General features: G+C 39.0%; 1 protein-coding gene across 1 annotated transcript; it reads left to right on the top strand.

Moving 5' to 3' along the window:
* Nucleotides 1-17,690: 17,690 nt before the first annotated feature.
* Nucleotides 17,691-27,086, top strand: klf4 (Kruppel-like factor 4 (gut); the record flags this gene model as incomplete). Its single annotated transcript, NM_001017280.2, is given in 4 exon segments — nucleotides 17,691-18,148; nucleotides 21,435-22,341; nucleotides 22,432-22,596; nucleotides 26,238-27,086. Coding segments are annotated over 3 exon segments (1,224 nt in total). The 5' UTR covers nucleotides 17,691-18,148; nucleotides 21,435-21,458.
* Between the last annotated feature and the right edge of the window lie 45,003 nt (nucleotides 27,087-72,089).

Here is a 72,089-nt window from a genome sequence, read left to right as displayed (position 1 = left end):
GTAATATTTTTGCTACATACATAATTAAAAACATGAGAATCTGGGTTTAATTTGAAAACTTCTGAGCTTGTGATAACCACAGGTTTAGTAAGGGGGTTTTGAATGGGGACTCTGCTGCTAATCTAAAATCTTTTGACCTTAAAAAGTAGAATCGGAAATCCATGGAAACAGATTTTTAGACAAAAGGTTATGAAATTAAATCTCTGACTTTATTGCCAGGTGTCAAAAATATTAGCTAATGTGACTGGAATGCTTGTATCAACCCAAACCTCGCAAGAGGGTATTCAGTGGTGTGAATGCTATTATTTCCATATGACACAGTTAATCAACAAAAAAGTCTTCTAAATGAGAAACGGTATTAGGAAGACATTTGGTGTATTCTTTATAACCATTAAGGGACAAACAACTTCACGCTGCACATCATTCAACAAAGCACTGATTCCACTTTAACCATCTGATCCGTGCTTTCAGCTGATGTATTGATTGTAACTTTTTTCCAAGCACTATCATTATAAAGTACCTCCAATAAAGTATATTGAATTATTTCCTGGGCCAAATCAAAATGATCCAATTGTCTGGATCCTGGGGCAATTATTAGATGCTAACATGGGTGTAGACATATCTTTTTAAGGAACACATCAACATGCTGATGCTGTGCTTGTCCAATGAGATTTTTTAAACCTGAGTATATATTTAATTTTTGGCATCCCAAACGTAATTACTGATATAGAGGATTTGAAACCAGTTAGCCCACTGTTATCAAACATGTTGAAGTTACCATGCAATAACTGCTTGGCAATGTTACAAATATGAATGTGAATGCCTACAGAGCATATAAAATTCTTATTGGAAGACCGTATTGCAGCAGTTGGGCCACAGGCCCCATAACATGTGGGAAAAGTTTTATTGTGTAGTGTTGGTTTAATAATCCAACTCAATGATTGCTTAAATACATTTTCCATAATGCTTTAACCCTTTAAGTGCCAAGGGACGTAGATTCTACGTCCCAGGTACCAAGGGACCAAAGTGCCATGGGACGTAGAATCTACGTCCAATGGCACTGTCGGGTTTACAAGCGCTGCGCTCGCTTTTAAAGCAGCGCAGCGCTTGTAAACCCCTCAGATCCCCCTAGGCAACGAGCAAACATAGACATACTCACCGATCCGGGTCCCCGAGCCGCACCGATCGCGTCGCCAGCCAATGACAGCAGTGGACACGCGTTGATGACGTGTCCACTGCTGTCCCTTTAAATAGCGCCGCCTACTGTCGGCTCCCTCACTCCTGCTGCGCACTTCGGACGAGATGGAGCTCCCCTGCTGCCTTCCTGCTGGATTGATCGCCCCTGATCGTCTGCCTGCCTTGGGTAAGCTGAACTACAACTCTCTACCACTGTTTATTTTGCTTATTTCTATCTCAACTGTCTAAAAAATTTTTTTTTTTTTTTTTTTGCATTTTTTCTTCTATCTTTGTCATTATTACACTTTTGTACACATACACACTGATTTACAACTTTCCCAAGCACACACAGACACTTACACACACACTTACACTTACACTTTTTTTTTTTTTTTTTTTTTTTTTTCTTTCTTTCTTTTCTTTTCTTTCTGTCTTTGCTTTCTTTGGCAGTCTTTTTTTTTTACTAAAACTTTATTTCTGATCTTGCTCTATAATTATCTGATTTATTTGGTTGCATTTTAGTGTTTTTTTGGCATTTTCATAATTGATTTCTGTTTTTGAATTATTCTATTGCACTGTAACTTTTTGTATTGCTATTGGGTGCTGAATTTGCAGTGACGTTGGTGGATCCAGGGCTCTGACCACCGATTTCATTGCAATTATTGTTCTTCTGTTGGTTTAGGTGGTTTTATTGGATTTTACGGTGTTTTATCTTTGCATTGTTCTTTATTGTGTGTTTAGTGCCCCCAAAAAGGTTGCTTTTGCAGTGACATTGGTGGATCCAGGGCTCTTACCGATTTCATTGCAACTATTGTTCTTTGATTGCTTTTAGTGGTTTTATTCCATTTGATTTCAGTTGTTCTAGAAAGGTCCAGAGGTGCTAAGATTGTTCTGGTAGTTTCTATTGCCAAGGGTTAGGCTGATGCCACACGAGGCGTAGGGCTGATTTTTTCAGCAAGTGGAAAAACGCTTGCCGAAAATTCAGCCCTACGCCTGCTACTTGTTCCTGCACCCGAATGAATGGGATACGCTCGGGTGCAGGCACGTGTAGCCGATATACGCATGAAAACGCGAGACTTTGCATTCTCACGCGTTTTCATGCGTATATCGGCTACATGTGCCTGCACCCGAGCGTATCCCATTCATTCGGGTGCAGGCAAAAAAAAAGGGGTGCATAGAGTGCAGCCCCAATATTATGCATTTTCAGGTTTGGCGGCCATGTACTTATGTGCAACCAGACATAGGTATCGTTTTATTCAGGGGAACTTGCAGATTGATGGTTAGTAAGTTTTTGGTAGTTGCCATGGAGATTTTGGGGAGAAATCTAGGTTTTTTATCTGGTTTTTCCTTGATTTCTGACCAAAATCTAGGTTTGTATCTGGTTTTTCCTTGATTTCTGACCAAAGCGCTGACTTCTGCAAGGGACTGCGGCCACAATTTTCCATGTAGAAAGAGAAGAGTGGCGTCTCTGAATAGCTGAAGGTGTGCACTTTTCGTAAATATATAGATTGTGGGGGTATCTCACAGGTAGGGGGGGTTAACACTGAAAAACTGCAGGTAGTGCACATAGAGCGCAGCCCCCAAAATTTCAACTGAAATTGCCCTTATGCATTGCCCCTGTTTGGGGGCATTTGGTGGCCACGTCTTTATGTGCACCCATACATATGGGGTATCGTTTTATTCAGGGGAACTTGCAAATTGAGGTTTAGTAAGTTTTTGGTAGTTGCCATGGAGATTTTGGGGAGAAATCTAGGTTTGTATCTGGTTTTTCCTTGATTTCTGACCAAAGCGCTAACTTCTGCAAGGGACTGCGGCCACAATTTTCCATGTAGAAAGAGGAGAGTGGCGTCTCTGAATAGCTGAAGGTGTGCACTTTTCAGAAATATATAGTTTGCGGGGGTTATTTCACAGGTATGGGGGTGTTTAGACTAAATAACTGCAGATAGAGCACAGCCCCCCCTTATGCATTGCCCCTGTTTGGGGGCATTTGGTGGCCACGTCTTTATGTGCACCCATACATATGGGGTATCGTTTTATTCAGGGGAACTTGCAAATTGAGGTTTAGTAAGTTTTTGGTAGTTGCCATGGAGATTTTGGGGAGAAATCTAGGTTTTTATCTGGTTTTTCCTTGATTTCTGACCAAAATCTAGGGTTGTATCTGGTTTTTCCTTGATTTCTGACCAAAGCGCTGACTTCTGCAAGGGACTGCGGCCACAATTTTCCATGTAGAAAGAGAAGAGTGGTGTCTCTGAATAGCTGAAGGTGTGCACTTTTCGTAAATATATAGATTGTGGGGGTATCTCACAGGTAGGGGGGTTATCACTGAAAAACTGCAGGTAGTGCACATAGAGCGCAGCCCCCAAAATTTCAACTGAAATTCCCCTTATGCATTGCCCCTGTTTTGGGGCATTTGGTGGCCACGTCTTTATGTGCACCCATACATATGGGGTATCGTTTTATTCAGGGGAACTTGCAGATTGATGGTTAGTAAGTTTTTGGTAGTTGCCATGGAGATTTTGGGGAGAAATCTAGGTTTGTATCTGGTTTTTCCTTGATTTCTGACCAAAGCGCTAACTTCTGCAAGGGACTGCGGCCACAATTTTCCATGTAGAAAGAGGAGAGTGGCGTCTCTGAATAGCTGAAGGTGTGCACTTTTCAGAAATATATAGTTTGCGGGGGTTATTTCACAGGTATGGGGGTGTTTAGACTAAATAACTGCAGATAGAGCACAGCCCCCCCTTATGCATTGCCCCTGTTTGGGGGCATTTGGTGGCCACGTCTTTATGTGCACCCATACATATGGGGTATCGTTTTATTCAGGGGAACTTGCAAATTGAGGTTTAGTAAGTTTTTGGTAGTTGCCATGGAGATTTTGGGGAGAAATCTAGGTTTTTATCTGGTTTTTCCTTGATTTCTGACCAAAATCTAGTGTTGTATCTGGTTTTTCCTTGATTTCTGACCAAAGCGCTGACTTCTGCAAGGGACTGCGGCCACAATTTTCCATGTAGAAAGAGAAGAGTGGTGTCTCTGAATAGCTGAAGGTGTGCACTTTTCGTAAATATATAGATTGTGGGGGTATCTCACAGGTAGGGGGGGTTATCACTGAAAAACTGCAGGTAGTGCACATAGAGCGCAGCCCCCAAAATTTCAACTGAAATTCCCCTTATGCATTGCCCCTGTTTTGGGGCATTTGGTGGCCACGTCTTTATGTGCACCCATACATATGGGGTATCGTTTTATTCAGGGGAACTTGCAGATTGATGGTTAGTAAGTTTTTGGTAGTTGCCATGGAGATTTTGGGGAGAAATCTAGGTTTGTATCTGGTTTTTCCTTGATTTCTGACCAAAGCGCTAACTTCTGCAAGGGACTGCGGCCACAATTTTCCATGTAGAAAGAGGAGAGTGGCGTCTCTGAATAGCTGAAGGTGTGCACTTTTCAGAAATATATAGTTTGCGGGGGTTATTTCACAGGTATGGGGGTGTTTAGACTAAATAACTGCAGATAGAGCACAGCCCCCCCTTATGCATTGCCCCTGTTTGGGGGCATTTGGTGGCCACGTCTTTATGTGCACCCATACATATGGGGTATCGTTTTATTCAGGGGAACTTGCAAATTGAGGTTTAGTAAGTTTTTGGTAGTTGCCATGGAGATTTTGGGGAGAAATCTAGGTTTTTATCTGGTTTTTCCTTGATTTCTGACCAAAATCTAGTGTTGTATCTGGTTTTTCCTTGATTTCTGACCAAAGCGCTGACTTCTGCAAGGGACTGCGGCCACAATTTTCCATGTAGAAAGAGAAGAGTGGTGTCTCTGAATAGCTGAAGGTGTGCACTTTTCGTAAATATATAGATTGTGGGGGTATCTCACAGGTAGGGGGGGGTTATCACTGAAAAACTGCAGGTAGTGCACATAGAGCGCAGCCCCCAAAATTTCAACTGAAATTCCCCTTATGCATTGCCCCTGTTTTGGGGCATTTGGTGGCCACGTCTTTATGTGCACCCATACATATGGGGTATCGTTTTATTCAGGGGAACTTGCAGATTGATGGTTAGTAAGTTTTTGGTAGTTGCCATGGAGATTTTGGGGAGAAATCTAGGTTTGTATCTGGTTTTTCCTTGATTTCTGACCAAAGCGCTAACTTCTGCAAGGGACTGCGGCCACAATTTTCCATGTAGAAAGAGGAGAGTGGCGTCTCTGAATAGCTGAAGGTGTGCACTTTTCAGAAATATATAGTTTGCGGGGGTTATTTCACAGGTATGGGGGTGTTTAGACTAAATAACTGCAGATAGAGCACAGCCCCCCCTTATGCATTGCCCCTGTTTGGGGGCATTTGGTGGCCACGTCTTTATGTGCACCCATACATATGGGGTATCGTTTTATTCAGGGGAACTTGCAAATTGAGGTTTAGTAAGTTTTTGGTAGTTGCCATGGAGATTTTGGGGAGAAATCTAGGTTTTTATCTGGTTTTTCCTTGATTTCTGACCAAAATCTAGTGTTGTATCTGGTTTTTCCTTGATTTCTGACCAAAGCGCTGACTTCTGCAAGGGACTGCGGCCACAATTTTCCATGTAGAAAGAGAAGAGTGGTGTCTCTGAATAGCTGAAGGTGTGCACTTTTCGTAAATATATAGATTGTGGGGGTATCTCACAGGTAGGGGGGGTTATCACTGAAAAACTGCAGGTAGTGCACATAGAGCACAGCCCCCAAAATTTCAACTGAAATTGCCCTTATGCATTGCCCCTGTTTTGGGGCATTTGGTGGCCACGTCTTTATGTGCACCCATACATATGGGGTATCGTTTTATTCAGGGGAACTTGCAGATTGATGGTTAGTAAGTTTTTGGTAGTTGCCATGGAGATTTTGGGGAGAAATCTAGGTTTGTATCTAGTTTTTCCTTGATTTCTGACCAAAGCGCTGACTTCTGCAAGGGACTGCGGCCACAATTTTCCATGTAGAAAGAGAAGAGTGGTGTCTCTGAATAGCTGAAGGTTTGCACTTTTCGTAAATATATAGATTGTGGGGGTTATCTCACAGGTAGGGGGGGTTAACACTGAAAAACTGCAGGTAGTGCACATAGAGCGCAGCCCCCAAAATTTCAACTGAAATTGCCCTTATGCATTGCCCCTGTTTTGGGGCATTTGGTGGCCACGTCTTTATGTGCACCCATACATATGGGGTATCGTTTTATTCAGGGGAACTTGCAGATTGATGGTTAGTAAGTTTTTGGTAGTTGCCATGGAGATTTTGGGGAGAAATCTAGGTTTTTTATCTGGTTTTTCCTTGATTTCTGACCAAAATCTAGTGTTGTATCTGGTTTTTCCTTGATTTCTGACCAAAGCGCTGACTTCTGCAAGGGACTGCGGCCACAATTTTCCATGTAGAAAGAGAAGAGTGGTGTCTCTGAATAGCTGAAGGTGTGCACTTTTCGTAAATATATAGATTGTGGGGGTATCTCACAGGTAGGGGGGGTTATCACTGAAAAACTGCAGGTAGTGCACATAGAGCGCAGCCCCCAAAATTTCAACTGAAATTCCCCTTATGCATTGCCCCTGTTTTGGGGCATTTGGTGGCCACGTCTTTATGTGCACCCATACATATGGGGTATCGTTTTATTCAGGGGAACTTGCAGATTGATGGTTAGTAAGTTTTTGGTAGTTGCCATGGAGATTTTGGGGAGAAATCTAGGTTTGTATCTAGTTTTTCCTTGATTTCTGACCAAAGCGCTGACTTCTGCAAGGGACTGCGGCCACAATTTTCCATGTAGAAAGAGAAGAGTGGTGTCTCTGAATAGCTGAAGGTTTGCACTTTTCGTAAATATATAGATTGTGGGGGTTATCTCACAGGTAGGGGGGTTAACACTGAAAAACTGCAGGTAGTGCACATAGAGCGCAGCCCCCAAAATTTCAACTGAAATTGCCCTTATGCATTGCCCCTGTTTTGGGGCATTTGGTGGCCACGTCTTTATGTGCACCCATACATATGGGGTATCGTTTTATTCAGGGGAACTTGCAGATTGATGGTTAGTAAGTTTTTGGTAGTTGCCATGGAGATTTTGGGGAGAAATCTAGGTTTGTATCTGGTTTTTCCTTGATTTCTGACCAAAGCGCTAACTTCTGCAAGGGACTGCGGCCACAATTTTCCATGTAGAAAGAGGAGAGTGGCGTCTCTGAATAGCTGAAGGTGTGCACTTTTCAGAAATATATAGTTTGCGGGGGTTATTTCACAGGTAGGGGGGGTTAACACTGAAAAACTGCAGGTAGTGCACATAGAGCGCAGCCCCCAAAATTTCAACTGAAATTGCCCTTATGCATTGCCCCTGTTTTGGGGCATTTGGTGGCCACGTCTTTATGTGCACCCATACATATGGGGTATCGTTTTATTCAGGGGAACTTGCAGATTGATGGTTAGTAAGTTTTTGGTAGTTGCCATGGAGATTTTGGGGAGAAATCTAGGTTTGTATCTAGTTTTTCCTTGATTTCTGACCAAAGCGCTGACTTCTGCAAGGGACTGCGGCCACAATTTTCCATGTAGAAAGAGAAGAGTGGTGTCTCTGAATAGCTGAAGGTTTGCACTTTTCGTAAATATATAGATTGTGGGGGTTATCTCACAGGTAGGGGGGGTTAACACTGAAAAACTGCAGGTAGTGCACATAGAGCGCAGCCCCCAAAATTTCAACTGAAATTGCCCTTATGCATTGCCCCTGTTTTGGGGCATTTGGTGGCCACGTCTTTATGTGCACCCATACATATGGGGTATCGTTTTATTCAGGGGAACTTGCAGATTGATGGTTAGTAAGTTTTTGGTAGTTGCCATGGAGATTTTGGGGAGAAATCTAGGTTTTTTATCTGGTTTTTCCTTGATTTCTGACCAAAGCGCTGACTTCTGCAAGGGACTGCGGCCACAATTTTCCATGTAGAAAGAGGAGAGTGGTGTCTCTGAATAGCTGAAGGTGTGCACTTTTCAGAAATATATAGTTTGTGGGGGTTATTTCACAGGTAGGGGGGGTTAACACTGAAAAACTGCAGGAAGTGCACATAGAGCGCAGCCCCCACATTTTTAGCTGTAATTGCCCTTGTGCATTGCCCCTGCTTTGGAGTGTTTGGTGCCCATGTCTTTATGTGCACCCATACATATGGGGCATCATTTTATTCAGGAGAAGTTTGTCTTTCAAATATGCCTTTGTTAGAAAATTTTTATGAGATTTTTTTTTGTCAAATCCACATTTGATCATGCGTCCAAGTTTACGTTTTAGAAAAAAAAAAAAAATGTCATAAAAAGTTCCAAATTTCACAATGCACTGACAAAAGGTGTTTGGCTTTTGAGTGAAAACTACATTGCACCTAGAAACCTGAAGGTCTGTAGTTTCTAAAGATACCAAACATGAGGGGATATTTTAGATTTACATATAAGTTATGCTGCATTAACTGTTACAAGCGCTTTTCTGCTTTGTTCTGGTGTGATATTGTACTAAGTATTGCCTTAGTTTGGGGGTTACTTCTGGACAGGAACTGTGGGGTACCACCACATATTTGGTATCGTTGGAATTGGGAGTATCAGGGCTTTTACAAACAATAAAAAAAAGTGAGTAAAATTAACTTTTCTATGGAAAAAAACCTCAAAATATACAGAAATTTTTCATAATTTTATTTTTTTTTTACATATTTCACCCAAAATACACATCATATCTCCAGAAAAGTTATAAAATTTGGTATGTATGTCGAAGCCCAATTAGTGACGAAAAAAACGATATATAATTTCCCTAGTTTCGTGGAGGTTTTCCTACCAAAAAACATTGTTAAAGTGAATGAGTACAAAATGCTTAAAAAACGTCTGGCACTGGGGGGAACCGAAATGACGAATTCGGCTGGCACTTAAAGGGTTAACCATTGATAATTTGCTAGATAATGCTTGGAGTTAAAGTTCAGCAACTTTCATTTAAAACAACACTGCTATAAAAGTTAAAAAATATTAACAGCAATTGAACATAATAACAAACAGGCATACAGACAAAAAGCATGTCATTACATGGAGTCACTAGGAATGCTTTAATGAAAACATCAATATTGATTGATGGCCTTCAATGAAGGCTGCTGCCTATCCTGTTTAGGGTCTTAAGTAATCAAATGTGATTTATGGTTTCCCAGACTGGTATTGTTGAAATAATTTTACCTGTATTTAGCTAAACAATGCATGTTTTGAGTGAACTAAAATCCATATAAAAATAAAAACAGGAAGAATGAAATATAATCACTGATAATAGCTTTTGTAGAATGTGTCCTACAATGAAAGGATTATAGGTGTTACTCCATGTTATTTCAAGAATTTACATTTGCTATACAAAGATCAATATATGAATCCATATATAAATGCAGTACATAACAGGACTATTACTATTACTATATCCATAAAATGATTTAATAAAGATAATTACTTCTGCAGTACAGTAAATTAATATTTTGTGCAAAATAGTAAATGAACCTGGGATGCTATTTGTAAACAAATTGTCTATTGCAACTCAGCATGAGAGCTAAATGCTAAAATCTTTTGTCCCACTCATCCCCTCAAAAATAAAAAAAGACCTTTTCCCAGTATACACAAATATGGTACATTCCTCTTTCTCCCTCATGGCCACAGAAATAACATTTCCAAATAGTGACTTTTTGCTAACCCACAGATTGTCAGATGCTATCCAAATATCTCAAATTTACTTCAGTACCTAAGGCTGCCCTTCAGGGTCCTCTAGAGAATGTTACACCCCAACATACCAGATGTGAAATGATGCATATACTGCCACATGGTTCCTAATTGCATTAAATTGAAAGTAGCCAAAATATGATTTCTGTTGTGTAATAAAATGAATTATCTAAATCAAAGTCCCCACCCAAGCTTATTGTAACATACATATATAAAAGATTAGCAATCCTGACCACACAGTCAAGTGTAGGACACTTTTATGCAATGATTTGTAAAGGCCTGTTAATCTGACTTTTTGGAAACTATTTTAATTAATGGGAAACCCCAGAACCCCTACAGCGCACAATGACATCCTTGACAAGTCTTCCTATATTTAACATCACTTTGAGGAATGCCTTTTCCCATTTCAGCATGGTAATGACCCTGTGCACAAAATTACGTCTGCACTGATTTGGTTTGCTGAGAAGGGATTGAAAGATACGTATGGGTGTGGTTTCACTATGGTATAAGACATTTTGGTAAGAAATTTGGCAGCATGGCACTACTTTTTACCCCAGGCGAGTGCATGTTTTTTTTCTAAAAGAAGCACTGGCCCAACGAGAACACCAAGGAGGGGTAACTGACAAACTGCATTCCCCCAATGAATTTGAATGACTTTCCTTGTCCTTTAAAGGACATGTAAATCCCACAAACAAAAATGTAATCAATGAAAAGCCTCTTTGAAATCTTTCAATACCTGGCACTCTGGTTGCTCAAAGGTTTATAATAAGGCTGCAGCATCTCGTTAATCACTTAGATTACCTTCTCCTCTTGTAACCCACTTGGCCCCCTCCCTTAGGAATTTACTTTGGCTGTTGGCTACTGAGCATGCTCAGTTCTTCTCAGCTCATATTACTAAACACGCCCTCCAGTCTATCAGCCAATTAAGAGATAGCATTGCTAGTTCCCATAGAAACTCAGCTCTAGCTATCTGCTCCTTTTTTTTCTCCTAACCTCCTCTCCTCAGTTTAACCATTACAGGGCACAATTGAAGCACAACTTTTTATCAAAGGATGTTTTGCCTGTGGGAGCCTCTATTCTTGCTGAAATTTATGCCGAATAAGGGTCTTTGTGCACGTATGCTGTTTGTAGATTTAAGTGGAACTGATGATGTGTCAGAGGGAAAATGGCCGCCGGGTGAAAGCTGCTATCTGTTTTAGGAAAATGTGATGGTGCTGGCAAACGGAGGGGATATACGCAATACAAATGATGCCATTTGGGTGGGGGAGATGTGCCCAACTTATATACATTGTAAGAAAATGTAGGGTTTACATGTCCTTTAAGGAAAAAATTGATGAACTGCCAGCAGAATTTAAGAAATGGTCATATTAGAATCTCTTAGCTGTGGCAACAAGTTGCTTCTGAGTATGATTCATGTGTCTAGAATCTATAATGGATCCATAAAAACATGATACTAACTGCCCTTGCCACTATAAAACTGATTCATTTACTGAATATGCTGAACTCACAGAACCTGTTTCATCTGAAATACAACCCACACCGCAGCTTTACTTCTGTCTTTCTCTTTTTTTTTCAAATGGCATGAACAAAGTGAATCTATCTTTACAATCTATTAAGAATAAAAACATAAATTTGCACATTTATTTTAACCCTGAGAAACTCAGTTTAGCTGACGAAACATGTTGGTTTATATGATCTTTTTAACAGTCTGGCCAGCTTACTAACATAAGGACAATACACGGACCCACAGCTGTGGGGATTTCTTGCAAACAATCTGAAACCAGAGATGGTACAATTGTGAGAGGCTTTAATTGTCTGATATATTGTGAATGCAATTTTACCTTGATTTTAGTAAAATAATTTTAGAGAATCACACAATGGGTTTGTCCCTGTCTATACTTTTAAATATTTTAGATTTTAAGGATGTATCCCTTACACTAGGAAAACTGGGCCTAGGGTGAAATGTGGACTATGTTGCAAACTTCAGGGGCATTATTAATTATGTTGGCACTGTTTAGACTACATAATGTATTAACTTAAGTATTTACCAATGTAGAGGCTTGGGCAGTCTATATTGTAAACTATTATATTCACTGCATATAAATTAAACAGTTAGCACTTGTTACATTTCTAGTTACTTCATATCCAGTTTTTGTTTTAATATAAAGTAATGATCAGTATTGGCTTTTTTCCTTATCGTATCCCTTAAAACCAGTATCAAGTATTATTTTTAATGACTGGTTACCTGAAGGTTACCTGAAGGAGGTACGTCGCTAAGTGTAGTATATGGGGGCATTCTGGACCAGCACAACTCTTGCATGGTTCTATGTGAAGGACTGCCCCCAGAAAGCATTGGCATCCAATGGAAATGTATCACGGAGCGACTTGCTGGAATAAAAAGTTACTACTTTATTATTAAAAGTATGATATTTGAAAATGATTCTCATCTCACAGAACCATAATGCTCGATGCGTTTCATAGCCATCCTCCACTTTCTCAAAGGTAGTTCAGTCTTTAAAGAAGTACCAAAATGGGTTCCTAAACTTACTAAATAGGGTGAAATGAAACAACACATGTTCACTAGGCATTCAGACACTGCAAGATGCACCTGAATGTGAGGCCTGCTGCGAATAAAAAGCAAGACAGATGCTGGCTGCACTGCAGAGAAATGATCAACACTTTCAAATAGCAGGGAAGCATTGAGCAGTGTTATAGTATGTTTTGTTTGTCTAACCTGGCTAACTTCAGTGAGAAATGACCTGCACCCTCCTTCTCAGCTGTGCAAAACACAGTGCAACACTGTCTATTTCAATGGACAAGATCTGTGTCCGCAGCAGTCAGAACAAGTAAAGCGAAGAGGAGACTGAACTGCATACAATCAGTTTTTTTTAATAAAAACATTACAGTTAATGAGAAGTATATTAGAGAGTTCTCTTTAAGAAAGAAACCTGAAAATCAGATTTTTTTTTCAGATCAACTTTAAAAATGTAATTTTTCATGAAGATAGATATGACTTTGCTTATCAGTTATTAGTTCAGCATGTAAATACCGACATATTAATATGTAGGGACCCATAGGGTTAAGCTCCCTATGGTGTTATCCCTTATCTAATCTTATCTGTACTGTTATAGGGCAGAGCCCTCTACTCTCAGGTTACAGTTATTAGGCTACCCCCTATAGGTTTAGCCCAGGTTGACCACTCCCCTTGGCAGACTATATAGTGTCTTGCACAAGGAAGTGTCTTTCTCTTTTGGCTCCATGCTGTGTTCTGGACAGAGCTCCAATTGAGCCTGGACCGGACATAGGCCCAGAAGCCATCTTGAGCCCTAGGGGACCTCATACCCTAGTGATAAGTCGGGGACGACCCCGTGAACGAGGTAAAGCCAGCACAGTCAGTTTTATTAATAGCACCCTCTAGAAGTGGTGAGCATAGTCAGCTTATTTAGCAAGGGCAGTTAATAGCCCCAACCAGGAGTTGTAAAAGGGTTTAGCCTACCCCGGCTCTGTTGTCGTTCTTTAGGGACTGGTTTTTAGACGCCAGGTACCAGGTTAGGAGCTGTCCCCTAGACCACAGTCGGCCGGAACACTCCCTACTGAAAGGTCTTCATCTCAGGTATCAGCTAATCCTCTGTGCATCCTCCAAGTGGGATATTCTGTTCCTAAAGTGTCACATGTGCTGTATTCCATTGTGACTAATCCTATACTGCTGTGACTGTGAGTATACAGTATACCCTGTTGCACTATTCAACTTGTGCTTAGTCCAATAAATCTGTATTATAGTTATTATAAAGGATCCTCTGGCGTCCATCTTTTACTACTTGCATCACACACCTCAGCTAGTTGTAGTTCAACTACACCCTCGCTCCATCTTAATTCTCCCATATAGCGGAGGCTCACTCCTTTGTATTAAGTGTCGCATGTAACCCATACTCTCCATTACACTACTAGCCTGGATTTGTCCTTAAATAGGCCAAATAGGTGTTACAAAAATATATATATTATATATATATATATATATATATGAACTGCTTACGATCCCACATACATGATAATAATAATATATATATTTATATATATCTGCTAAGCCGAACTCCCTGGACTGTGATACTTTACATTCCTCTCTGTTCCATTGTACTAAACTACACTTCGCAAGAAAAATCACACGAACATAACAAAATTCACATACAGCTCGCACTCTTCTTAATAACACCTGCAATAATTTACCAGTTGTCGCGCTACCTTTGCAACTGCTTTGCTCATAACTTCCGGCAGCGCGCTTGTTACCAAGGGCAACCAACTTGTTTGGGTCTCTAAACACCGAGGGATATTATCAATATATGCAGGCCGCTCCCACCCCTTATCCTTTAGTTGGCGCTAGGGGGCCGCCGTTGTCGTCAGCACTAGGGCAGGGCTTGGCAGCCAGCCGCTCGTCTGACGTCACACCCATAAACCACGCCCGCCCCTCGACTCAAACAAAACACATTCACTGGCGTTGGTTTGATGGGTGTGGAGGGACAGTGAGCGCTTTATTTTATGGGGAAGCCTTCCACAGAGGGCTTCCCTGCTTTTTATTGGCTACCAGCATCCTAACGCCTGCTATGGCTGCTACACAGTACTGAATAAATAAATACATTGTGGCAAATGATTCCTGATTCTTTTAATGCTATACTGCCAATTATGGCTGAGTGCCTGGATATTCTAGGAGTTGTTGTGTACACTAGCTGGCAGAAAGAGAGAAAACTGAACTGTCCTCTACCCCTTCCAGTTCTATATACGCAGTGCACATAGAAGCAACAACTATAAGTTAATGGCCACAGCAAAATAATTTTTGTGCCACCTTAACTTTGGGAATAAAGTATATTTATTAATGATATATATTAACTTATTGTCTGTCAGTGATCATTGTGCCCTCTACACTACCTGGGCCCCAGGGGCAAGGTCTGGCTGCTGTATAACTATGCCCCTTAATGGATATCTTGCATATATCTGTTGACTGAGCATCAAAATTCCCTTCAATCTTGTGTAGGCTGTGTATGTGAAAGAAAAAGATTTCCAGGGCCAGATTTCTGTGCCATGTACTAAGAGGTTGGCACACTTTACTGCCCCACCCCCAGGATCGCATGTACACGCATCATTTGACTTACGCTAGGAGCACAGGGGACGTGCCTAAACTGCAGTGCTACTGGTGTAAGCAACTTCATGTGTGGCTGGGCAGCATGCCACTCCTCAATTTGTGCCGCCCTAGGCCCGGGCCTTTGTGGCCTTGCCACAAATCCGTCCCTATAGATTTCAGTGACCTTTATATATTTTGTACACAGTGATGGTAAGGTCAGTGCAAGTGCAAAAATTTGTAATTGCACCCAATCCATATCCTGCATACAGAGCTGTCAACCCTAGCAGTTAACTTTGGGGGGACCAAAAAATGTATCTCGCTAGCTGGAAGTGACGTTAATATGTGCACATTGAATGCTGAGTGTGTGTTTGTGACTGGAATTTAATGGAGAACTTCGGAAGAAAGAGATAAAATCAGGAGAATGCTATCAGATGGGGGTCCAGCAGAGAGAAGTCCAAATTGATTAATTCCTGAAAAAATAGGTAGGGTTGATAGCTCTGTGGTACATAATTTGCTGGTTGTATTGTAGTCATAAGGCTCCAAAACAATGGAACTGGAACCTCTGGAGTGGAGGTTGGGAGCAGACAGAATGGCACTTAGTGTGAAACTTGTGGGTAATGCCAGTTTGCTTTCCTACATACTCCTAGTCACACATGGTGAAACTGGCAATGAATAAGCCCAGATCTAGAAGTATGCACCTTCCTTGGCTGAAGCCATTTTGAGTAAACTAGGGGTGGGATGGTGCAATTCCAGATAAGTCATCCATTGTGGTTGCTATTTTGTCAAAAATTCAATGAACTTTAACAGTAATATGCACCTTTAATACTGCATCCATGCCTTTGAATATGTCTGAATATGTAAGTGATGTTTGGGTCAGGTAAAACTCAACCTGCACAACCTTAATCCACATCCAAACCTAACCCAAAAAATTATGCTATTGTAGGACATAATCTCAACCCTTACCTGCATCTTTGTATGCTACTTCTGCAAACACCTCTGGTTTCAATTAAAGGCAGGGTCGGACTGGGGTGTGTGTGGCCCATCGGGGCTGCTAACCCAGGGGCCCCTGACTGCCCGTTCACCCAACAGCATCACTTTCCCCCCCAGTATGCATACCTTATACTTTTGTCGCAAACAGGGGAAGGGAAGTCAGTGCCTGGTGAAGACTGGGTCTGGGTTAGTGTTGCCCACCTGTTTTTTTTCCCCATGTCCTGCTGGCCCAGTCTGACCCTGAATACAGGGAATCTTTGGGAGCAGAGAAACAGTACCCTTCCCCAGTCTGACCTGTATCCAACACATGATGGTTGCTCCAATATCAACCCAACCTGTGGGTCAGGACAGCATTGGGGAGAAGAGAAGGAGATTCTGTTCAGGATAGGCAGCCAGTTTATGCCATTATGCACAGCTGAGTATCTGAGCATCACTACACAATCTTCTATCTCTCCAAACAGAGCTGTCAACCTGACAGTACATATGCTGAGGACTTCCCATACCAGTCAGTTGAACTGAAGAAGCTGCTCGGATGAGTAGTGAAATGTCTTCAATGATTACCTAACAAGTCCAGTTGCTTTAGATTTATTTATACTAGATATACCATGACCTGGATGAATGAAAATATTGTCAACCTGACAGCTATGTCAGCCAAGGGAAATGCCAAAAATTTTACCCTACACATGGAAAAGTGACGTCACAGATGTCACGCACACTTCCATTAGTAACATCATGCGCACAAGCAAAGTTGAATATGAAACCGAAAAATTCCACCACGCATACACAAATGCACAGAGCCAGATTTCACTACAGAGCACCTATAGGCCACCTCACTTCTCTTGCCTCTCCCCCGATCACTCGCGTTCTTTTCACTCACATACGGAGCACTGGGGACAGGATGCGCTTAAGTTTTCTGTGTGTCCCGTTCCCAGTGGGAGCAAAATGTACATGTGGATAAATTGATGCCGCCCTAGGCCCAGGCCTTTGTGGCCTTGCCACAAATCTGGGCCTGCAAATGCATCAAGTAAAATCACTGAATGCTTACTGCGCATGCGCACCATAAATTCACCTGAGGACCTCTTGAGACTTAAGAAAAATCGGGAGAATGTTGCTGGGGGATAGAAGAACGGGGGAGAGCCTTCAATATTGGTTAACTTTTAAAGAAACAGGGGGGTGACAGCTCTGTCCACACCCTTCCCATATCAGTTGGTCTCCATCCTCAGGAAGTAATGAAGATAGCAAGGTGGAAACTTCTGTTAGAGGTATGCAACCATCTCTGGAAGTGAATATTTATTTTCCCTGGAAATGTGGCTTGGATGACTGATTTAGAACTGTTTCCACAAATCTGTAACCCTCTCATATCCGAAGTGATGAGGGAAAGCGGACCAAACACTTAAAGAAAACTAGAAAACACGTTGTTATGACAATCTCGTGCAAATGTGCACGTAATATTTAATCACACAGTCGGTACTAAGTGAAACATATGTAGAATCTTGGCCAATGACAACTGCGCATCTCAGCCGGCGCACCCCTTATACTAGTTTTCGGCTCATAAGCAGCACAGGCACAAGCCTGGGCACCGGAACCCTTGACAGGCTGTCAGGAGGCAGGACTTTTAAGAGTGGGAGTGGCAGGGGCGTGATTTGCGGGGGCAGCTTTGGATATCACGTGGAGACAAGCTCCGCCCGTTCAATTTAATGCTTGTCAGGCTGTGAGTGTGTTCACATTTACTTGCAGTAAGCGGGCAGGGGCTGAACGGGGCGCTCGTACGAAAGGAGTCGTGAGCTCTATATGACAAGGAGCCTCCCATGACAAGTGCAGCTGGAGGGAATTCCCTAGCGCAGGTCTGTGTGACAGAGGCAGGGGACTCCGCCAGCTGCCCAGTGCCGTGAAACCCGCAGAGCTGCGCTGTGTCCCGCATAACTCTGCGCATGACGCGCTGCACTTGCTCCTCTTTATTCTCTGCGTCATCTCGTCAGGGGGGCAGCCACTCACCTGCCCTCCACTTGTCTCCGTACAATGCCAACGCTGAAATAAAAGAAAGAAGTGAAGGGAGCCCTTCTTTGGATTGTTTTGGTGACTTCTATACGCTCTTCGTTCGTGCGTCCTATGTGGATTTATCTGTTGCTACTGCGTCAAGCCCCGGACAGGCTCCGCTGACCCTGCCACATTGATGAGGTACGTGGGACTCGTCCTTTCCATTGGCGCCCATCCTGGGACTTCCAGGTGTCAGGGGATTGTGGGAGTTATAGTTCTGCCACAGCTTGGAGGGGTTACGGGTCTGACATCCCATACCTATGGGTGCTGCCCTGTCCTACGGAGCAAAAGTGGACTATCCCTATCCATTCCTGCAGTGACAGGCTTCCCTATGTGCTGGGGCGCAGGTAACTCTTTCCCTTCTGCACATAAACAATTATTCGCATATTGCCTCCAGATCCTCATAGCCATGGACGGCTCTTTCTGCATAATTGTGTCAGGAGCTCCACTTCTGCCTACTGCTGCCTATTTCCACCACTGCCATGGAGTGCTTGCTGCCCTGGATGCGTTTAGATTGAGATTATGATCACGTTTCTTTTATAAAACTGTAGCATATTTCCCTTTGTAAAGTTAACAACAGGTGGTGTAGAAAGGTGTAAGTGCACAGAGGGGAATGGGGCTAGGACAGGGACAGATTCCTGTAGTGGTGGCATTAGGAATTCATTTAGTCATTTAGGGTTTGGCTCTTTATTCTTAGTTATTCCTTAGCAGGACATCTGCGAATGCTAAAGTCAGGGGATGGGTTTGTCAGTGCTGTCAGTATATTCTTGTGACTGTCTTTGTATATTTGCCCAGGCAGCAGCCACCCAGTGAGTGTGATATGGCTCTCAGCAGGACCCTGCTGCCCTCCATCTCAACCTTCACAGCGGGGACCCCAAGCAAGGACAAGGCACTGAGACAGGCAAGTTCAGGCAATGTGAGTATCCTGCTTCATATGAGAATGGCTAGGGACTGAGAGCAGGAGTCTGCAGCAAAAAGCTGTGGTATCACTAAGGATGTAGTTGTTATTCCAGCATTTTCCTGTATGTGCACATATTTTGGAAATGTGCGTTTAAGGGAGGCTGTGTAGACATGAGACCGGTGTTTTAAAGAATACAGCTGTAAAGTAGTGCTTGTCCTATATGCCATTCCAGACATGTCCAAGCCAGCCTACCGCTGATCCTGCCCTTACCATAGATAATGTCATGATTTGTATTCATTTCATGTTAAGCATTGTTATCCTATAAATTTTAAAATTTTACAAGCAGGTCCTTTTATTATCCAACTGTTTTATTTGTAATTCTTGTTTAGCCTTAAGAACCATGTTTGTCGTAAAAATAGTGTTGAAGTGTTAAAAGTGTTATAGTGTTGCATAACTTGCTGGTGCTATAAAGATAAATGATGATTTATTCTGGGCATTTTGGCGTTTTTCCACAATGCAAAGAATTTTGTTGTCATAAAGAGTGTTTACAAAGCGAGAGAAACAAATACTTCTTGATATTAAATATGCCTGCCCTAATTCTCTCAGAGCAACAAAACACTTTTAATGCTCAGTTTATGAAATAAATCAACACTAAGTAGTAATTTTGCAATCTGGATCCTAAAATTCCCTGTTTTCCCTTTCAATATAACGCAAATCCTAAATAATAGCTTAGTTAGTTTTATACAGGTTGTATACATTTTTCACATTGAAATATGTGGCAAATAAAAAGATTAGAGCATATTTACCTTATGTTAAGTTTGTGATTATCTGATGCTACTGGTGCATTCTAGTTATCTTATTATTTTTGTTTCTTTATTGCACCCCCCTCCCTCTTTTTATTATTATGCTAACATCCCACAGGGTACAGAGCTTTGCTGTTCACTGTCTGCCTCTTGCTCTTACTCATCTCCTTGTGATAGGGATGAAATGCTGAATAGAAGGGTCTCTGTTTTAGTTTTGTCATAGCAACCAGCTTGTACACAATAATGTTTATTTTCCAGAGTTTGTTTTTGTGTGAATTATATAGTTAAGTGCATATGCTATATAAAGAATATGATGTTTTTAATGAAGAGGTAACTTTTCTATAGTTTATCATCTTACAGTTGTTATGTCACTGCTGTACAATTACAACAGTATTATGTTGAGATGTCACTTATGCATTCTTAGCAATACTTCTCTTTATCTAACTTTGTCTAGGGATATGAGAGGATTTTCCTACAGTATATATTCAATTATTTGTTTAATACGACTCCCATGATCCCCAGAAAGCCAAAGTTTGCTGGGGGTGGCTGGAAGTTGTATCCAAGGTTACACAAAGTCAAAACGGTGGGCAAGCTTAAAAGCTTAAGAGTATATAATGTTAAATTCAGATTACTAAGTGTTTACTTGTACAAGTCATTCATGTATTTAAGGGATATTGCACCACCTACTGTAAACAGGATAAGCAGGACACCTTGCAGTTCTGTCACTTGTGTAAGGCTGTAAGTGCTTTCTGTCTTTTGACTTTTATTGGCACAGATATACTTTGTGATATGTAATATTTACACCAAGGTGGAACATTATCCCTTACTGTACCATATTATATTTGTTTTTCATAATTTTTTCAGATATTTGTGTTTGTAAATAGATCCCCTTTATATGTGTAATAATAAGTTTGTTTTCATTTTGTTATTGTGCTGGTAAACTGTGAATTTCTGAAAAAATACTGTATTCCCAATATTGTCCTTGGTAGCCCACTGGAAAGGCAAAACAGATCAATTTATATAAATGCAGTGTCTGTTTTACCATAGGTCTTAAACAACATTCAAAGCTGTGCAACCATGGTGTTAGCCGCTTAACACCTTTTTCCTTTGCACAAGTTGGCAGAGGACAAAAATGAATCACAAGGCTCTGTTTCCAGTAATGTGCCAATAAGGACTTTAAAAATGCCCAATTACTTTGAAATTAAGGTTTTGTTATTTTGAGACTATAACTAATAATGCTGACTAGCTGACCTTTTGATACAGCTTGTTTTAAAGGTTAACACCCTAATAAACCAGCAATGCATTTAAAGAGTTAGTAGGGGTTACACTGCACTAGTAAAATGGTGTGTTTGCCTCTGATGCTCTAATATAGTTAGTTATGTATATAATGTGTAGCTACGGTGCTGCCGTTTAAGTTCCAGTAGGGCAGGGCCGAAAGATGTTCATTCACAGACAACAAATTAGCTTTTTGAAATACAGTGGTTTAGTTAAGTGGGGATAAACTGGGCTCAGATGTCATTTGGCTCTGTACACAGTAAGATGAAAACATTTCCTAAGTCTGTTGCTGCCAAAGGATATATTTGCAGGTGCTGGACAAATGGATATAGCATTCATGTAAATACATGTTTTCACTTTATGGTTTTATTAAACTTTCATGTGACACTTTATTACTTATTCAAGTTTGAAACCTCTTAAAAAGTTTTGTTGTTTTTATTTTTCACAGAGGTGGAGGGAAGACCCACCCCACATGAAGAGGCATTCTGTGCCTAACCAGTCTCGTGCTTATGATGGTTTGGAGATGGATTCTCCAGCTCTGGTGACTCGAAGGGAACCTGAGGAATTTAATGAGCTTCTGGACTTTGATTTTATCTTGTCCAATTCCCTTATCCACCAAGAGTCCATGACTGTGGGTTCTTCTTCTTCATCTTCGTCGGTCACTGCTTCCTCACCTCCACCTCCTGCCACACTTCCTGATACAATGTCTGCTCTCTCGTCTACCACTTGCAACTTTGTATACCAGGTACGTTGTCCCCAGGAATCATCAGGGGGCACCCTTATGTACAATGCAAGGGATCCTACTATGTCCAGTGCCACTTTCAACCTGGCGGATATAAATGATGTTTCACCTTCAGGGGGTTTTGTGGCTGAACTGATGAGACCTGACTTGGACCCAGTATTTATGCAACAACAGCCACAAGCTAGCTTGCAAGGTAAATTTGTTCTAAAGACAACTGTTAGCATGGGTGATTATGGCCAAACCATCAGTGTTAGGAAAAACAACTCTGGCATAGACAGTCCCTTGTCTTACACTACTCACCAGCTTCCTAGAGTGTGCCAAAAGATCAAGCAGGAACCTTCTTCATCTTGCACTTCAGCATGCCCAATGGATGGACAGGGCCAACAGTCACAAAGCATGCGTGAGTTTCAAGCAGGAAGGGGTCTACCAATTAGGACTAACCAATCTTTGTCCCCAGAAGAGCTGATGGGCAGAGACTGTCATTCTTCCTCTCAGACATTAAGTCATTCTTCATTGCCAATACCTCCAGCCTACCACACCTCTGCCAGTTTTTCCCACTTCACTTCAGATCAGCCGCAGACACAATTGCCTCCAACCCAGCTACAATATCAAGGTCAGTCTTATCTAAATATTTTTGAAGAGCCATTAAACTTGCAACTGTTGAAACAAGAAGTGATGTTGACTCCACCCTCTTCACCTCTAGAGCTTTTGACAACTGGGGGTTGTATACCAGAGGAATCTAAACCCAAGCGGGGTCGAAAATCCTGGCCTAGGAAAAGGACTGCTACTCACACCTGTGAGTATGCAGGTTGCGGAAAGACCTATACCAAGAGTTCTCATTTAAAGGCTCACTTACGAACTCATACAGGTAAGAAATATGTTTGTGAACCTAAATAAAATGCCAAGTACTCTGTTACTTTTCTTAGCATGGTGGGATGAAATAAGTTTGCTTTCTATTTTCTCTACCTTATAGCCTTATTGTTACTGTTGTGGCTTATTATAATTGTAGTTTAAGAAATTATTGTCCCTAAAATGTAAAACTATGACCTATTTAGTTTTTAAAAATGCACTGTTTTCAGGTGTCTTTAATAGACATAGTACTATGTGGATTTCCAGTACTGAGGGCTCCCCGTGATCAGTACTTAAATAAGCTAACAGAATAAGGTATATTTTGCGCTATTCGTTTAAAAACATTCCAAGACTTAACCTTTTTTAGAACTCTTTGCTCAAGCATAAATGTTAATATCTGTCACTTTTTTAAATTTTGGGATACTTTAATTCTCTAGTAACAGCACTTCAGTTACAAGTTAACACTATGAAGGCACAATGTTATTTTGGAAAAAATCTTCTTTATTACATATATTGGCTATCCAAAAGAAAAGCTTTTGCTGTGGTTAAGTAGTTTTCAAAATTGAGTTTTTGAATAATCTATTTTATTATATTTTTCCCTGTTTTCTGGCAAATAGAAGAGGGCTTCAGATAGGGTTTTTTTTTCCTTTCTTTGAACCAGCTACAAGTTGGGTAGAATTTACATAGGTAAAAGGTTGAGCTTAATGGAAATGTGATTTTCTTCAGTGCAACCTCCAATAATATACAACTATGTAACTTGTTATAACTTTGATGTTTTTGCTATAAATCATCATTCTTGAAATTCTTGTACAAAACGAATATACCTGCCATTTGAGTGTCTGGTTTGTTCTTTTGTACTCTGCAGTGATATATTTTACATGCAGCAAGTCTAGAAATTACCATTAGCACTCCAAAGTACCCATTTTAATATTAGCTACATATACCAAAATGTCATCCCTCATATGCAGTGATCTAGATAGTTGATTAAATTTTAGATGAAGTATTTCGCTGTAATAAAATGTTTAATGATGATTGGATGAACCCAAGGGCAGGGAGTCAAGTTTACATTTTTAATTGTGGATCCTTCTGGATCAACTTGGTCCCTGGCCCTGGAGAACTTGGAGGTACTTTCATTGTTAGGTTGTGCTGTTCTCCCGTGTTAAATTGTTTATGTCCCCTTTTTAATATCTGAATAGTAAAAATGGCCAGCACCAGGGTCACAGAATAGGTGCCATTTATAAGTAGTGTTACCTGTGTAGAGCACCTTAGTATTCACACTTATTGTTTCATTTTTAAAAAACGGAGAGTGTGGTTATACAAGAAACCTGTAATTTAAGGTAAACGCTTTAAGGGGAATTAGCAGTATTATAACTTGCAGCAGCACCTCTCAGTTTGTTGACAAGATTTTATTATCTGCAGACTAGAATAGAACAATAGTTTTAATATAAAATTGGTGTTTGAAATAGATTAAACTCTTAATGAAGCAGTAATAGCAAAAACATCCTTTCATACAACTTAGAGCACTCCATGACATGGTAATGCAATGTAGCAATGTGATGCAATCCTAGTACCTGATGCTTAAGGGTCATTACTGGCAGGACAAGGCAAAATTGATAAAGTATCTCATTTTGTTACACTACATATGTTTGAACTATGAGATACTAGGCTATGATGACAAGGCTTAGACTTGGTGACCAGTTGAAGAGCCAGAACAAGTGTTGTGAGGAATGAAGGGTTGTTTTGCACCTGAGAATTGCTCTTTCCCTTATTTTCCTTAGCCTTCTGCCAAAAGTTGTCAGCAAGGAGACTTGTAAATTTATCATTGACTTTCAAGTGGAAAAATTCCCTTCACAAGATTCTGAGGTGTGGTTAATATCTGTGGACGTGAGCCAAGTTTAGAATATGTTTAGCACACATCTGATTCCAGTTTTAGACTCGTAGAATGTATTCACATCAAACAATGAAGGTAAAACTACTTTGATCTTGCGGGACTTTCATATAAAGCCCAAGGGCCCAGTGCACAATATAGCAGAAATATGCTCATTACAAATAATTCAGCTGTCAAGCCACTGATTACTAGGCTTACTGAATTTACTTGTTTAAAAATGGCTACTGATCCTTTGCACTCCCTGCTTGTTACTAGATATGATTTTTCGATTCGGTACTTTTTTTCAGGTTTGAATTGTTTAGCTATAGTTTTTTCTTTATTTCTCATTAAGACCTGATTTAAATATATATTTATAACCTTAATCCTTTCAAATACTGAAACAATTTTATTATAGCTGCAAGAGGGAATTCCATATAAATTTATTTATGGTTGCTCACAACTTTCCCATATTTTTACTCTATTTTTCTGGGTATTGTTAAGTGTTACACACATGGAGTAATTTGTGACTATTGGTGCATCCCTTAACTAAAGGTGTATTCTTTTATGGGGCTTGCAAGATCCTGTGTCCATGCCGGGTTTAGGTGCTTGTGTCACCATGTGCAGGATTTATCTGTTTGCTGTGGCAGGGTATAGTTTAGATTTATGCAACTACTAACTTTCTACTAGACTTTTGGAGAGTCATAAATGTATATAAAATGCGGCCAGCCTTTTTAAAGTAATTAAAATATATAACGTACTGTTGCCCTGCACTGGTAGTTGCTTATTTGCTTTAGAAACACTACTATAGTTTATATATATATATATATATATATATATATATATATATATATATATATATATATATATATATATATATAAGCTGTTGTTTTTCTGTGGGGGAAGTCATTCAGTTGAATTAGGGCTAATTGGCACAGGTTACATAGCAGATAGCAGATTAATGCCGTAGAAAGAGTTTATCTGTTATCTACTATGTAACCTGTGCCTTTTCTTTTTCTCTTCTTTTTTAGTTTTTAATGGCTGCCCCCATACCTCCACAAAGCTTATTTATATAATTATAGTAGCCTTCGTGAAGCAAACACAGAATTTTTACTATTGTAAGGCAATTGTTTATAATATTTAACAACACTTTCGCCTTTTGGTGTTGCTGTTCATTTAATGTTTTGGTTAAAGATGTACTGAACATCCTTTCCTTTTAAAAAATCTAGTCTTTCAGTCACTGTGATATTTGGTCTTGCTTGGCATTTACTAGAATGTGACACAACCATGTTTATAATTTCAGCAGGTTCAGCCAAGACCTTTGTTTTATTTTGTCTGAACTTTTATTAAAAGTCTGCGAATTACCACAGACCTCCTACAGAAAGGCATGTCTTTCATTATCTTAAAGGTTCATATGTTTAAGTAATGCACAGGTTTCAACAAATTCCTCCTTAAAATGTTATGAATGCTGGCATTAGTATCAGAAACAACCAACCAAAAGAATTCCTTCACGCCCAATATTGTTTGATAGGTTGATATCTATCTTCAGAACTGGAAGAATGCAACATTAAAGTGGGATTTTGACTGGATCTTCAAGCATTCTGTGTTCATTAAAAAAAAAAAAATGACTTCAATTTCTTGAAGTTGTTTTCCATGTTTTTTAATTACAACCGTTTGTCTTTGGCTGATTTGGCATTAATAATAGCTGGTTTACTGATATAATGAATAAAATGTTTACATTAAATTCACTCTGCATTCTAGTTTTGTCTCCTAATGTTTTATCTTGTACTTTTAAGGTGAAAAGCCATACCACTGTGATTGGGAAGGATGTGGGTGGAAATTTGCTCGCTCAGATGAACTGACCCGGCACTACAGAAAACACACAGGTCACAGGCCTTTCCAGTGCCAGCGATGTGATCGAGCTTTCTCTAGGTCTGACCACCTTGCTCTGCACATGAAGAGGCACTTCTAAGTACTGCATGTCTTGTACTGCCATGAAATTCAGAGCTTGCGCTATATTTGGGCAAAAGGAATAACACAAGCACTACAAGTTATATAGCTGTATTATGGGACCACTGATATGTAACTTAACATACCATCTATCTTCAGAACTGGAAGAATGCAAACGTTAAAGTGGGATTTTGACTGGATCTTCAAGCATTCCGTGTTCATTTTTATAAAATGACTTGAATCATCAGACTACAACATTGTTATAAGTGACTGGAATGGACATTTTGGTCAACCATTCAAGCTTAGAGGGCAATGCTACAAGTTACCAAATAAGTTTATGTAACTTTTGAGGAATTAATGCAATCCTTCAAGAGAAAAATCACAACTACAAACTTGTATTTTTTCATTCCTAATAATTTCTAACTAATCACAAAAACAGGAAAATTTTCAGGTACAGAATGTTGCTGGAAGGATTGAAATTAGTTAATGGTGCTTACAGACTGAAGCTTTTAATGGTACCAAAATGAAGCCAAAGTTCTCAAACTGCTGCATATCTGACAAGGAAATCTATTTTTGTCTTCCGATATACAAGTATGACCAAAGTCAGGGATAGAAACCTGATTTATTTTGTTAATATATATATATGTATATGCAGACAGTATGTGACGCACTGTGGTTTCTATGTGCAATAATTTGTACTATTTCCAAATATGCCTTAAGCAGAACAAAATGTTTTTCTATATTTGACTTTACATAAAAAATATGTAATATAAAATTAAGCAAACGTCTATTTTGTATATTTGTAAACTATTAAAAATTTACTGTCACAGTTTTTTAATTTACATATTCAGTAAGTTTTGAATAAACGTAGAAATATTTTATATGATGGAGGGAGACAGCTGTCCTTTACAAGGTCTTAACTTTCCTTTGCGATTTTTCTGTTTGCAGTTGTTACATTTTTTTTTCTCTTAGGTTAGATGCCGACCTCATATAGATAATATCACATGGGCAGTGTTGTTTTTGTGATAGACAAAATGAAACAGCAGAGCAGTCTGAGGCAAAGTATTTTAACAAGACTAGCATTTATTGCTCCCCAACCATAAAACTATAAGCTCCAACATCAAAAATGATTTCAGTAGAGACATCAATGACATGTTACTGTCAACCAACAAGCAATCCAGCCCTACTTTGGACAGTGACTGGAGAAGTGCCTCTATTTTTACAGTATAATTTAAATACAGAATTACTTTTACAGTCAGTAGTGACAAATTAACTCTATTTATAAAAGGAACCATTTTATAAAACCTTATTTTATCAATGTTACTCTTTGTCAGAACACTTGTGAATCATATACAACATACCATGTTTCTTTTATATTATTACAGGGAAGTTCCTTATCCTATACATAACTTGAGTGCAGCAGTATTGCATAGTGAACATTGACTATAGTCTACTTTTGTAAAAGGGTATGTGTGACCGACAAAAGGTTAACAGGAATTTTGGCATGATAGTAATGATTTCATTGCTTGACCGAACTATCTAACTATATATGTAACTTGCTGCAGTTACTGCTTATGTTGCATATTGTGTGATATGCCAGTTTTATGCTTTGTTTTATGAATACTGGAGATTGAAACAATCCATCAACAGGGCTTAAACACTTAGCAAAGAATTTCCAGGATAGTCAGTTTTAATTCAAATAATGGAAGTGCCAAAAACAAATGAGTGCCTTCACCTGTACAAATGACGTTTAGAGATTAGTATACAAATTATGTCACAATTTTTTTTCCAGTGTTAACATTTGTATATTGGTTTCCATAAAATCACAGTACAATCATGAATCACAGTTTTTAACTGCACCAGTTTATCCAACACTAACACAGCAATGATGTTTTAGAGCAAAATGTTCCAAACACTTTTCACAAAGGCCTCATATTTATCATAGGCAACAACCAGACCTTACCCATTTGAAATAGCACTGCCAATAATGCATTTAATTTTTGCAAATGCAATTAACATGTGATTAATTTTTATACATTATACTATCTTAGTCTGCCCTGTGATTTTTTTTTACCCACTGGAGCAGATATTACTGCCAAATGCAGAAAACATAGGATTGTGAGATAAGTAATGTATAATGGAACTGCTCTTGCCAAGATTGCTTGAAATATAAAAATGTGGGATTTTTCAATGTACCTGCCAGCATGTTTCACTAAATGTTCATTTTGTGCAAGTGCATACAATTTAAAAAAAAAATGAGTTTTAGTTACAAGCTTATGATCACAATATTGCTAAGCCACCACACCCACATTAATGCAGAGATGACCAATACTTATCGCAAGATAACAAGCTGCAAGGCAACAACCTATGAAAAGATGCAACCAGTGTTTAATAGGACCACCCTATGGGGTTTTGCTTAATATGGTATGGTGGCTTTGAAACATAATTATCATAAACTTGTAATGGACAACCCTTATATTTGAAAATGTATGCATTTGCTTGGGAAAAACAAAAGTTGTGAAACGGATTTATGTGGGTGAGACAAACATGTTATGGTGCAATTTGTCCTTATAGGTGCATAGTTAGATAACCTAAAAGTTGGGGGTAAATACCAGCCAGAATAACTCACCGTGCTTATTTAAGCAATAGATGGCATGAGAAACATCCATAAACTGTTATTGCCCATTGCTCTTTTTTCAAGAAACAAGTTTTTGCCATATAAACTGTTATTATGAATGTTATTTCCAGGGCCAACATTTAGGCTCACTAGTAAAAGCCATTCTGCCACTTGTTATTGAATGGAAAGTTAATTGCTGTAACTGAATGCAAACTACACTCCATATGTTTAAGCTAAAACTTTCATCTGCTGTTGTTTTGATTTTACTGCCATTTATATTTGTTAAAATTGATTTGTAAAGCTGCTATATTTCAGAAACACATCCAATAAATATTGAAAGCCAAAGATGCAAATAAGAAAGAATGAATTGGTATATTTTTTTTTAAATACTTAGTTTTTTGGGGGTTTTTTTGCTGCTTTACAATTAAAGTCACTTTTCTTTGCTTGTATGGGTGAGCAGTTCATGTTGTTTGTGTGACTGTATCATTCTTCTTTCTGGAAAAAAAACAGCAGTCCTGCTTACGTTATAGCAGTCATTCTCCTATTGTTTTGCTACTATTGTGCTGGGACTGGAGCACAGGGGGTTAAGCCTTAGAGGATCTGTGCCACATCTGCATGAACTAATAACTCTTTTATTGTAATTCAGGATACAGCCTTAGGATCATCATTACCTTTTATCTTAAAGGCACATTTACATCATTGCCTGTGACTTACTTATCTATATGAGTGTAAAAGATGAGTAATCTGCAAAGCTTACATATATTTTGAACTTACAATTGCTGACCATAAATGTCTTAAATATGGGCAGCTGAGGACAGAAAATTTTAAGCTTGTATAAATAGCGAAAAATTATTATACATAATGCTAATTATGTGATGAAAGTGTAAATCAAACTATTACTATAAGCCTATATACATATAACAATTTCATCTTCCTTTGCAATGGCGGAAATCTTGGAATGTGTCTATTATACAGATGGAAATTCTACAGCTTTCTTTTTCAGTAAGTGAACTGGACCTGCATCCCCCTCTCCTAGATAAAACGCTCATGCAAAAACCATATTAGCATCGCCCAATGAGATGTATTCCCTCCTAGGTAATGTATCAGTCTCCTTGTTATTGGTTTAAAATTAGAGGAATTCATTTAGACTTTGCCATGCAAGTTATATTATTCATTCTGGATTTCCACATGTGTGTCAGACTCTTTCATAAATTGTGTAGGATTACTTTAAAAAAAGCAATTACCTCAAGGTGCAGCATTTTAACTTTTCAAAAGCGGAGGGCAATGTTCAAGCCCTTGAAAAAAATACTTGACAAGACAACCCTCATAATTATGTTGCCTTTGACATCTAATTGGACTGAACTTACTAAGGCATTAAAGGAAAGTGCAAGCCATTAAAGGAAGCGGCTGTTCTGCCATTAATTGTGCTGTATTTATGTCACAAAACAGGTCTTCAAAGTAAAGCTTAGCATTCAAAAAGTATAATATCCCATATTTACTGAACAAGGCCAAGTTCAACAGTGCCAATGTATTAGTAACCTTGCATTTTGCACAGGGTCAATGGTAGGTGCACAGTATTGACCTTATTGTATCTCTTAGGGCTGCACCTAGCACCTTGACACGAAAAGCACAATGGTGCAAGATAACTTAGACACAACCTCTTTGTGTATTGCATTTTTACATGCGTCTGTGATACTAAATGAGGCCCAAAATAAGAGCATTCCAAGTACATTTTGCTAGGTCTACCTATTTTTACATGCGTTATGTGTCTGTTGTTTATGTTTATGTCAGGAGAGAGGAAAAATTAACACCAAATGAGGAACATTTGTATACCTTTTACTGACCTACTGTTTGTGGTGCATTCTTTATCTGGAGTAGGCTTCTTTATTGGGTCCAATTTTACTCAATATGTACAGTATGTATGCATGTTACATTTTACACTGTAGAAAAGTGCATGTAGGGAGGGTAAGTATTATAATTAATAAATTAGTATAAATAAACAGAGATTAAGTGCCAAGAAGTAAGAGTCACAGTAGAAAGAAAGTCCCTGCCATGTAAAGCCTACAGTCTAAACGATTTTTAATGATGATCATTAATGACCTGGGGATGCCTATTGTAAGCAGTAAATCAGTGATTCTGTGATTTTATGACATGACATAAAATTACATAAAACTATGACATATGGCATAAAACTATGCCATCCACAATTCCTCATCTGTGCAGCATGATCTGGAAGAACTGACACTCTGGGTGGCTAAAGTGTTAATAAATCTCAAATTATGATTTTGGGTTTCAGAAATATACAATCACTTATACTAAGGGGCTGATTTACTAACCCACGAATCTGACCCGAATTGGAAAAGTTCCGACTTGAAAACGAACATTTTGCGACTTTTTCGTATGTTTTGCGATTTTTTCGGCGTCTTTACGAATTTTTCGTTACCAATACGATTTTTGCGTAAAAACGCGAGTTTTTCGTAGCCTTTACGAAAGTTGCGTAAAATCTTGTGCTTTTTCCGTAGCGTTAAAACTTACGCGAAAAGTTGCGCCTTTTTCGTAGCGTTAAAACTTAAAAGGTGCGAAGTTTCGCGTAAGTTTTAACGCTACGAAAAAAGCGCAACTTTTTGTGCAAGTTTTAACGCTACGAAAAATCGCAAGATTTTACACAACTTTCGTAATGGCTACGAAAAACTTGCGTTTTTACGCAAAAATCGTATTGGTAACGAAAAATTCGTAAAGACGCCGAAAAAATCGCAAAAAATACGAAAAAATCGCAAAATACCGATCTTTACGAAAAAAACGCAATCGGACTCATTTCGACCCGTTCGTGGGTTAGTAAATGTGCCCCTAAGTCAGGATAACCGCTTGTTTGTAGCAAGATATACATACTGAGTGTAATAGCTGGAGCCATACTTGAATCCTGAACAATTTGAAGTGCAATCACCCGAGTGCCAAATAATTATAAGGTGGCCAGTGATCTCAACAGGGTAGCATGATTAATATTGCTTAAAAACACTTTGCATTCCACATTCAGTATGTTGATCCCTGTATACTGCCCAGAGAGTCAAAGTGGTTGCAAAGGCTTCATATAACTATCTCACTGCACCCCTTGCATTTCTAATGTAATTGAAAAAAAACTTGATTACAGATGAAAGGATTCACCAAAGTTCCAATTCACAATAATCCTTTAAGCATACAGCCTGATGTTGCTGGACTACAGCTACCTGCACACTTAAACCACTTATAAAAACCACAATAAAATGTTGGTGCCTGCAGAAATTTGTTGTGGGGGGTCACCAGCTGTATTTTTTTTATTTATTATCTAATTTCGTTACTGTTCCCCTCTGCCCATAACCTTATCCGACAGTTCCGCTTGTTATCCCTCCCTTATCGTATCTCTTGTAATTAGCATATGACAGCTGGGAGATTAGGTAGAGTTCTATGCTATCTCAGGTTACTTTGTCTGTGGCCTAAAGGTATGTAGGGTTCTCCTGTATGCATAGGAAAGTGTGTATGCATCGTATCTGGCAGTCATTGCATCACTCCATTTAATACTCACAGATGGGATCGGAGGCATCTTGACAGAAAACAACAAACTACAGTATTAGAATTTTCTGAAAGCAGATATGTATTATAAAAATAAGAATTGTTTTTATTTTTGCCACAATTTTCAAAAGGAGGGCACTGTCACAAAAAGAAATCCTGACATCTGACATCTTAAAACGACAATTGCCTAACCTGCAACTGCACCATATGTCAATGCCACTGAAGTCAACAGGAAGTGATTCTGTACTTTTTGTCGCCTGCCAGCGAAGTTACTAAGCACTAGGTAACTTTGTGCTGTTGCCCTAAATACCTCATCATTGATGTTATTTAACCTGTCATAAATCTACTCTAATCTTTTTTGTAATGTTTGAGGCAACTGTACTGCTGCAGTTTTCTCAGGGGAGAAGCATGGATGACAAAATGGCCTTCCCCAACTGCAGTCTGATACTATTCCAATGCATTACTCAATGATGCTGTCAGACAGATGCTCCTAATAATAGAATACAACTTTATCCAGATAATACAAGGTCCCATACATTCCAGATAAAAGATTCTCACACCTGTACTAACTTTTTACTTTGGGTGCTTGTCAATATATATCAGCGTCAAATAGCACAATGCAGCACAAAAATACAACACAAAAGTTTCTAGGGCCTTCTCATAGACACGAACCACAAAGGTTACTCACAGATAAATTTCATTTCACAGAAAACAACTTCTCTTTCTCAATCAGCTAGCCTACTCAGCCAGATTCCAAATCATCTTTACAAAAATAGGCCTTTTCTCTGATACAGCATTCTTCCCTCCACACACAAAGAGACCAGAAACTCTCCACTTAGACAGACCTCTACCGAGGGCAACAAAACGTATCTAAATCTATTTAGGTCTCTATAAAAAATATCACATGAAACAGTTCATATGTAAAACCCTGCCATTGGTATTGAAGTAGTATATTGCCAACATCATAAAACAGCAAATATGTAAGTTTTGAAGCTGATCATGATAGTCATAGCTGTGCTGGATGATCATGTCCTCCAGGCTTCTCATAGCATTGTTTTGTACAGCCTTGGCCAGATTATCTGTCTCTTTACATGAGAGCAATTTATTCCCAGGGTTTTTAGGGACAATGCAGTATAGAAGAAAGGGAAAAATACCTTTATTATGTTTCTATTATAGTTGGACTAAGCTATATATAGGACAGGACAGACACCTGTTTCATTTGGCTGCTGGCTTCTCGATCTGCATATATCTCTGAATAGGGGAGCACAAAAGAGGAGCTGAAAAACAAAAGCCTGGCTAACAAAGGCACTGCTGAAAAAGAGATGATTATGTACTACAGTTCCATACAAAATATTGCATTAACCTATCCATTTCCACCTTGCTCCAAGGGCTATTGAGGTAATGATACATTTTAAAGTAGGTTGTTCTTCCAGGGTTAAATAAATGAAAAGCCCAGTAGGTATAGTCACTTCCTTTAAAACAAGAACTCTGGGCTTACAATTAACTTTTATTTGTTTGGCAGAGCAGTGGATCCAAGCACAACTTTTGTATTGAGTGAACAATGGCTAAAGTAGATATAAGTAGATATTTATTCACGTACACAAGTGGCATGTTTTTACAAGCAAATAGGGGCATCACAGGGTATCTTGGAATACAGAAAGGATTACTGTATGTACATGTTGATTTTATAGTATATAATATAAAATGGTTGTCAGTACATATAATACTTATAATAAGTTAGCATTTTTTAAAAATGAAAACATATGAGGTTTCAGAAAGCGTCAAACTATGTGCTCCAAAAGGTTACGTATATAGACTGGGTCTCATATCAGTCTCTTATAACAGACCCTTTTATACAGATGAAGTATGAACCAACATGTAAAGTGAGAAAGTATATTAGAGTATGTCAACCTAGAAAAGACATGACTAAAATGGTATGCTCCAAGCAGCTGCGACAAAATATGTTTATAAATATTTTAGTATTTTTCCAGAGCTGGAAAAATTCACGGTGTTAGAATCAATGCCTCTATTACTTTTCTACAGTTTCTCAATCTTGGCAATAAATGGTAGATAAACATATGAAGATAATTAGGGTATATATTACTTTTAATCCAGGTTTGATACAAACCTTATCTAAAAATGATATGTACTGATATTACAGTACAATAAAATAAAAACTTTGATGTGCTGCTCCTAGTGGAAAGTATACAGCATATATGCCTGAGACACTACATAGGCTTTTCTGGTGCTTAGGCTGTAAAAGATACTTGTGTATTATTTTGTAGCTATATAGTGAAATCGATCATGACACCAGAAATTTAAAACCACTGAAAATGTTCTCCATTATCTGCTGGACAACACTTGTTATGCAATACCTTTTCTGTCAGTTATGATGAGATGAAGCAGACAGAAACACAAAACTGGAAATATAATAAAGGCTGTTGGAAATCTGCTTGCTTTCGATGCTTGTTTGTTAAAGATGAATGGATGGAAAGGCATTGCTCAACCAACTGACAAAAGCATATTAAAAAAGAGAAAAAGCTTTTGAGAATGCCTACAGAAGTGTTTGTGTTATTTTCTGGGTTAAAATAATGCGGATATGCAGCAAATAGAAGCACATCAAGCAACTAAATTATAGGACTTCCTTAAGTGTTCTTGCATTGCCATGTTCAAAATCATCGGTTTTCAGTGACAGATTGCCGAGGGTACTTGGAACAATCCAAGTCATTCCTAGAATCTGGATTCCAGCCAAAATGCAGTTTATTGGTCTAGAATTATATATCTTCATTATCTTGTGTTCTATAGACTTTTTGTATACCTCAGTTACATATAAAACAACTCTCTGCTTGTAAAACACCACCATATTTACCCCATCCATGGTTTTCTTTTTTTCATCCCCATCCATGGTTTTCTTTCCCCTAACTGCCTTAATGTGTTTCTCCATAGCCTCAGACACAATCAAGATGATCTCTCATGATGTAGAATCAATATGGGATGCATTATAAACTTCATATGGTTGGCAACCAATCACTCAATAAAGAGGGCCCCAGGCTCTGGACAGCACAGTCCTCATATATGTAGAGAGTGCTGATGAGGATATTAGGACTCGCCATTATATTTATACATTGGTGAATTAGGTAGTAAGAGTAGCTGATCAGTTGTATCAATCTGTATATCAGATGAAAATGACAGATAGTGCCATATATGCACATGGAATAGCACATGGCTATATATAAAATCAGTTTATTTGTTACATGGCGCCACAGGGTTAAATGAAAAAAAGCTACAGTTGGTAGTTTGCTGGATCACAGTTAAAGGAGAACTATGGCCTAACTAAAGAAGTAGGGCAGAATGTTGTATATTATGTTTTGGGCTTCTGCACCAGCCCAAGGCAACCATAGCCCTTTAGCAGGGAAGATCTGCGCCTCTGAAGATGCCCCAGTAGCTCCCCATCTGATTCAATGCACATGCTCTGTGCTGCTGTCAGTTACTGAGCTTAGGAACCAACTCAAAATATATTGCATAAATAGAATATAAATGTAACAGTAAAAGTCTGATTAGTAATTTGTTCGTATTCACATTATATGACAGATCTGAAACCAGGGCAATTGCATTAGAACTGAATAATGTATTACAGACAAACCTCATTTTCTGCTTGATAATCTGCATCAATCCCTAAAGGGTTTAGTTCTCCTTTAAGAAGTTTTATTCCCCAGGTGTGTTAAGGTCCAAACGGGAGAAGGCTAGAAGGGAGACAAGAAAGGTCAAGTGGTTCTCAGAGGTGAGTATAAAAGGCAGCGGAGTGGCAGCGGAACTTATCTGTTTCTTTAAAGGAACAGAACTAGAAGGAATTCCAAAAAAAATTGTAGCAGCTGGAGAAAAAAAATATTGGAGATCTGTTATGTTAACAAAGGTTAGTATAATACTGATACATAAAATCTAATTTTATGCATAACACTGACTAAGAACACAGAACAACATGTTAAGCAGCATGTGAAGTAAGCTAGCAGGCAAGTTAGGTTTAAGGCTACTGAGGTTAGAATTGGTATTGTGATGAGATACAGGTATGGGACCTGTTATCCAGAATGCTTGGGACCTGGGGTTTTCCAGATAAGGGATCTTTCCGTTATTTGGATCTCCATAACATAAGTCTGCTAAAAATAATTTAAATATTGAATAAACCCAATAGGCTTGTTTTGCCTCCAATAAGGATTAATTATATCATAGTTGGGATCAAGTACAAGGTACTGTTTTTTTATTACAGGGAAAAAGGAAATCATTTTTAAAAATTAGAATTATTTGCTTATAATGGAGTCTATGGGAGATGGCCTTTCCATAATTCGGAACTTTCTGGATAACGGGATTACAGATAAGGCATCCCATACCTGTATTGTATTATCGTTAGAGCCGATATAAAGTTGCTGCCTTTGTCCACCCATCTCTGGTTGTGTCTGTGCATATAATAAGTTATCTTTATATTATATTATACATTTAATCTTGAATTAAGAGTTTCTTGGCCCAGTAAATGAAGTAGTATATTAAATCAATGGGGATTTTGAAGGCCCTATAATTATAAGGGGCAACACATCTTTACTGCCTGTGTAATGAAAATTAAATTTATTTCCAAATTACACTGTTTACATAGAAAATAATTTACTCTTCCATTTCAAATGTTATTCTTAAACCAACAAATGTATTTCTTTTATTTGTAATATTGGTGTGTAGGTAGCCATCTAAGTGCATTGTGCCTGAGTCTGAGCTTTCAGAAGGAACCAGCACTACACATTAGACCTGCTTTCAGGTGACCTATTGATTCTCCTACTCACTCTCATGTAACTGGAGAAGTCTCAAGCTGGACTTGGATTTCTTACTATTGAGTGCTATTGTGATATCTACAGGGAGCTGCTATCTTTCTACCTTCCCATTGTTCTGCTGATCTGCTGCTGGGGGGGAAAGGATGGGGGGTGATATCAACTAGCAGCTCAGCAGTAAGGCTGATGCCACACCAGGCGTAGGGCTGATTTTTTCGGCAAGCGGAAAAACGCTTGCCGAAAATTCGGCCCTACGCCTGCTACTTGTGCCTGCACCCGAATGAATGGAATACGCTCGGGTGCAGGCACATGTAGCCGATATACGCAAGAAAACGCGAGACTTTGCATTCTCACGCGTTTTCGTGCGTATATCGGCTACTTGTGCCTTCACCCGAGCGTATTCCATTCATTCGGGTGCAGGCACAAGTAGCAGGCGTAGGGCTGAATTTTCGGCAAGCGTTTTTCCGCCTGGTGTGGCATCAGCCTAAAGTGTGACTGAAGTTTATCAGAGCACAGGTCACATGACTGTGGCACCACGAAGAATATGGCTAGCCCCATGTGAAATTTGAAAATGAAATATAAAAAAATCTGTGCTGGATTCTGCTGGAGAAGCTCTATCAACTGATGCATTTTGAAAAAAAAAATTCCCATTCCAGTATTACTTTAATTAGAAGAAAAGCACAACTTATAAATAAAGTGTATGTTTATTTTAAAGAGATGTCTGACAATACATACCTGACTAATAGGGGTAATGTAATTATAGAAGAACTATTTGCTACATTTCTAGTCACCTATAGTAACCAGTCAACATTTAATGGTCACTGGTTGAAAAGTAAATATATGACTGGTTACAAGGCACAGGCAAAGTCTGTGCCTTTTATTACATTACCTCATTTGGGAGCTCTAGGTGTTTTGTCCGATTTCAAATCTATATGGGTTTGAAAGAGGTTTAAAACAAAATATTTTTTTTATAACCTTGTCATAATTTTGCATAGCTAACAAATGAAGCCAGGACTCCTGGGGGAACACAAATCAGCTGCGATGAAGAGTGATTTGGATTATTAAAAGAAAAACAGCTAATTCTGCCAACTTTTACATTAGTCATGTATTTTGCTTATGTGTTTTAGATCCAGAAAATAAGGTAAAACTAACACAAGATATTCAGGTTTAATTTGAAAACGAGTTCTAAACTCAATGCAAAATGATACGGTACAATAACAACATGCATTGTATGTTTTATATATATATATATATATATATATATATATGTGTGTGTGTGTGTATGTATATATATCCTAAGTTTAAACTCAGCTACATATTAGACAGTTTAGAATAAAACCAGCACGTGGCTCAGAGGGATTAAACTAGTAACTATGCAACTTGCTTTATCCTATGTGCCTTAGACTGTAAGCTTCATAAAATTTATCGAGTAAAAAGTAGTGTTATATAAAACTGATAGCTCTCTATAAGAATAATAGCCTTTACTTGTAGTTATTACTGTTTTGTAGCAAGGCTGTCAAATACTGTTGAGCGTTATTGTTCAGCAAACTGAGACAAAGATCGCTCAGAAATCCATAGCTTATAGAGTTTCTCTTCAATGACAGTGATTTTAACCAAAATCAGCTAAAAAAGTGTCACATAACTCCCCAAAATGATCCTGTTTTTATACACATTACATATATGTGTCTGATTTGTGCCTTAGCTTCTGCACCTAAATCGATAAGCTTTTTTTCCCGATTTAATAGAAAGAGGTTCTCATCTTAGTCAATTAACTTATTTTTATGACATTCTTGTACATGCATCAATTTTACTCTTTAATAATAACATGGCTAAGATGGCATTTTACACTTTAACATTAATTAGAAAGAAAAAGTCCTACAAAGAATTATGAAATGCTTTGATGGTATCAGTTAGTTTGTCTTTAATCCCCATATTGTCCTTAAAGTGGCGTATTGTCCCAAATTAATTTAAGAAGAAAGGGTGTGTGTAACAGAACAAGAAGTGGCTTGTATAATCATTTAGTAGAGATATGTCTGCCAGTGAAGAAAATAACATTTCATTGAATATATGCACTTTATTATTCTAGATATTAACGTTAGAAAGCCAAGGTATATAGCAATCTGCAATTCTTTTCCAATTTCCCAATATCTGTATATTTGTTTTGTTTTTTGTTTTTTTTTTCACCAGAAATGTTTTATAACATTTCCACAATGTAATCATACTGACTACCCTGCTTTGTGAGTAGGCAAGTAATGATTTGCATTCATTGATAGTATTTGATGCATTTCAAATGAGCAAAGACCAAATAGAATTTGGAATAGAATATTTAGTTTCAAATGTTCTTTGTTCTTTCACAGCCTGTCACAGTGTCTTTCTTGATACCTGTAGGCTGTTTATCTACTATTTTTGAGAGGAAAATAAACCTTTTTCTCTCTCTAACCTAAAAAGGGAATTTTCAAAGTACAAAGCTCTTTTCAACTATGCCGGTTTGCATACATTAAATCGGCGGTTTAACATATTTTTCTTTTGTCTCTCAATCTACTATTCAACGATATGAAGGAAATTGCAAAGCCCCTTTGATTCACAAGTCACAAAATTAACAGGTGAAATGCTGAAAATTTTTGCCCTCCAAATTTGCCTTGGGTATCAGCAGATCTGATAAACACACATACAAAACAAAATTGGAGGTGGGCTCCATATTTCATTAAAATACAGTAGTAGGTGCTCACTGCAGGAGTCGTGAGAAACATACAAAAAATATGCATACAGAAGTATGCAAATGTTTCAAGACCCCAAACAGCGCCAGATTTGTGGGCAGGCCACAAAGGCCTGTGGGCCAAGCCACCCACTTGCCACGTCTGAAGTGGGGACTGGGCAAGAGAGTTCTATCGATGGGGAGAGAAGAGGTGTATGCGAGCACCCAGTCAAATGATCAGTGGGGAGAGGGTGTGTGCAAGCGCACGGAGGGGGGAATATGTGAGGGGCCTAGGGACGAGTGGGGTGGCAGGGGCTGCGAAGGGCCTAGGGGGGGCCCTATCTCCCCAAAATATGAAGGGAGTCAGGGTCGGGGGCACTGAAAAGCAGTAGAATTTCAAGAGATTCTGTGCCCAAAAACTAAATTTTTTTTACTAATTGCAATATTGTTACAGCAGTATGTATGTATGTATAACTTTATTTATAAAGCGCGACAAGGGTACGCAGCGCTGTACAGTCTTATGCAGAAAATGTAAAGATTCAGACAGATGCTACTTTAAAGGAAAAGTAACACCAAAAAATAAAAGAGCTTTAAAGTAATAAAAATATAATGCACTGTTGCCCTGCACTAGTAAAATTGGTGTGTTTGCTACAGTAACCCTACTATAATTTATATAATAAGCTGCTGTGTAGCCATGGGGGCAGCCATTTAAGCTGGAAAAAAGGAGAAAAGGCACAGGTTACATAAACACACAACTTTTACCAGTGCAGGGCAGCAGCACATTATATTTTAGTTAGTTTTATACACTTTCCTTTTTTGGTGTTACTGTTCCTTTAATAGCAATTACATTTAATACATTTTAAATCATTAAAAATGTTTAATTGATGTACAAGGTATATTGGAAAGTCGCTTAGAATTACATTTTCTTTGGAAATACAAAAAAAAATGTTTTTTGGGTGGAGGGCACACAAGAAAAGGATGACATCACCATCATCAATAGAATGAGATGCTGCCTAGGAGAGAGTATGGGATAGAGGCATGTTGATGTCTAAATTGTTAATGGGGCTTTATAAATCTACGTTCAGCATAAGGAAAAGAAATAAGGCTTGCCATATGATGTCTGAAACATTTCTCCCTTTCTCCAGTTTCATATGTGTAAGTGGGAAAACACATGAGTCATGTAAGGCTAATGGCACACAGGTGTAAATACATGCAGAGCAGTTCCATGAAATGACTGTATATTCTCCATAGTGAGTTAAGGGGTAAAAAAAAAAAAAGAAGCCATTTACACCAGAAATATTTCTCTCCAAATAGTAGATCAGCTTATTGAAAATAAATCACCCTAAGCACAAATTTGTTATATTCTTTTCATCAATACAAATAAATAGTTTACATGATGATGAAAGGGGTCTTTAAGCTTGTATTTTTTATGTCTCAACACTGCACTGGAGACTGATGTTTGTTTTTAGATACTGGTCTGAGTGAATGTCTTGCATAAGAGTTCTAAATAGCATTGTAATATAACATGCAGATATGTTTCAAAAAGAGGTCATCATAATTTGACTGAATTATGTAAAATATGTAATAGCAAAGTACCTGAAGAACAAGTTTTAGCAAGCCTTAGCAGGAGCTTGATAAACAAGTTTGGTGCATTCAGAACAATACTTAACAAATCCAATTATACATAAGGCATCTAGGATGAATTCAAGAAATGTTTATTTCTCTGCATTGCTGAATAAGCTTTAGCAGATACAAAGCCTTCAAAGGTGCAGTGTACTGTGGCCAGAATCACTGAACAATACCAATTCTTCAGGATGTAAAATTTTCAAAGGCTATTTTTTTAATAGTAATAAAAATTGTTATTCTTGGGTTTGTTTACTGTCTAACAGACTGTCTTTTAGAATTAAATGCATCCCTACCAATGTGCATTGTGCATCAGTACCATCAATACAGCATCTTACATTAAACTGCTCTACAATGAAATTCTGAGAGCAAAGCTAGACTAGATCCTTTTGTAGATGAATCCATATTGCAGCCGCTACTACTGCATGGGGGTTGGGGGGGGGAACTATTGCAAACATTTTACACAAGCAAAGGAAAGGCATAGGGCAAGCCAAAAGAGTAGTAATATTAATAATCAGGCTAAATCACTTGGGGGTGCCAAAATGTTAGGCACCCCTTTAATCGCTTATGTTTTACCCTGGGCTGGTGCCCCTGTTAGGAGAAAACCGCACCAGTCCGGGGTACCTGTAGCGAGCGATTCCTTCTTATTTGTTCCTTCTGTCAGAAAAATCCCTGGGTGGGCGTATGCGCAGTAGAGTGAAAGCCGAACATGCGCAAGCGCATGAACAAGGAAGAGGAGATGCTCGCAGCGATTAAAGTCACTTGGGGGTGACTTAACATTTTGCACCCCCAAGTGACTTAGCCTTTCCTTCTCCTTTAAGTATTCATTCTGAACATAAGAATGGTAAATGACAAGGCACTAGTGCAAGCGATTCAAAATCTGGCACTCCATGCAGAGAGCAGCACCAGGAGAAGCAGCGCGCCACTGTCTTTACCGCCTGGGCCCGGGGGAAGCCTATGCGCTTACTCCACCCCACACTCAATTCTAGGCACAAACTGCAGCTGTTCTGAAATGACATTGTGAATGCCCTCTCGAGTTTTTCTTTAATATTTCTTCCCTACAGTTTGAACACAGGTCTTACACAATGCAGTACTGAAATTCTCTATAATACTGTGACACAGTTCTGTACTGTTGCAGTTACCTCACCTACATTTTGTAAGATTTTTGTCTTTATTGACCAAGATTGACAAGATTTTGCCTATTTTTCCAACTTCACCTTTTCTTTGAATTAACTATTGGATAACTTTATTGGCACACCTCTATAACTCTATTGTCAACCCTATTTATGAAAATAAAACTGAAATATCGTACGTGTGCAAATCCTTTTATGAAGGAGGATAAGAAATTGCTTTTGAACAAAATGAGAAAATAAATCTTGAGTAAATTACTACCCATCAATAATTATGTCACAGCCACTGAAATAATGGCATTTCAGCAATGTTTTACATCTTTGACTAAATTTCCAAAACTATATTTACATTGACTTTGGCATCCCTCCAGTTTAACTTCACACTTTTAAAAACTTAATTTCACCTTTTTGGAAACTAGTGATGTGCAATGAATAAGTCCCTGCACCAGTGGAGCTTACAATCTAAGGTCCTTATAGCATAAACATGCATTTTGGTCAGTTTTACCAGTTAACCTACTTGTATGTTTTTGAAGTGTGGGAGGATATTGGAGCACCCTGAAGAAACCAACACAAGCACAGGGTGCTACGCTCTCCTTGCTAGTGCCCTTAGCTTATAAATGCACTTATATTTTATGTTTGGTTCATTCTGCAGTAATGCTTCCTGCAGTGTAAGGAGAAAGGGGGAACCAGAATGAAAAAACAGTGGTTCTCTAGTTTATTTTTATGACGTAACAATTTTAATTATTAGTTTGAATACAAAAACATTTATCTTGGGATGTGGTTATTCCTAAATTAGTCTTCCTTGGAATCCTCTCAGCAGAACACACAGCAGATCACTAATTAAGCTCTGTGCAAGTTGACAAGAAATTGTCAGCCAGCATGTTTTTACATTTGATGGAATGTGCCTAAAACTCTTTTTATATTTGATCTATATTTAGGAGTTTAGACTTGTATTTCACAGCAGACAAGCCAATGTAACCCTTTATAGGCTAAAAAAAGATAAGTACTCCACACTTTCATTATAATACATATAGAATCAGGAAAGTTTAAAAGTCAATACATAGTCAATGCAATTTATTTTATTACAGATAATTATTGTATTATAAATATGCACTATTTCTTTGCATGGTATGCAAATAAACAACTGATACGAAACCTCCGCTTTCTTTTAGTTCTTATCAGTACAGGTATGGGTCCCCTTATACGGAAACCCGCTATCCAGAAAGTTCCGAATTACGGAAAGGCCATCTCCCATAGACTCCATTATAAGCAAATAATTCTAATTTTTAAAAATGATTTCCTTTTTCTTTGTAATAATAAAACAGTACATTGCACTTGATCACTGGGCAGCAAACTGGAAAATGAGGTTCAATGTTGATAAGTGCAAAGTTATGCACTTTGGTAGAAATAATATAAACGCAAACTATCTACTGAATGGTAGTGTGTTGGGGGTTTCCTTAATGGAGAAGGATCTAGGGGTTTTTGTTGATAACAAGTTGTCTAATGCCAGGCAGTGTCATTCTGTGGCTACTAAAGCAAATAAAGTGCTGTCTTGTATAAAAAAGGGCATTGACTCAAGGGATGAGAACATAATTTTGCCTCTTTATAGGTCCCTGGTAAGTCCTCACCTTGCAGTTTTGGGTTCCAGTCCTTAAGAAGGATATTAATGAGCTGGAGAAAGTGCAAAGACGTGCAACTAAACTGGTTAAGGGGATGGAAGATTTAAGCTATGAGGTGAGACTGTCGAGGTTGGGGTTGTTTTCTCTGGAAAAGAGGCGCTTGCGAGGGGACATGATTACTCTGTACAAGAACATTAGAGGGGATTATAGGCAGTTGGGGGATGTTCTTTTTTCCCATAAAAACAATCAACGCACCAGAGGTCACCCCTTTAGATTAGAGGAAAGGAGCTTCCATTTGAAGCAGCGTAGGTGGTTTTTCACGGTGAGGGCAGTGAGGTTATGGAATGCCCTTCCTAGTGATGTGGTAATGGCAGATTCTGTTAATGCCTTTAAGAGGGGCCTGGATGAGTTCTTGATCAATCAGAATATCCAAGGCTATTGTGATACTAATATCTACAGTTAGTACTAGTGGTTGTATTTATAGTTTATGTATGTGAGTGTATAGATTGGTAGGTGTGGGTTAGGTGTGCTGGGTTTACTTGGATGGGTTGAACTTGATGGACACTGGTCTTTTTTCAACCCTATGTAACTATGTAACAACTAAGATATAATTAATCCTTATTGGTTGCAAAACAATCCTATTGGGTTTATTCAATATTTAAATTATTTTTAGCAGGCTTACGTTATGGAGATCCAAATTACAGAAAGGTATTCTGGATAACAGGTCCTATACCTGTATTGATTTTCCTGCACATTTCTTGATTTACCTGCTTCATTTTTAGTGGGGAAGTATATTTAAATCTTGTCTGTCCCTTCTCACAGTAACACCCAGCGCAGTCATATATGAAGCAGCTAGGTAAAGGTGGGGGGGGCCATTCTGTGCCACACTGTACAGACATTTTGCCACTCTCTTTTCTTTCTCCGCTTTTGGCTAGCCTCTTCTTGGCCCAATCCCTTTCAGACGGCTCTGTGTTTTCCCCTCCTGTGTTTTGTTTTTCTTCACTTTACCCTGTATTATCTCTTTTGTTACTTTGATTTGTCTACCATATTTTTCAAACTCACCCTTTCAAAACATCTGGCCAACATGCAGCTATAATGGATATTCATCACACCGAATGAAAGTACTTGGCATCTTTGGCAAGGTTTTACACCAAACATTTCAATTCATGCCAGAAATGCAGATGCAAGATAAACTTAAAACATGTTCGAACCATGTCTACATGAAAGATGACTAAAATATCACAACTGAGATACCATTAAATCACTATTACTCTTACATGGAATGAAAACCCTCTATAAAACTTTTCTCATTGCACTCAACGTCTCTTCAATGTGGGCAGCCCAAATTTAATTAAAGATGCTAGAGAATTGTACAATTATGTCACTCATCTCATTTTTATCTAACATAGGGAGATTATTGTAAAAGATTGGCTTACTGATAGTGAGCTGTAATCAAAAATCTGCAGGCTAGACATAGTGCTGTGTTTGGTGCTAGAAAAAATGTGTTTAATGCCTGCAGCGCAAATACATGAACAAGGAACAGGGAGACATCTCCACAGAGAGCAGGCAGGAGTTTAATTGTAGGATCATCTTGCATTAAACATGTGATGGGAAAAAAGTTTTTTTCCCAACAGTGTTGCTTTAAAGGGGTCTTTTTGCACCCCAAGTCTCTCCAAAGTAGTCATCCCGAATTTAATTATGTACTGTAAGTGCATCTCACTGTAAGTTTAAATACAAATTTCATTAAGCAGTTTTTTCATTTCCAATATGTCAATGTTATCAAACTTCAGAAGGGGGATTATAGTCCTTTTTATACAGAAGAGAGAGTTGAGCACTTACAAGATTGAAGTGTTCTGAAATCAGTTGGGCTGCTGGCCTTGTAGGACCTCTGCCTGCTCTATTTACACTTGCCTGACTATTTCTTATTAGTTTCATATACCAGTTTGTTGGGCAACCCCAGTAACTCTAATTGCTGACATTGGAAAGGTGCATGGTGTGCAGAGTTCATAGCCACTATTTTATTTCTTTCCTGGAGGACCTTCTTTGGTCCCTATAAGGGCAGAAGGGGATAGTGTAGATTCATTATCACCTTGTTTGTTTGTCCTCCTTACTTTTTGTATATTAAGTAATAGTTGAGTTAGGATGCTTGCATTCTTCATGTGCATATTCCCTTCCTTTGACTCTCCTTTTTGGAGCTGAGGGCTTGCTTCTTAATGGATATAGTGATTAGTGTGTTTGTGAAGATTCTCATTCATCCAGGTCATGGTATATCTGTAGTAATAAGTCAAATCAACTGGAGTTGCTGTGTTTATTTTCACTTACACTTTCACTACAGATATAGTGATTAGAGTAGCTGGGGGTGCAAGAATTAAACCCAGCAAATGGCATTTGGGGTGATTTAAATTATAGCTCTCCTAAAAGGAGAATTCTTGACCCTGTCCCTATACATTGGTACAGGCAGTGGTCCTCTAGGAAGTTATTCTTGCACTAAAGGCTGTGAATATGACAAATTTCCTTCTTGTAAATATATATATATATTCCTATTTGTAAAAAAAACGAAATAAAAATTTGAAATTAAAATGTCAAAAAAGCTGAGGTAAATAATATTAGTAGGAGAATGGTACCCAAATGAGCAAGTGAATAAATGTATATGTAGCCCAAAATTCTTATTAATCTTCCTATTTTGCACCTGGTCATGTGTGCGGTTTCTGTTTTTCTCTAAACTATAATGAGGGAAGTTGAGGGGGACAATGATTCCAAAATGACCAACAGAGAAAATCCAAAATGTTCCAAATGTTACTGGTATATTGACGGATTAAAAACATGGAATTGCGTGTTTTGCTTTTTAGAAAGAACTGTATAAACTCATTTCATTTTAATGTATCAGATTTGCATTACAGCTAGCAGGCAGAAGAGAACAACTTTAAAGTCAGAGCAAAAATGGCTTTTATACACACTGTTCCACTGTTACAACTTTTGTTATATATTCCATGTGTACATTGCACTTCAAATGAAATTCTGGAAGAAATGTTCTTGTACGCGTTTTTAGACATTATTCAGTACTGTATAATTCTGCATTGCATTCATATATTTGGCTGGTTTTAGAATTTTAATTTCATGGAATCACGTGCAGTATTAATATTTACTCATGCACGACAGACAATTGTTAAGTAAAGAAAGTCTGTTTGGCATTTTCTCCGCCATTATTCCTCAAAAGGAAATTACAGCTAAAATGCAAGATGTTTTTTGCTATATGAATAAGTGTGTTGCATTCAATCTATATCACAATGGATGGTAAAAGGGATATAAATTCTCCATCAAACTGTCACACTAGTTCTCTAAAGAAAAACAACATTTGTAATGACAAACGCAAAAGAATCCACCAATGATAATAATGGCCGTCTTATTGTTATCACATTTAAACGGGTTGTTGACCTTTGAGTTAACTTTTAGTATGATGTTGAGTGGGCTATTCTGAGGTAATTATTTTACTTTTTGTTTAGCAGCTATCCAGTTTGAAATGTCAGCTGATATTTGGTTGCTATCGTCCAATTTACCATAGCAACCAGGAAATAGTTTGAATGAGATATTGATATATGGAGAGGGGCTGAATAGAACGATAAGTAATAAGAAGTTTCAATGACAATAAAATTGTAAAATAGCTGCAAAGAGCAATCATTTTTACTGCTGGGGTCGGTGACACTTATTTAAAAGCTAATAAGAAATAATAAACTATATGAAATAAAAACTGTAGACCAACTGAAAAGTTGTTTGGAACTGGCCATTCTATAAACATCCATCAATATTGTTAGATTTGCTTGGCCACACTTCATTTCACAAATCTGTTCTCTCAGAATGTTTTTTTTTTTTATTTGTCAATAAAATGTCAAAATGATTTTTTAGAATGGATGCAAAAAGACTGTACATTATTAAAGGCAATTGTAGTAAACCAAATGACATGTATAGAGGCTTATATATATATATATATATATATATATATATATATATATATATATATATATATAAAATAGTGGCTAAAAGAAAACACTGATTCTAAAGTTAAAAGGGGGCTATGACTAATAGGACTATGCATAAGAAAAGTGTTTGCCACGTTTTGTACCAGTTACCTTACCAATGTTTCAAAGGGATAATAATGATGCCCATTATATAGTTACATAGTTACATAGTTACATAGGGTTGAAAAAAGACCAGTGTCCATCAAGTTCAACCCATCCGAGTAAACCCAGCACACCTAACCCACACCTACCAATCTATACACTCACATACATAAACTATAAATACAACCACTGGTACTAACTGTAGATATTAGTATCACAATAGCCTTGGATATTCTGATTGATCAAGAACTCATCCAGGCCCCTCTTAAAGGCATTAACAGAATCTGCCATTACCACATCACTAGGAAGGGCATTCCACAACCTCACTGCCCTCACCGTGAAAAACCACCTACGCTGCTTCAAATGGAAGCTCCTTTCCTCTAATCTAAAGGGGTGACCTCTGGTGCGTTGATTGTTTTTATGGGAAAAAAGAACATCCCCCATCTGCCTATAATCCCCTCTAATGTACTTGTACAGAGTAATCATGTCCCCTCGCAAGCGCCTCTTTTCCAGAGAAAACAACCCCAACCTCGACAGTCTCACCTCATAGTTTAAATCTTCCATCCCCTTAACCAGTTTAGTTGCACGTCTCTGCACTCTCTCCAGCTCATTAATATCCTTCTTAAGGACTGGAGCCCAAAACTGCACTGCATACTCAAGGTGAGGTCTTACCAGGGACCTATAAAGGGGCAAAATTATGTTCTCATCCCTTGAGTCAATGCAGTAATGCAGATGCACTTGTGTTGTAGAATTGCATGTACCAAACACTGCACATGATCTTCCATTAACTTTGGTAGGGTGAGATTACTGTGAAAAAATGCTGTAAAGTGGAAAAAAATGGCAAATTGCACTGAATAGACAGTATAAATAGAACTAACAGGGTCCTAATTGGAGGATCCCCTCATCTGCATCATCTGGGCTGCTGGCCATGGAGGATTTTGAAAAAAATATTGTACAGTATTGTTTGAAAATCCATCTCTACAGTTGCTTGACTACAACTCCCTTTATGGTATAGCCCTTGCTAAATACATTGGAGAATAAACAGAATTTTAGTCCAGCAACATCTGGCTGAGCAACACTACAGTGGACATCTCTGAACAACTATATACATTTACAGTATAATTTTGTCACGCAAACTGTTACTTCATAACATAACTTCTTGTGCATCTGTAATTGAGCTTGGGGTGCATGCTTTGGAAACAAAGGAAGTTAGTTGGGGAAGGTTTACACCCCATTTAATCTAACTAAGTGCATAAGGTGTAGCCAAGATGTAACAGTTTTGGACTATATACTACTGTATATCTTGTTTCTACCTTTTAAATTCAGTTCATATGAACATGTATGTTTTAAAGGTAACTCTATAGCAGTAATCTAATGGTATGTGTGTTTCAATTACTAAGCGTTGGCAAATGTGTTAATGCAATATAAAATAATATACCATTAATGATAGCTATTGGGGGACATTCCATTCTAAATGCCCTTTCTGTCAATACACAAATCAATTAACATGTTTAATTGCTGCCCACAGATGATTGCATCAGAAACCACTTAAGACAAAGACGGGGGATACTAAAGCTTCAAAAGTTTCTGAGCAATTTCTGGGCTCCTCTTGTTGAGGAAATGAAAAAGGAAAAAGCTTGGGTTATTTCCAGGCGCAATAAACATAATTACACTATGTGATAATTGCTTTACAGAACAAACTAACCAAGGAGTAAATTAAGACAGCATTTTTAATAATATGGACATAAAATGACTCAAGCTACAATTATGTAAAGAAAATAATATTTTAACAATACTTGATGTATATTACACTGAGATGATGAGATCACCGGATGACCTAAGAAACATAAACATCAAGTAACAAAGGTACTGATCATTCTGCTGATGTACCAGATGTGGAGTTTGAGGATCTAGTAATAAAAGAAAATTGATCCAGAGGTCTGAAATCAATAATACACACTTAAGTGCGGGCAGAGTATGATGTAAGAAAAAGGAATGCCAAAATCTGGGCATGGATACTATCACACTTAGTCCTCTTCTCTGATATCGAGTCCTTTCTCTGATATCCCTATAATGGGGATGCACAGTTATTCACCCTGAAGAGTACAGCTGAAATGACTTTCTGTTCAATGCTCAGCTGTACTGACATGCAACGATTAACCATGATGAATAAGCACAAAATGGCCTGATAAATCAAATTAATAATATACAGACCCCGCATTGTTGAACAATGATAATATTCCATGGGCCAAAAAGCATTTTAGGGAAAAGTATTTTATATTTTTCTGTGATTTACTTCCATTTTCATATGTTCTAATGTTCAGTTATAAGGGATGCCCCAAATCCATGATCCATAGCATAATTGTCATATTCATACTAGAGTAAAATGTATTTAAAACCTTTCATCTGAGAAAAAAAGTCAGATTCAGTTCAGATTCAATTTTGCTAATCTGAGTTTTAGTTCATCCTTAAAGATTAGTTGATTCAAAATTTGTATTTATCAGGATGAATACAAACAGCCATACTGCTAAGGTATAAGAATATAATATTGGTAAATTACACCGCTCTACAGGCTTAATACAGTCAACAGCATAACTGATCCCCAATTGGGAAGAACTTGGATTAAACTTTGAATTGATAGTAGGAAAGAAGTGGTCAATATTGTACTCAAAAACAAATTATTGTCTGTGTTTCAAATATCTAGTTATGTTATGCACTTTGGTAGAAATAATATAAACACAAACTATCTACTGAATGGTAGTGTGTTGGGGGTTTCCTTAATGGAGAAGGATCTAGGGGTTTTTGTTGATAACAAGTTGTCTAATTCCAGGCAGTGTCATTCTGTGGCTACTAAAGCAAATAAAGTGCTGTCTTGTATAAAAAAGAGCATTGACTCAAGGGATGAGAACATAATTTTGCCCCTTTATAGGTCCCTGGTAAGGCCTCACCTTGAGTATGCGGTGCAGTTTTGGGCTCCAGTCCTTAAGAAGGAAATTAATGAGCTGGAGAGAGTGCAGAGACGTGCAACTAAACTGGTTAAGGGGATGGAAGATTTAAACTATGAGGTGAGACTGTCGAGGTTGAGGTTGTTTTCTCTGGAAAAGAGGCGCTTGCGAGGGGACATGATTACTCTGTACAAGTACATTAGAGGGGATTATAGGCAGTTGGGGGATGTTCTTTTTTCCCATAAAAACAATCAACGCACCAGAGGTCACCCCTTTAGATTAGAGGAACGGAGCTTCCATTTGAAGCAGCGTAGGTGGTTTTTCACGGTGAGGGCAGTGAGGTTGTGGAATGCCCTTCCTAGTGATGTGGTAATGGCAGATTCTGTTAATGCCTTTAAGAGGGGCCTGGATGAGTTCTTGATCAATCAGAATATCCAAGGCTATTGTGATACTAATATCTACAGTTAGTACTAGTGGTTGTATTTATAGTTTATGTATGTGAGTGTATAGATTGGTAGGTGTGGGTTAGGTGTGCTGGGTTTACTTGGATGGGTTGAACTTGATGGACACTGGTCTTTTTTCAACCCTATGTAACTATGTAACTATCTAGTGTATAGAGGGTTACGTTTAATGGGATGTGTTTTGGAGCATGGGATTTTTTTGTGAAAATGGTTATTGGTTACAACATTAGAATTAGAATTGTGTGTTTGCTGCCCATTGCAGGAACCAGGAACCGAGAAACAAGCTGGAATACTCTATTTGGAGAATGGAAATGCAACAGTACAGGTACCAATTGATGTGTAAACAGCTGCAATTTTGGTAGGATATTTCCATTTCACATGATTATGTTAAAAAAACACATTTTGGTTGTATGTTGAGATAATAATGTATTAGTAGTCAGCTCTCATTCATCCATTGCTGCACATGGTGCCTTTCATGTTCGGTGATTAACAGGACTAGTGGTTTCCAGAGTCTTAACTGGAGAAGAACTGATTTCTGGTACATGTTTTTCTATAATCATGAGAGCAAATAGCAAAGAAAATATAGATTCTGTTTTTCATAGCAACTCCATTTGCAAAAAAAAACTTTGAAATTATTAAAACATTTTGAATTAATGTGTATTAAAAAGTTACTTAGAATTACATGTTCTTATATTATGTAATGAATGTGCATCCCCCTAATTCCCCTAATCAATAAGTAATTTGTTATTTGATGGAAGCCATCAATCAAAAGCAGAATTGCAGTTTTTGCAAGATAAATATAAAAGTATGATAATGCATAATTATTCCAAAACATATCATGTTGTTTGTTTTGTGGATTGTGAAAAAGGTTTTACCCAAAAGAAATTCATATTTGTGGCTAGATTAACATTTATAGTGGTTATTTTTGCTTCAGCCTATTCTTGGTTAGCTTCTATTAGTATAATGCAGTAAGAAACTAATATCATATTCCTACCATATTCCCTACGCCTCAGTCTTACAGATTATTCCAGAGAAGTCAGAGAACCCATGCCTACTGATAAAAATAAATTCTCACCTTGTTTGTTCTCACTTTTGTCAGTTTAGCTATGCATTGAGTGCTTAACAGGGCTCATCATGTTTATTTTGTGTTTTCCCTAAAGCATGTTGCCACATAAAACAATTTTGTTTGTGTTCTTTGAGGCCTAATTAAGTACACCAGTTAACATATCAAACAGACTCTTATAGCCTTTAGCATAAACGGGAGCAGTTTTTTTTCTAAAGCCTGTCTGCAGTTTTTATTCCAGGATAAATAGGCTTGCACAAACCTCTCACTTATTGTTCCCTTTAGTTATCCTGCTCTCTGTATTCATTTGCTGTAAGAAAGGAAATCTTTGAGTATGAAACAAATGAAACCATTATAAAATGTACTTCTTGCAATTAGGAAATTGTACATTTGAACAACAATATAGTGGAATGGGAGTGGTAGATGAAAAAATACTAATTTAGAGAAATTAAACAAGCCAACATGTTTGCCAGCCCTTTCACTTCCTACCCTGGCTTTGCTGTAAATGGCAGTTGTGAAACCTTTTCATATATTCTATACACGTATCCAGAATGCTTGAGACCTGGGGTTTTCTGGATAAGGGGTATTTCCATAATGAATTAATAAAATCTTAGTTGGGATCAAGTACAAGGTACTGTTTTATTATTATTATTATTCAGCCTGCCGACTGAAGGTAAACATAACATTACCTACCACATAAATTCCATCCACTCATAGGGGTCGATTCACTAAAGGTTGTTAACGCTTAAAGGAGAAAGAAAGGTAAAGTAAAGTGACTTAAATCGCTTGCCCCGTACCCCGGGCTGGTGCCCCTGTACGGAGAAAACCGCACCAGCCCTGGGTAGCAGCGATTGCTTCCTTCTTCCGGGTTCCCTGCGCGTGCATGCGCAGTAGAGTGAAAAGTCTTTTTCAGAAAAGTTTTTAACAGAAAAGTCGGCATTTAACTCTACTGCGCATGCACCAACCACTGGCATTTTCAGAAAGGTAGACAAAAGGAGGAAGCGCTGCTCTCCAGGTACCCCAGGCTGGTGCTGTTTTCTCTGTACAGGGGCACCAGCCTGGGGTACGAGGTAAGCGATTAAAGTCACTTGGGGGTGCCTAACATTTTGGCACCCCCAAGTGACTTTGCCTTTCCTTGTCCTTTAACGCATAGTTTTATGCGTTAAAAAGTGTTCGATATTTAAGTACCGATTCATCAAAGTCATTATGCATGCGTTACCACTCATGTTGCATAAGCAAAAATCCTGATTATCACAAAGTGTTATTTCCATCACATTGAGGTAATTATCAAATAGAAATAATACTAACGCATAATTCACAGACATATTTGAAGCGTTAAAAGCATAAAATGTGGCGATAATTACTGTGAAACTTAACACCTCCCAGGAGTGGACATTACTAAACAACATTGCAGCTGGTGATTGTCTGTGGTGACAAGATGGAGTTTGCAATGGTAATTTTCAGAACAGTAGTTTTCAGAAAGTAATGGTTATGTGCGCAATAGCGTGCGCTAATATCGTGTGCTATGAAATAACACATAAATATATTGCATGGTTTAAAATAACACTTAAAAATATGTCCTCGCCAGATAAATAACGACAATAACATCGCTTCTTAATTCTGACAAGTGTTCGTTTAGTGCAGGGATCCCCAACCTTTTTTACCCATGAGTAACACTCAAACGTAAAAAGAGTTGGGGAGCAACACAAGCATGAAAAATGTTCATGAGGGTGCCAAATAAGGGCTGTGATTGGCTATTTGGTAGCTCCTATGTGGACTGGCAGCCTACAGGAGACTGTGTTTGGCAATACAACTGTTTTTATGCAACCAATACCTGCCTCCAAGCCAAGAATTCATAAATAAGTGCCTGCTTTGAAGCCACTGGGAGCAACATCCAAGGGGTTAGGGAGCAACATGTTGCTCACAAACCACTGGTTGTGGATCACTGGTTTAGTGAATCGATCGTTAATTCTCAAAAGAAGTGATAATATTTTTAACGCATGCTATAAATATCACTCTTTTTTCGGACTTTAGTGAATCGGCCCCATAGAGCAATCCCAAAATCTCCATATATCATCTTTTGCTCAGTGTATTTCCTCTTATAGGACTTGATGTTATACAAGGAAGTGAGGTATGCTGGAACTTATAAGGGGTCATATACAGAGCTGAAGGGTGCACCCCTCAGTGCTCACTTAACTACCAATTTTGCCCCAGGCAATGCTGCACTCTGCACCAAGTGCCAGATTAAAAATTGGGTGCTCAGTGCAGAAAGCAGCCTCAGGGTGGCCTGCATCCTTTTCAGTACAAGAAGAGCAGAATGCAGTGTGCAAAGTGCAAAAATATGGCTGATATTCACAATTGGTTCTTAAATATTATACCAAAGCTATTTTACACTGTTAGCATACCTTTTATATTTTATGAGTAAAGCAAAGGAATATAGAAGCTCCAGCTGGAGAAAAACATGTATTTTGAATATCAAGGGGCTAAAATCAATGCATGCGTATTTAGAGATCCCATGAGACTGAAGTGTGAAGTATCCTGCATTTTTGAGCGATGATTGTTTTATTTCACATAGACCTGATGTATGTGGATCTTTAAAGCTATTGGGATATTATTGGGTGTGGATTTCTTATTAGATACTTTTAAAGTTGGTGCATGTTCACTTAGAAATGGTCCACTGTTTTATGCAGGAAACATTGAACCTTTTTCTATATATTATGTATTTGTTATACATATGTATACATATGTATTTAAGGCTTTACTAAGGCCTTATGTTTCAGGTTCTAAACTTACTGTTTCCTCTTCCCTTGCAAAAGTTTCCAGAGACTTTTCCTTTAAAGGTGGCCATACACGCACCGATATTATCGTACGAAACCTCGTTTCGTACGATAATCGGTGCGTGTATGGCATGTCGGCGAGTCGACCGATATCGCAGGAAGCTGCCGATATCGGACGACTCGCCGATCGGACAAGTTTGAAAATTTTGATCGGGCGCCATAGAAGGCGTCTGACCAAAATTCTCCCTTCAGAGCTGAATCGGCAGAAGGAGGTAGAAATCCTATTGTTTCTACCTCCTTACCTGCCGATTCAGCCCTGAATGGTGTGTGGCGGATCTTACGATGTTTCGTGCGACCGATGGTCGTACGAAACATCGTCGGATCGCCACGTGTATGGCCACCTTTATACCAATCCCAAAGTTTTCATCTTACAATCACCCCCATCCTTTGATCCATTGTTTGGTTAAAGCCCTCGTTAGCACATAACAGACTGACAGATGTGAAAATATTGCCATATTAGCCATTTAGCTATAGCTCCAATTTATGTAGAGTACAATATAAGACATATGTCATATTTCACCCAATAGCTTAAACTTTAAGCTAGACTTTATTTTAGAGTAAAATAGACATTCCCCTAAATATTATATTACCTGCCATGCTATACTGCTGACAAATATAAACACATATGATTTAACTGCATTCAGTGTCCTGAAATGTGCTTCCGGGCAATAGGGATGTTCTCTGCACATGATGTTAAAAACCAGTGAGCATAGCTTGTTGTGCAACACAGTCCCTCTGTAGTATATATTATACTATAGAAAGTAACATTTCTTAATGGTTTTATTTAATTGGCCAAAAGCAACTACCTGGCAAAAGTCGGGAAGTACAGGAACTTCAAGTAGCTTCCCAAATCTCTTGCATTGATTAAGAGCACGCAGGTGGTACAATGATCACATGATCACTTATATATATCACACAAATAAATAAAAAAATTCCATAAAAAAATTGACGAATAACCTGTTTCTCATGATACGTTATTCTACTTGTAGTAATTATTGCGTTTGCAAAATAAAAGATATGTTTGTATTTGTTAAATATAGGATCTTAACCATATTTAGAACGTTTGCATACCTGTCAAAGAATTCAAAGAGATTTTTCCCTGCAAACTAGTTACACTGCAGGCTCTACTTACATGTCACTACGATGAGCCAGTAAGGGACATGCATGTGGATAGCAATGGCCCTCATGGCCATGAGCTTTCACTCAATTGTTTCAACCAGCCATAGTCACAATCATGCACAAATTCTCACACCACAAGCCAGAAGCATGAAATTGGATCTGTCTTCATTTTAAAAATCCCTAATTTTTAAGGGCAGATTTGGAAGGGGGGGAAGGCAGTTATTCAAATTACCAGGCCATGGATATTCCCTGTGTGCATAATGAAATCTTCTTTCCTATCTTAATGCATGTGAGACACATGCAGCTGAGATAAGGGAGGCTCTTGTTTCTAATGACAGTGTTTTCTCTATTTAAAAGGGCAAAACATTTGTATTTTATTTGTAATTTTATCCAAAATGTTAATTTTTTAATGCATATATTTTTTAAACTTATTTAAGTGTTTGTGTTATGTTTGCAAGAACCTCTGCCTACATGCTTAACTCACTACCTATTCATTAGGCATGCATACAAGCTAACCGATCACAGTCCTTTTTGTCTTCTTTTTATGAAGCTAAAGCCCTGTTATGACTTGAAATAAAAACTAACACTTACCTGTGCTAACATTTGCTTATGCCTCCCCCCATTTGATCCTGAATCCTTTTGCATGTTACATAAATACAAAGAGAGAGAGAGTAATACCAGCAAGAAGAGCAGTACTTTTGATGTATGGAGAGATTATTAAGTCTGTACAGTATGAATAGGTTATGCAGGTACATATTCTAGTGTATTATGCTACACATGCTCTTCTATTACTTTATGCAAAATACTTAACATTTTGTAGATACAGGTACAGATCCATAAAGTTCACTTCCATACAGTTGACATAATTGGGTGGAAGATAAATTACACTTTTGGAACTATACACACAAAGGATTGATCACAACTGCTGGGCCATGCATGTGTACGTGTGTGTGTGCTCTTGCATGTGTGTGTAGTATGCAAACCTTAAAATGTAAACCGTATGTAAACTTTAATTAGCGTGTGTACTTTGCATTTTACTAAGCACAACTCCTTTTTATGCAATTTCACATTGGTTTGGATGGGTAGTGTATTGTCTATTGCTTCTGGAAATGCCAAAATCAACCAAGCCTTCTCTCCATGCTGTTTATGGCATTGGCCCAAACCAACTTTAGTTATATATTTTGGATAAACCACTTTAGACTTGCTAATTGTATCTGGTCAGCATAGAGCCATGGCAGATGGTGGAGAAAATTCTTATACCATGTCATGTTCAGTGCAGCAATTCCCCTAGAAGTCATAAGTGGTCTGGTTGCCCTGCTCAGTTAGACTTTGTAAAGTAGCAAGGCATGGATTTGTGGGAAATTTCTGCATTTTGCCATTGGCTGTTTTTTTTGCGAAAAGTGCAAAAATTTGACGTTGAAAAATTTGCTGAGTGAAAAAAAAAAAAAAACATTTTGTGTGTCCAAAAAAATGACGTGCTTCAAAAAAAATTGCTGCAAAAAAGCAGCATTTAGCTAATTTTTCACCGTTTCACAAATATTTTCACCGTTTTGTGAATTTTTCTGCAAAACAGAACTGGACAGATTAGCTCATCACTAGCTAGCACTCATTATCCCAGTTACAGTGCACAGAAATATGAAAAAATTAGTTTTACATTATTTAACTCCTTGTTTCTAAATCCACAAGTACCACTGTGAATGGCATCAATGCACACTCAGGTAGAATTTATTGGTCACTTGCTTTAAAGCAAACATCTTATTGATTGCTATGGGTTACTGCTCCTGGGCAAATTTAGTGCCTTTTATTGCATATGGGGGGGGGGGGGGGGGTTGTGTCCATTTTAGCACTCTGCACAAGCTTGTGTTTGTAAATGAAGTTTTACAAATGAATACGTGCATAGCAAACCTTTATCCTGTGGTTTGTTTGCAAACTGAATAGAACTTTGAACTTAACTCAGTTATGGGATATTGTATAATGTAAATGTTGACTGTATAATTGATTGTTAAATAAAAAAATAATTTTATTTTACAAAATAAAAATAAAATAATTGAATATTTGAATGTCAGGGTTCATAGCTTGCTTTTCAATTAGTTTTGCACAAATCCACCAAGGTTTCAAAAATGATTTTAGTAATATAATTACCAATACTTAGTACTGTATTATAGTAGTTGCATCACCTATGTGTTTGAATAAAATGCATAATTATACATCACAGCAGAATCACACATTACAGATAGGGATGTAGCGAACCTCAAAACTTTGCAAACCCAATAGACTTCAATGGGAAGGCAAACTTTAAAACCTAGAAAAGCCATTTCTGGCCAGAAAACTGATTTTAAAGTTGTTTAAAGGGTGCCACGACCTGGACAGTGGCATGCAGGAGGGGGATCAAGGGCAAAAATTTCTCTGAAAAATACGCAAGCTATTCCTATGTATACGCAAAGGCAGCTGGCAGACCTAGCGGATATACGTGGCGTTTTTTGCTATTTCGCACTATTAGCACCATGGAAACGGGATTTGCTGAAAAACGCCATGTGTGGCTTGTGCGGCGTTTTTAGGCCGAGAAAAAACGCAGCGGAAAAACGCCACGCGAACTCAAATTGCGAACATGTGCGAAAAGTTCGTGAACTTGCGAACACCCGATTTTCGCGCGAATTAGTTCGCCGGCGAACAGTTCGCTACATCTCTAATTACAGATAATTTCTTCAGCAAATTAGTAATTCATAAATTCATGCTAAGGTTCATGCTAAGACCCCAGTAATTAATTGACTGTTGAACTACTAGGGGTCCAGGGACCACAGAGTACTAGTGTTAAAATGTAGGGATGAGCAAAATGATTTCCGATAGAAATTTGTAGTAAAATTTACAATTTTGCCAATACACAAAATGGCAAAAGGAATGTTCCCTTTGACTCCAATGCATTTGGGGAAATTTCACAAAAAATTATATTTTTCTGTAATCTTGCAAATTTTCTGGTGAAAATAAGGGCTAAACTCCACAAGCGCTTTTGTCAGATGGTGTCGGAAAACGCATCCAACAAGTTGGATATAGTTATGTGGGTCAAAATATAATGGGCCTTTTTTTCTCATTGAAATACACTGTTGGATGTAGACGCATAAAAGAAAACATCTGACTTTATCTGATCTAACACTACAGCCTAAGGAGATCATGTTTTGTCGGATCCTACAAAATCTTGTGCTGTTGCATTGTGTTGCATGACAAGATCAGATTAAATATGATCCACATAATCTGATCAAAAACACCCATAGAGTTTAGACTTAAATGGGACAGTTTAGCTCATCACTATTGATATGCAATGTTTACAAAATTCTTTCTGCTATGTAGGCTTGGATGAGCATTATTATTCCCAGCTGCATTACTTACATGCCTTCCCTATCTGCTGACACGCAGAAAAGCTGGTGGGATCTGTAGCATTTCCTTTTTTTTCTCTTGGAGCTACTAGTAATTGTCTACTTATGTCTATGTAAGCAACTACTGCCCAAAATTAGCAGCCCATGCCATACGCACCACTTTTTTCTGAAATTTACCTTCCATCCCTTGCTATCTCTCTGGGGCTGTCAAGGATCTGTCTGTCACTTGCCACAAATTTGACTTTTTGCAGTCAGTTGCCATCAGTAAGAAAAATGTGTTGCCTAGCACTGCATGGTTTCCATCACATCCAGCATAGCTGGCATGAAAATGGTTAAATTGGCTTTGGTATTCTTGTGCTGATAACAAACTGAAATCCACTAGGTGTTATGCTACATTGCCTTTGGTAAATATCCCCTTTTTCTGCTAACATTTGCTTTGACCAGGTTCCCACAGCCATGATGTAAGTCACAAAGGAAAAAACATTTAATGGTCAATGACAATAAATCATCATTGGGAACGTTTTTGCCTGACATTCGCTTTCTGTGTTTAGTCATGCATTGAGTCGACACACAAATCTTGGCTGGATTCATAACCTGGCAACTGCTGACATTCAATACCAGGATTACATACATACTAATGATCTCCTGATTTGTATAATGCTATTTCTTCTTTACAAACACTGACAGTGGATTTGTGTATATTGCAGGCACAGAGTCCAGTTCCAAAGAGTGCATATTATAATTTTCCTGTCTGAAAGAGTGATTTAAGCTGTCTGTTAGGAAATCTTAAAATAGAATGAAAGCTATATTTAAATGCAATCAAGCATATACCGCCATCCAGAGCAGATTCATGTCAAGAATTTAGAAATCCTCAGAAGTTCTGCTCATAGGGATTGAATTTATAGGCTGTAATGTATCTTCCAATTTATCTGTATTTGGGCAAAAAAAAAAAGCACAGTGAATTAGATGTTGGAGACATTTTTGGCAAAAGTTTGGAATATATAACAAACACAACTGTGTTAAAAGAAATAAATTGGTCAAGGTTTTTATGGTGTATGTTAAAGTTGTGCCAACTGGAAATACCGAGCATTTCTAACACCTTGTTTTACTTTAGTTGTGCTTTTAGTTTTGCTTCCTCTGCTAAGTTTTTTTTAACAGCTCAATAAAGAGTCAAGCTGAGTGGCACATACTTTAGTCTTAGTTCTGCCTCCCTTTTATTCTCTCATCGTGCGGCACAGCATTGCTATTGAGGTTGGATTTCTGGATATCCTCCAGTTGGCAAGATGCACAGGCTCCCTGGTATCAAGGTCATCCAGTGCATGACCAGCACATCAAGAAGGGAGGAGTAGGCTTGTTTGGACAGTTGGTTGAATCAGTGAGTGAAAAAGAGTGACTGAAGAAACAGTAGTGGTTAACCATTACAAGTGAGCAACTTTAAAAAAAACACCAAAAAGACATTGTTAATGACTTCTTCCAACAAGCAATTTTATCAGTAAGTATGGCTACCAAATAACAATATTCCCAGGGATTGCCCCTGCCAATGTGCAATACAGAAAATGCCCCTTGCAAAAAATAATATCACCAGTAACTGCCTTTGTTCCACACAAAATTATTTACATTGTAAATTACTTTTGTTCTATAAGGATAAATGGGAAGGCCCATTTATCAACATTCTCATTCTCAAGTGATTTATGAAAATAGGCTTTAAAGAAGCATGAATGAAAAAAAATGCACAAAAAAATGCCAAAAATACACATTTTAGTTTTGTTGCACAAATGAAAGTGGAAAAAACCCCTGAAAACCTCTAAAAGCACAAAGCAAAGAAAGATTAGCCAATTGAAAAAGGACCACTGACTTCTGCATGACCTCGACATGTTGTTTTTATACTTTTGGATTAGTCACTGTTTTGATGCATAATAAATGGCAAAAAAAATCACGTTTAGGTGCAAAAAAATACAAATCATAAAAAAAATAAAATCTGAATGTTAGTAAATGCCCTCTGTTACTAACCCCCATTTAATACTGTAATGCTGACTGAAATAATGGCAATAAATTGTACTGTACTTTAAAACTATACCTCATCTATTATATAAGCAGAATACAATTTAAAATGGGAAGAGTTCTGAATAGACCACTGTGTGCTTATATCTCTTGAACACACATTTGCACCTTTTGAGGGATAATGTTTGTATGTGGTCTTACCAAACATGGTTTCTATTGTTGTTATTAGCCAATGCAATGTTACATGATCATATTGTTACTAATGGCACGGAAATGGTAGCAAAGATAAAATTTGTTCAGTTCAGTTTTTTCATCTTTACCAGTTATGGGTCCATATGCCTATCATAATAATTCGTTCTGTGTTTTAGTGTAGATGGAGTTCATTTAATTATCAAATTTTTTGCAAAAAGATTTACTTTGATGTGTAGTTCTTTTTACACCAAGAGCATTGGTGCAACTATTACATAATGAGTGGTAAAGAAAGAAGTCAAACAAACTGATACCCTTTTTGGATTAAGGATGATGTGTACAGCATGCATCCCTGTTTATGTTGTACACAGAGCTCTAACGTCATCAAGGCTAATAAATTAGCCCAGCAGGCAGGGGTTACAAAGTGCATTTGCTCGCTATGAAGCAAATTTTTCAATATTTCAAGACTGCACTTGATATACTCGAGAATATTAGTTTGAATTGTAATGTCCTCATTTATTAAAGAAAAAAACATGTGTACATTTACATAAAAATTCAGCAAGTAAAAGCTGCCCAGTTTCTGTAGAAGTCAATGAATGGGAATTTAAAGCTACTTTATTTCCTAATTTATTAAAACTGTCAAGATTTTCATCTTCATTAAAACTGAGTGGAACAACGTGATTTTCGTCTTCATGTAATTTTTTTTCCACAACAAAATGTGCCCACAACTGTTCTGTCCAAGTTTTTGCTTCAAAACATCTGGAAAAGGGCTTGTGGGTTTTGTTTCATCGTTGCAGGTTTTGTCGTCAAATTCGAAAATTGCTAAATCTGCCTGTAGGTGTTAACGTGCCCATGTGGTCTCATCTATGTGTGACACTCAAATGTATGTGTGATCTTACAGCATGAATCCGCAACCTGGGAAATAAGAGTATACCAGAGTCAAAACATTTTAGAAAGAATGAGGGTGTTGCCTTGGGTGTTGCTCTCAGTGCCCCCAAACCAGGTAGTTATATTTGAATTCCTGACTTGGGGGCAAGTTTTGGTTGAATAAAAACAAGATTTACTACCAAATAAAGCCTCCTGTAAGCTGATAGTGTGCATAGAGGCTACCAAATAGCCAATCTTAACCCTTATTTGGAACCTCCATGAACACAAGCACTTATGATGCTTGTGTTGCTCTCAAAGTATTTTTACATTTGACTGTGGCTTAGGAGTAAAGGTCCTCATACAACGGGCGATAGTAGCTGCTGATATCGGTCCCTTGGACCGATTCGGCAGCTTATCGGGCCGTTTAGGGGCAGAAACGAGGGCCCTGCCCGACCGATATCTGGCCTGAAATTGGCCACATATCGATCGGGTAGGTTAGAAAATTCAGTCGGATCGGGGACCGCATCGGCTTGTTGATGCGGTCCCCGAACCGACTGCCCCATTGCCGCAAATATAATTCGATCGTTTGGCCATCGGGTCGAACGATCGAATTATAGCCTACACGCTCCCCGATATCGCCCACCCGTAGGTGGGGATATCGGGTGAAGATTCGCCAAGCGAGCAAATCTCAACGTGTATGGGGACCTTTAGAAAGGTTGGGGATCCCTGCTCTAGACACAATTGCCAAGACCACCATATTTATGATGTTTTGGAAAGCTTAGCAGTCTGGTAGTTTGGAGTTTTTGAATGCACCAGAATGTTTACTTTCCAGCACTAGGGGGCATATTTATCAAAATATGAAATTAGAGCTAAAAACAGAAAAATATCACCCACTTTCTATTCGTTTTATCAGTGGGTGAAAGTTAGAGTTTGCCATTTGATAAATAAACTTCAGAAAAATCCATAGGAATGAATAGAAAGTGGGTGATTTTTTCCATTATATTTACACAAATTGATAAATCCGCCCTTGTGATTTTTTTTGTGTAAAATTTAACATATTTATATGTTATATAGTCATGCATTCAATTAGTAATACTTCTGATAGCTATCTCTATATTATCATAAATATGTAATGTTTTCTTTTTTTAGGCATTTTTGTGATGTGTGATGAATTAAACAAAAATTAGAGTTAGAAAACATAGGTTGACCTTAAAAAGTATGGAGATTGTTTAAGTAAAGATTACACTAAAAAATTCCCACTAATGTGAAAAATTAAGTGGGAATATTGACTGTTTCAGCATGCTTTTACCCTTGATAATATTTTGGAGTATGTCAGAAGTTGAAGTCCAGCAACAGTGTTTACATTCCCTTCAAGCTCCATGTATATTTAGACAATAGGATACAGTCGTGTTAAAGTAGAGCATTCAGGCAAGATAACAAAAGGGAAAACTTCTTGCACAACTTTCCCAGACACGGCATAACAGTACACCTTGGATGCTTCGGCTGGTGTGTGAATAGAGTTTACGTGACTAGACATTTACCGTGCTGACAGCATTACAAAGCTGCAGGAAACATACGAGTCATAGCAGCAGATTTCTCCACAGAGTGGGCAGTGAGCGGCAAAACAAATATGAAAGTAACCAATATAAATAGTACTGCAGTGAATCAAATAAACATATAATTTTGGGTTTCCATGGCCATAGACCTAATGACTCATTTCTGTATTAAGAATGAACACATGGTGTTTCCTAGCCGACAGGGGAAAGATCAAGTCAAACGGCATGCTGGTCACACATCTGATGGCTAGTTGATGGTACAGTGTGTGCTAGATAAGCATGCAGGCTTTAAAACAATGGTTCTGCAAAGGAATAGGTAAAGAGATATAACTGCTAACTAAACAGGAACAGGACATTTCCAATGCATAAATTTATGTTTCAAAGGGAATCTAACGCCTGAACAAGAGGCATGTGCCTTGGGTACAGCTGTGGGGGGGGGCACCACTTTTGGAGGGAGTGGATCAGTAGGGATTGCAGAAGAATGTAGCGTTAGGTGGCGGCGTGCCAACCAAGCATGGTGCTGGTAGGCTGGCTTGCAGACAGGGGAAGGGAGGGTTAACTGTGGTGCCAGTACTACTTGGCCAGGCTCTAAAAGGCCCAACAAGAGTGTCCTTTGTGCCACTTCCTAAGGACAGTCATCACAGGCAGCTCAAGTCCCCCCCCCCCCCCCACCATTTTTCTCAATTATGGCCCTCACCGGTGATTTTCAGAGGTTGGGATTGTTGCAAAACATTCAAATTTTCATTAAATTTGAGACTTACAACTATGCTGTTTATTTAAGAACATTATGACAAAACACAACGGCTTGCAAGAAGCATATAGTGCATATGTTTTATTTTTTTCTCTGTCAGTAAAGGACCTTGCAGAGAGCACAGCTGAATTTTTAATCGACCATGCAACATGTATTCACAATTAATCACTGGTGACCAGGGAAGCCATCAGAAACTTTGGGGCCCCATACAAGTTATTTATATGGGGCCACCTATGAACACAAGGAGGGCACTGGGCAGTGAGTGTGGCAGTGAGTGACACATGGGGAATGGCACATGGGTGAAAACCCTATTATGACTGGCATTACATGAGGTAAGGAGACAGACACTGGCATATGGGCAGAAACAGAAGGAGGCATATATGGGGATAGGAGAGAGGGTGGTGGTAAGAAATTAAAATAGCAAATGAAATCATGAAAAAGGCAGTAACTGATACATGGTGGTTGGATGAGAGTGACAAATAGGGAGAGGAGAAAAAGAGCTAAAATAATCAAATGGGTGTTAAAGGTGGCACATAGGGAGAGAGGAAACCTACTGATATTGGAGCATTGGATATGGAGATAATGGTTTATCTGACAGATAGGGTAGGTGGATATTGACACTTGGGGTTGTAGAGAATGAGGCATGGGGAAAGGGGTAAAATGTGTGGAAATTGTACTCATAAAAGTGGGGAGAGAATGGCATATACATAGAGAGAGGGAAAGGCACAGTGCTGCACTTATGTGGATTAGCCGGGCCCCCCTTCTGCCAGTGAGCTGCAGAGTTGGAAAGAGAGGGTGAGAGCTTTGGTGCCTGCGTGTTCTTTCACCTACACGGCCTTCATTACTGCTTCTTTGTCACTGAAGTTTTAGTCCTGGTAAAGCTGGATTTGAGGGGTAAAAATTTGAACTTCCCCTCCAGCCCATCCAATCCCCATGCAGTACTTAACATCAGTGACCAACAAGCATAGTGAAAGCTGTGTTGGGGAAAAAATGCAGGCACCTGAGCTCCCGCCCTCGCTTCCGAAGTCACCATCTCTCTGACAGCAGTGGGGACCTGGTTAATACAAGTAAGTGCAGCAAGGCCGGGCCCGTCTAAGGGCATGGTCAGACGAAGTGCATCTCCACTTCTTCCAGCCCTGCGCTTTTCTGCCTGGCTGAGAGAGGTGTATTCGCTTCGGTATGCCGCTCTGTGTGTGTGCACTAGAAGCAATGGCAACAGCCTGAGTATGCCCACACAAAGCGGATCAGCAGTCAGCCTGGAAAATGCGAAACCAAACGTTTTCCAGGCTGACCGCCAAGCCGCAGCAGTAACTCATAGCAACCAATAAGATGTTAGCTTTTAAACAGGTGACCAGTAAATGCTACCTGCTGATTGGTTGCTATGGGTTACTGCTCCTGGGCAAACTTAGTGCCTTTTATTGCATAACCCCATTTTATATTTTCTGTATCTTTGTGTTTCTTCTGTATCGTACAACTTAAATGCCTGTTCAGCCTCAGGCAACAGTTTTTAAATAATCTTGCACTGTTTTCTGTTAATTTAGGCTATGAAGTTTGCTAAAATGACATAGTTTAGACAGAGTCAGTTTTTTCTTTACTCTTCTATTTCTACCTATTTTTGAGGTAATTAAAAAAAAACTTGGGGACAGATTTATGAAAAACTGAACTGGCAAATCTGGAAGGATAACCAGCAGTTTGCACATTTTCCTATTGGAGTGTCAGTGCTTAGCATGGTTCAACAATAGCAAAAATATTTTTTGTGCTTTAACGAATAATGCCAGCACTGAAAACAAATTGTTAAACCCAAAACTCTAATTATGTATCTGTTTTATAAGCAGCATGCATGGAATCATTGGTAAAAAAAAATAAGAGTCAGCAAACTGGGCCCATTGGTAACAGTCACATCAGAAAGCATGTTAGGGAAGCCCTTTTTTGTTTCTTGTAGTACATGCCAAGAAGGAAAAATACTTTTTATACAAGCAAAAAAGATGATTAATACAACACAGAAAAAACTGTAAAACAAAAAATGGCTCAGTGCTATTATTTTTTCCTCAAGATGCTTTTTATTTCAAAGGAAGACAGAAAACATTTAATTGAATTAATTTCCCAAACAGTTAGCTACCACAAAAATTCCACAGATACTTAAGTAGTTCAGTATGGGCTTGTTGGGACATTTGAACTACAGGACAAAGGCAAAGCAATTTAGATTGGACCAATATAATAAATATTATGCTGTTTATCAGGTGATTAATCTTAAATAGTTGCTTTTGGCTGCTTAGTTTAACAATCAGACCTCTATATAACTGTACTATATCACCCCAGCATATCATTACAATTTTATAGTATTATTACATACAAAATATCGCAGTCAGTCAGTTGTAGGATAGCTCCTTTGACCTGCATGGATACAGTACAGTCATTGAAAAGTTACATACTATAATACTTCTTACAATAGTTACTCTTTGATTTTCATTGTGCAGAATACAGTAATCAACAAAGAGAAAATACTCTGTCCTTTCTGTTTCAATCAAACTGAATTTCTATAGCTGCATAGGTTCATGTGCCTTGTTACAATAAAAGATTGCAAGCTGTAATGGTGTATTTAGCACACACATTGTACAACCTTCATTTAAAAGTGGCTGTGTTTACCAGTTGTATCTGTTAACATCACCAATGGCTCTTAAATAGTATTAACATGCCAGATATATTAAATATAAAATGGCTTAGACATAAATCAGCTTGCGGATGTGAGTACAATAAAGATGGCCACAAAAGGGGGAGAGTTGGATTACTTGTGGTGACTGGTTAGTCAGTTCTATTTTGGTTATTAAACATTGATGGTATTTGACTCTCTATTTTATCAATTTTAAGGGTCCACACACAAAGATATTGTACTGGTCTTTGTGTAGTAAGGGTATTATCCTTTTTGGGTTTATGTATTTCACTGTATTAAAAGTGATATGGCAATTTTCCCTGTTGGGAACTAATCACCTACAGTATATGCACATATACATATGTATAAAAATACATTTATTTACCAAAGGAGCTCCACCAAATGCTGTGTTTTGTTTGTTTGTTTTTATGGGATAGGGTATTATAATTTAAGATGTGCATTTTATATTTTGTTGCACAATTCCGAGCAGGCCCCAAGTTTGTGAGATGGGAATTGTAGTTAAATTTTGGTGTTGATACTAAATGAAAAATAAATGTTAGCAACAACATTTTCAGCTATGTATATATAATATAATATGTATATATAAATAATGTATTTCGTATTGCTATGGACAGTAATTGTTCTGTGTACTACAGTATAATCTTTCTTGTCTAATCAATAATAGGATAAATGCACTATTCGCTATTATAAAATAATAATGAAAGAGATAGTTTACTTTAGAATTATTTTAATATGATTTAGACCAGGGGTGCCAAACCTTTTTCATTCGTGAGCCACATTTAAATGTAAAAAGAATTGGGGAGCAACCTGGGGGTGCTAAATAAAGGCTATGTGGCCTACCAGCCTACTGGCGATTCTATCGTTACACCAGGGGCCCCAGTACGGAGCAAGGAACGGGTCGAGGGGAGGGGGCCATGACAGGGTGAGGAAAAGCCCGGGAAAGGGTTCAGTGAGGTGGGGGAGGGAGAAAGGCAGGAGTAAGCCGATTGGCCAGGGGAACGGGGGTAGCCTTGAATGGGGGATGGTCTAAGGGAGAAGGGATCAGTTTACCTCAGAAGCTGGAAGAAGATGGATGCAAAGGAGCTGCTGGCTGGGATCCAACAAGCGATGGCCGGACAGGATGGCGAAAACCTCCGGAGGGAGCTGCTGGCCATGCTGTCAGGATGCCAGGCTGGAGCGGCGACGGTCCAAGGCAGCGAAGGGAGCCGGCGGAAGGAGCCCCAGAGACCCGTGAGGAGGACCAGGCCACTGGAGCGCCTCAGCCCGGGCACCCCACAAGCAAGGAGGAGACGTGGGAGTCCTTCACCAGCCGCAACCACGACTGAGGCGGAGCTGGTAAGCAGAGCAGCGGCGGGGCGGCGCAGTGGCAGTGAGGACCCGGCAGCCAACGCGACAGGGCCAAGTGCAGGACACAGGCAGGTCCTGAGGAGAGGGTCCCGGCGGTGTGGGGGCCCCAGGCAGAGCACGGGGGTGCGGGGCGCAGCGGCGGTGACGTCAGATGCGCCCAGGGGGCAGAGCCAGGAAGCCAGGACCGAAGCGGGGAGGACCCAGACCAGGGGGACAACGAAGCAGGTACCACGGGAGCAGGGAGAGAGGGGGGAGATGCACATGGAGCCAGCACAGAGGGAAGAAAGAGAGAGGGGCGCAGGAAGGAGGGGGCTAGGCACCAGGGACAGCAGCCCCAGCCCAAACAGGCAGAGCACAGGACCGGAAGCAGACAAAGGGAGAGCACAGAGCACGGGGGAAGGAGGGGGGCGAGACGCAGACCCCTCAGGCAGGCCCAGGGTGAGGCCAGGGCCAGAAGAAAGAGAAAGGGACAGGGAAGAAAGGGGCCACAGCCGGAGGTCCAGGAGCAGGGAAAGGAGACATTGCCAGCAACAGGACAGGGGTGGTAGCCCCTACAGATGGGGGAGGTCAAGGAGCAGATGGAGCCGGTCCAGGTCCAGCAACAAGCGGGACCCAGGTGACGCAGTCGCAGGGAGCAACACTTCAGGAGCAGAGAGAGACGGCCCCTGAGAATACAGCAGCCAGCGGGCCAGGAAACAGTAAGCCAGCCGGGGAAGGGCAGCAAGGGGGATTGATGGAGGGCCTGAAAGAGTTTCTAGCTAGGTGGGTTGAAAAAGGGAGAGAGGGAGGGGGGATAGCAAAAGTATGGGGGGGAGCGGGAACACCACAGCCCCAGAAAGGGGGGGCAGGAAGCACAAGGGCCAATGCAGAGGCAGGGCCCAGTAAAAAAAGGGGAGACAGGGGTGAAAGGACAAGGTGGTAGCGACACGGGAGCCACGGAAAGAGAGAAAGAGAAGGAGGAGCTGACAGGCGGGGTGGCAGATGCAGCGAGGTCAAACTCCTACGTATCCTTCGCGGGCCCCCTGGGGGCCCACTTAAAGAAGGAGGTAAGGGAAAAAATAGGAAAAGGGGAATTCGTGGAAATATTTTCACTACTCCCACTAGAGGAGGCAGTAGAGGTTAAGGATGACGACAAGAAAGACGGAAAGAAAGAGGAGGAGGAAAGGGCCAAGCGATATAGGAAGATCCCTAAGACCTTTGGCAACTGGTTGAGGGCGTTTTGCATCCTGGCCAGTGTCATAGGCGAAAAGAACCCAGAGAAATGCTCAGCCCTGTTCTATTACCTGGAAGGGATTTGGGATGCGTTTAGAGTGTGCGGGGGGTTAGCATGGTGGCGCTACGATGAGCAATTTAGACAGCGCCTCTCTGTTAACCCGGGGATGAGATGGGACCAGGTTAACATGACATTATGGATGCGGCTGATGATGGCGCAGAAAACCTCGCCCTTTCCTAGACCCGTCGGTGGGGGAGCTACGACCGCACCGGCGGGACATAGATTTGGTTGCTGTTGGCAATACAACGAGGGGTACTGTAAGTTTGGCACAACATGCAAATACAAGCACGAGTGCTCGGGATGTAGTGGGAACCACCCATTCAGCAAATGCTTTAAGAAAAGCAAGGGGGGGGCAAGAGGCACAGAGGCTTCCAAAGGGGAGGACCCCAGTGAGGTTAGGCGCGATGCTACCATGGCTAAAGCAATACGGTAGGAGGGAAGAGGCGGACTTCCTGGCAGAGGGGTTCAGACTGGGTTTTAGGATCCCTTTCCAGGCCAGAAAAGGGAGGGAGATACACAAGAATTTAAAATCGGTGGATAGGAACCCTGACATAGCAAGAACTAAAATTGGAAAGGAGGTGGAGCTGGGGAGGATGGCAGGGCCTTTCACCGAACCACCCGTGAGCAACCTACGGATTTCCCCACTGGGGGTGGTCCCCAAAAAGGAGACAGGAAAGTTCCGGCTCATTCATCACTTGTTGTTCCCAAAAGGGGAATCAGTGAATGACGATATTGATCCGGAACTTTGCTCAGTCTCCTATACATCGTTCGACCGGGCGCTGGCGGTAGTGCAAAGGGCGGGCCCACGGGCCCTGATGGCAAAGGCAGACATAGAGTCGGCATTCCGATTGTTACCCATACACCCTGAGTGTCACCACTTATTAGGTTGCATGCTAGAGGGTAGGATATACGTTGATCTATGCCTGCCTATGGGTTGCACAATTTCTTGCGCCTACTTTGAAAAGTTTAGTAGCTTTTTGGAATGGGTGGTGAGAAGGAGGTCAGGCTCCAAGGACGTAGTGCACTACCTAGATGACTTTTTATGTGTCGGGCGGGCAGGGACTGAATGGTGCGCGCATTCCTCCTGG

Source organism: Xenopus tropicalis, chromosome 1 (genome assembly GCF_000004195.4).
Source record: "Xenopus tropicalis strain Nigerian chromosome 1, UCB_Xtro_10.0, whole genome shotgun sequence".
Lineage (NCBI taxonomy): Eukaryota > Metazoa > Chordata > Amphibia > Anura > Pipidae > Xenopus > Xenopus tropicalis.
The sequence above is the reverse complement of the archived record's forward strand: the minus strand, read 5'-3'. Positions and strand labels throughout refer to the sequence as shown.